The sequence below is a fragment of the Pelobates fuscus genome, chromosome 3, assembly GCF_036172605.1.
Source record: "Pelobates fuscus isolate aPelFus1 chromosome 3, aPelFus1.pri, whole genome shotgun sequence".
Lineage (NCBI taxonomy): Eukaryota > Metazoa > Chordata > Amphibia > Anura > Pelobatidae > Pelobates > Pelobates fuscus.
This window is the reverse complement of record NC_086319.1, coordinates 22,991,885-23,063,973: the sequence shown is the minus strand read 5'-3', so window position 1 is coordinate 23,063,973 and position 72,089 is coordinate 22,991,885. Positions and strand designations below refer to the sequence as shown.

Genomic DNA, 72,089 nt, shown 5'->3' with positions numbered 1-72,089 from the left:
CCGTAATTCACCTCTTTCATATTAAATGCACCCACACTTATATATCATTTTATTCAGGGGAAACAGGGCTTTCATTTAACATCAAATATTTAGGTATGGAACATAATTTAATATGAAAAAAATATAAAAAAATGGGAGAAAATAATTTTTTAAAATTTTTTAGTTCTACGTGACATTTTGACTGTGAATGGCAAAATACTGTTTGCTTTTACTGCAGTAACATACACATATTTGTATTCAGCAATGTCTCACGTGTAAAACAGTACTCCCTATGTAAAGGTTTATGGTGTTTTGGGAAGTTACAGGGTCAAATATAGCGTGTTACATATTTCATTTTTTTCACATTGAAATTCGCCAGATTGCTTACGTTGCCTTTGAGACCATATGGTAGCCCAGGAATAAGAATTACCCCCATGATGGCATACCATTTGCAAAAGTAGACAAAACAAGGTATTGCAAATGGAGTATGTCCAGTCTTTTTTAGTAGCCACTTGGTCACAAACACTGGCCAAAGTTAGTGTTAATATTTGAAAATGAGAGGGCGTGGCTTGGACGTCGACCAGGATGGACGCATAAACAGTGAGCTCCGCTCCACCGGTCCGCCTAAAGCCCTTTCTATAAGCTTACTTTCGCTCTTATGGGTCGTAATCGTCGGGGTGACCCTCCCGGGACCCCTAGAGGCACGCAGAACAGCCAATCCCTAGGTCCGATGGACGGGTTCCTAGTTACAACGACGGACGCACGAGGTGAGGCCGGAGGCCCCAAGATGGCGACCGCTCCCCAACCACAGGGAGATCCCCCAGCTTCTACCTTAGAGAGCATCGGTGAGGAGATCCGCACGATTGCGGCATCTATGGCATCCATGGCCACGAAGGCCGACCTCCTGGTGCACACCACTACAATCCAGGATGCTCTTCGGGCCGAGATAGCGGGACTCCGGACGGAGGTCTCCGCACAAGGGACCCGGATACAGGAGCTAGAACGCTCCCGAGAGACACATGCAACCAGACAAGCGGCAACTGACACGGCCCTATCCCGACAAGGCGAACTGCTCTTACAAATGCGCAGAGCAGTGGAAGATCTTGACAATCGTGGCCGCAGATGTAATATCCGCGTCCGCGGCATGCCGGAAGCAGAGGGCGAAGAACACATCGAAGACACCCTAACTGCACTTTTCCGGATGATCCTACCTGGAGATGCCCCGCTGGAAATCCGGTATGACAGAGCACACAGAGCCCTGAGGCCTCGCTCAGCCGAGGAGGGCCCGAGGGACATTATTTGCTGCGTCCATTCGTTTGCCACGAAGGATGCCATAATGAAAGCTGCCAGGGCGCAACCTACATGGGACTTTCACGGCACACCTATTTCCCTGTTTAATGACCTGTCCCCAACAACTCTAGAAGCAAGGCGCGCACTGCGGCCCATCACCGCATTGCTCAGGTCCCACAACATACCATACAAATGGGGCTTTCCATTCGCATTGTTGGCGAGACACGGGAATGGCTGGGTGCCACTCCGCGGACCAGAAGAAGCTCCCGGTTTCCTGGAAACGCTGGATCTCCCTCCTGTTCAGATCCCGGACTGGATCCTGGGCCCCCTGGGGGCTGGCCGGGGACCGCAACGCGCACTCCGCCGCCGCAGAGGCCGCTCACCACGAGAGCATGCAAACCGCGACCACGAGGCCTGAGAACAACATGAGAACCACGTTCCCTTCTGGACTGCCCTGTCACACAGGTACTATTCCCCAGACATAAGACATGGCAAGACCGAGCACTGGCAGGCTGACCCTCGCTTGCCCTTCGCCCTATTCCCCCCCCCCCGTTCTTTCTTCCCCCCTTTTTTTATTTTTTTTTATTTTATTGGTTCACATGTTGCTAAAAGGCCATACTTGAAGTTGCCAACGGGTGGGATCCGAGACCGCCTATCCTTTGGGAGGGCTGAGGGGTGATTTTGCAATATCCTACCATCGGACAGAGGTTATCACCGTGTATGTTGTTTTCCTGGAATACGTACGGCATGAGGCGCTCCTCCCCCCTCCCCCCCCCCCGCCCCCGAGGGGACATAAGCCGGGACTCCCATATAGGACCTTTGGGGGGGGGAGAGGGGGCGGCTTTGGGCATGTTGCTCCGTTTTACACTGGAGGTGGCCTACTGGGGCTCATCTAACTCAGGGACGAGGACATGAGACTTCTCTACCAGCCACCACTGACACTAGCCACGTGCAGCACTGAATCGCCCGATCGAGGGGGTCCACCTCCTACGGACATGTAATGTAAAATGTTCATCTTGCTATTCCGATCTCATTCTTGTTACTGTAAGCACTGTGTGGGGTATGTAATTTTTATATATGGAAACACACGGTACGTTAATAGGGGTAGGCATAGACGGGAGATATGTTGCTGTACACCATCATGCAAAGTGATTAGGACTGAGAGCTGAATACCGCAAAGTTTAGTATTGTACAGAGGGGCGGGGGGGGGGCGGGGGGACACGGGGAAAAGGGGGACTAAGGGGCGAGATACTAGCCTTATCATTAAGGATTCACGGCTCACGGATTTTGAGGCTGCCCCCCCGCACCTGTGCAGCTACACGGGGGGGGGTGGGGGGAGGGGTTGGGCAGGTGCCCACTCACCTGGCGTAGCTAACCAGATCACCCAGGGGCTCCGCATGATAGCAGGCACGGGGGGTGTTGGTGGGTGGGGGGGGTCGGGAGGGGGGAACTTATGTGCTGGTTCGGGGAACCAGAGAGGGGGGACATGGGCCGGGACGGCCCAGAAGGGCACGTTAGCTGTTATCTCGTTACCGGTTGGGTAAAGCTGTTAACAACGTTATGCTTGTTTCTGATATAACCTATTTGATGCAGTACAGTTGACTTTGTATTAGCGTGACCCATACATCATGATCTTGTTGCACTTGGGCTCGGACTCGGATGGAGCTGGACGGATCGGACTACATCTCACTAACACATATTGTACTACTCCTGGCGTAGACGCCAATCACTGCTCTACACACTCACTTGCGCAACACCCCCGACGGAGCCACGGGCGTATTCTCACGCTGATCAGGCGATCGCGTGAGGCGTCTGGCCACTCCCAACGGGGCGCAGGTGCCCTTCCTATCGGAAGGTGACTTCGAGGCGCCACCACCTTTTGGCCATGCAAGGACTAACCCTGGAGGGGGGTTGTGACGGCCCACCCTCATTTTAACTTTTACCTACCCTTCCCACTCACTTCACTCTTAAGATACACTAATACACACACACTCACATACAACACATACGGGGACTTGGTTCGGATACCGGCTGCCAACTGCCTGACCGGTACACCAGCAGACAGAGACAGACGAGACGTTTGAACCCTTACCCACACGAAACCGTGCAGGTGACCTACGAATAAGACACTAGACACACGGAGACTCACAACCCACCTGGGCCGCGCCGCCGCATCGGGATTGGGTGTCGCTCGGCAGCTCCCCTAGTAATTGAGCCCGACCCTAGAGAAGGGACAACATGGCGTACCGCAGCGCTCCCATGTCTGTCTTGACACTCAACTGCAGGGGATTGAATATCCCGGAAAGACGCACCCACCTCCTGAGGATGCTGCGTCGACAAGGCGCATCAATAGCGCTACTACAGGAAACGCATTTTAAAGAAGGAGCTGTTCCTAAGCTTCGCAATGCCCAATACCCTCTAAGCTATTGTAATAACCACCCGTTAGCTCGCCGAGCAGGAGTTGCTATCCTGATCGCGGCTAACTTGGGGTTTCGAGAATTGGATAGACTGACAGATGACCAGGGAAGATTCCTCTTCCTGAAGGGGGTGATAGCCGATAGAGTGTACACTCTAGCGTCTATATATGTACCTAATTCCAGGCAAGCGATGTTCCTTAGAAACACGCTACGTAAACTACAGGGATTCTCTGAAGGGGCGCTGATAGTGGGGGGAGACCTCAATGTCCCCCTGGAACCACTCATAGACTCCTCCACCGGTCACTGTTGCATTCCGCAATCGCAACTCAGATCCATTCGCAAATCTTTGGGGGAGCTCACACTAGTCGATTGCTGGAGGGCCATGCACCCGGACGATAGGGATTACACCCACTACTCTGCCATACACGATCGCTACTCCAGGATCGACTATATTCTAATCAAACAAGACGGGCTATCCCGACTACGAAAGGCTTCTATAGACCCTGCGACGTGGTCAGACCACGGATCGGTCCAGGTGGAGTTGGAATCCCCGCTCTTTAAACCGGCAATTCGGACATGGCGCCTTAATGAAACATTGCTACAAGATCCCTCAGTGAGAGATGAGATTTCTCAGGCGCTAGAACATTACTTTGAGGAGAATGGATCGGGAGACATGTCCCCAGTGACGGTGTGGGAGGCCCACAAAAGTGTCATTCGCGGCTCTCTCATCGGAATTGCTACCCGCAAACGGAAAGAGGCCACACGAACTATGACCGAACTTTATAACATCATTGCACGCCTGGAACTACAACACAAGCGATCTCAGTTGGTTGCCATCTATAGAGAGCTGATGGAAGCCAGGCGGAACTTGAGAGCCCTACTCACACAACGGTACCTCCGCTCAGTACAAACGTCGAAATCCTTTTTCTACACCCACGCGAATAAGGGTGGGAAGTTCCTCGCTCGCCTCTTGAGGGGCGACGTGATCCGCACCCAGGTGAGGAAGCTTCGCCTCACGTCCGGCAGAGTTTCTCAACACCCGGAGGACATAGCTGGGGAATTCCGGGCGTACTATAACTCACTGTACAACTTACACTCAGAGGAAAACCCGACCCAACAAAGGGACATGTCAACAAAGATCCAAATGTACCTACAGGAGCACGTAGGGAGACGGGCTACCCAAGAGGCGGCTTCCACACTAGATGACCCAATCACCACAGAGGAACTGGCGGCTGCCCTGAAAAACACAAAAACCGGGAAGGCACCGGGCCCGGATGGGCTTTCTACGGGCTATTATAAAAAGTTCGCCACTATATTACTGCCTTGGTTGACGCAATCGGTGAACAGGGTGGCGGAGGGGGGAACCTTTGGCGCAGAATCCCTATCGGCCACAATAACGGTCCTACTAAAACCTGGGAAGGACCCAGAACAGTGCGGTAGTTACCGTCCGATATCCCTGTTGAATGTGGACACGAAGCTCTTCACGAAAACGTTAGCATCCAGACTACAGCGTCTCCTGCCGAGTCTTGTCCACGCAGACCAGACGGGATTTATGCCCGGAAATATCGAAAGCGCCTTCTACTGCTGTCCACGGACGCAGAGAAGGCCTTCGATAGGGTCAACTGGGCCTACATGGCCCAGGTCCTCCGGCACATGGGACTGGGGCAGAGGATCCTGGCATGGATCTCCGCCCTGTACAGCTCACCGAGAGCAGCGATACGTGTAAATGGAGCCCTGACCACGAGCTTTAACATCACGAACGGGACGAGGCAGGGTTGCCCCCTCTCGCCACTCCTCTTCGCCCTCTCCTTGGAGCCTTTTCTACAGGCGATCCGGGATAACCCTGACATTCACGGCTATTCATGGCAACATTCGGAACACAAAGTGGCCGCGTACGCGGATGACCTCTTATTCTTCATCGCCCAACCGAGGCTCACACTCCCGTGCCTACTGGCGGAATTTGACAAATTTGGCCAAATATCTGGGTTCAAGCTTAACCTAGCGAAATGTGAGACTCTAAATATCACCATGCCCGTGACGGAATACGAGGATCTTCAGTCGCTCTTCCCGTTTCGCTGGTGCACGGGAGCAATGAAATACCTCGGAATCTGGATCCCCACAGACCCAAGGGAGATTTACCAACGTAACTTCGAGCCTTTACTCCAAAAAATCGCACTAGACTTGGCAAGGTGGGCATACCCGCACATTACATGGCATGGCCGAGTCGCGGTGCTGAAAATGAACGTTCTTCCACGGATCCTCTATCTTTTTCAGACGATCCCAACCGCACTACCGGCAACGTTCTTCTCGACGCTAAAGACAATGGTCATTAAATACGTGTGGCGAGGAGAAAAGTCCAGAATAGGCCATGACCTCCTCTGCAGACCCAGACACAGGGGAGGTCTGGCGCTTCCGGACTTCAGGAAATACCACCAGGCCGCAGTACAACAAAGAATCCTGGACTGGCATGACGCGGACTCGCCTAAGCAGTGGGTAACCCTGGATCAGGAGGGGAACGCCGCAAAGCTGAAGGCTACGGTATGGCGGAGGAGAGCGACTAGAAACGGTAGACAACATGATGAAGACCCAGTATCCCAAAATCTGCTCACCTGGGAGACTCTCAGGGAGGACCCGCGGATATCTCCGACCCCATGCCCCCTACTGCCGATAGCACATAACCCCGACATAGGGGGGGGCTTACCAATCGACACCTGGTCCTTTATCGGAGATATGACATATATCCCGATACACAAGGTCACTCGTGACGACAACCTAGACACACTGGATGCGCTGTTGGGCGGACGACCGCGATCTCCGATGATAATCTTCCGATACATGCAGCTTAAACACTTCTATGACTCCCTCCCCCACAAGGATAAACTACGGAGAGACCTTACCTGGTTCGAGGATCTCTGCTCTCGCAATGAGACACTGGGAAAGGCCATCTCGAGCCTGTACCAGCATTTGCTGACAGACCCTACCGTGGAGAATAACACATTCCAGCGACGCTGGGAGGAGGCGATGTCCAAAACATTCTCGCCAACACAATGGGACAAAGCCCTCATATGGCAGCACAAAAGTTCCTCCAGCTCGTATTATCAAGAAGTGAACTATAAGCTGCTAGCTATGTGGTACAGGACTCCGGCCATGCTCAGGAGGATTTTCCCTGATGCCTCACCAATGTGCTGGAGATGTGCGGGGGAGAGGGGCACGCTCTTCCACATTTGGTGGGAATGCGCGCTCATCGCTCCGTTTTGGAACCAGGTCGAATCTGACATCCGGACGATCCTCGGGGACGATGTGGAGTGGTCGGCCGAACTGGCCTTACTCCATATATCTGCGCAACCACTGCCCACTTACAAGAAGTCTATACTGCGACACCTGCTGAACGCTTCCAAATCACTTATTCCACTGTACTGGAAGAAAACGGACATCCCCGACCGAGAAGAATGGATCCACAGGGTGGAGGACATTAGGGCAGCTGAGGCAGTCCAGGCAACCCTGATGGATAGGATGACAAAACACACAGACATGTGGGCGCCGTGGTTTGTCTTCCGCGCGGGGCAATAGGGGGGGGGGGTGCACTGGGGCCCGGGTGCCGATGGGGTGGCGCGGCCCCAGCAATAGCCACTATAAATACCGGGATATCAGACCCCGTGACGAACTGACGGACATAGCTACCAACCCTCCACACTGCTCACAGAAATTTGACTAGGAAGGGACTCACACCACTAGACACATAGACAACACAGAAGGACACCCCACCAACCTGGAGACCTCGAAAACCACCCTCATGACGAGCTCCCATCACTGACTTGAAGGAACCTAACCCGGACGACCGCAGGGCGGGGTACAGACACAATAGTATCCCACAGACGTGTAACACAACTCCAGAACCATAGGGGTCCGCTTTAGTATGCTTCAGCCCACGCCACAACCTCCCCGGACTTGGTCCCGGGATCCGAACCGCACCTGTACACCACTACTATACTGATACTTACCCATAGAGCCATATGGGGACACAACACACGGAGCTACACGTGCAAACTCGGCCTCGCCCGTAGACACTAATGTAGGGCAGCGGCATGGTGCAGTCGGGGACAGCACGCTCCTGGAACTGACCATGGGGGTCTAGCTTTAGAAACCCTGGGTAGGCCCTAGGCATTCACTCCATAGTGCACGACAAGATAGTTCTCCCTCTGGGACACATCGATTATACCGAAACATCACACTGACCACGAATGGCCCACCGCGAGAAGCCCCGGAACCTTAGCTCACAACTTTTACTAAGGCATATATCAATCACAGGATGGGTCCGCGCGCCCGCGCTCCATTACGAGTCCGTGCTCTCAAGACCTGCTCTCCCTAAAAACTGGGGTTTAATATCTCACAGTTACGTCAGAGCTATTAGACAACCTTGCCATACTGGAAAATATTACGATACCGCTCATTCTGGCACATATACACAGCCATTGAATCGATAACAACACCCGCTCACTGCAGAGCACACGAACTGCAACACATCGCATACTACACACGGCTCGTAGAAACCTAACACTACCCACAAGATTCGGCCCACACACCGCCCAAACACCATGACACCTTCATACCGATGGGAGAATGAAAATACACCAGGGATACATATGAGATCATACTTGGTAAACTGTAAATGTTACATTATTGCGGAAAATGATACTATTGTTGGCATTGGATGATAAGACAGCTTTACTCTTTCGTGTTACCGCACCATGTTCAAATCCTAATGATACGGGCCTGCGTGCCCACCAAAGTTTATACTGTGACTATTAAATACCTATCACGCAATGGCACTCGACCCTACACATACGCTATTCCAATAATAGCGACTCCAGTATGATGGAGATCAAAGGGACATCGCACACATCGACACTACCATACAAGTGACACTCATATGACACCTACCACTCACTATGGGGCATGAGACCCTTCCTGCACCACACGCACCATACTTACTATATTAACACAACACTAGACGACACTTCACTCACGCACCACATCATCACCTCCACATGTGGGATACGATAACGCACTTGAATTGTATGAAAGGATATATGCTGTTAAAGTATACCTGTATTAATACTATCAAAAGCGACATTAATTTTCTATTGATTGTCAGGTCGACTTCAATGTTAACAATCTTTGTACTTCATCTGACACCGAATAATTGAGGGCCTGCGTGCCCACCTGCTTTGTTTTTTTTCTTTCCTACTACTGTTCAATAAAAACTTGATTAACAAAAAAAAAAAATAATATTTGAAAATGCAAAAAACTAATTTGAACGCAAATTTTGGCCAGTGTTTGTGACTAAGTGGCTACTAAAAAAAACTGAACATATCCTATTTGCAATACCCTGGGTTGTCTACTATTGCAAATGGTATGCCATCATGGGGGTAATTTTCATTCCTGGGCTACCATACGGTCTCAAAGGCAACCTGGCAAATTTTAATGTGAAAAAAACTGAAACGCATGCCTTATATTTGACTCTGTAACTTTTGAAAACACCATAAAACCTGTACATGAGGGGTACTGTTATACTCGGGAGACTTTGCTGAACACAAAATTTAGTGTTTCAAAACAGTAAAACATATCACGAAAATTATATCGTCAGTGTAAGTGCCATTTGTGTGTGAAAAATGCAAAAAATTTCACTGTCACTGACAATATCGTCGTAATACATTTTACTGTTTTGAAACACTAATATTTGTGTTCAGCGAAGTCTTCTGAGTAAAACAGTACCCCCCATGTACAGGTTTTATGGTGTCTTGGAAAGTTACAGGGTTAAATATAGTGCTCAGGGGCATATTAGCCGCGAGGCAAACAAGGCGTTTGCCTTGGGCGGCATTTTCCAGGGGGCGGCAAAAAACGCCGCCCCCAAATGCCCAAGGCAAATGCCTTGTTAGCCTTGCAGCTAACTGACAAGCCCTCTGGGCGGGCGGCGCTGGTGGGCGGCTGGCAAGGGAGCACTTCCTCTGAGCTGTCTGCTCAGCTCCCTCGCTCGCCGCAGAGTGAGGCTGGGAGCCGGAATATGACGTCATCTTCCGGCTCCCAGCCTCACTCTGCGACGCGCGAGGGAGCTGAGCAGACAGCTCAGAAGAAGTGCTCCCTCGCCAGCTGCCCGCCAGTGCCGCCCAGCAGCCACTGGACCACCAGGGAGAGAGGGAACCCCCCCCCCCCAGCATTCCCAAAGGTAAGGAGGCTGGGGGGGTTAAATAAAAAAAATAAAAAAGTGAGTGTGTGTGTGTGTGTGTGTCTGTTAGTGTGTATGTCTGTTAGTGTGTGTGTGTGTGTGTGTATGCCTGTTAGTGTGTGTCTGTTATTGTGTGTGTGTATGTCTGTTAGTACGTGTCTGTTATTGTGTGTGTGTGTGTATGTCTGTTAGTGTGTGTGTGTATGTCTGTTAGTGTGTGTATGTCTGTTAGTGTATGTATGTCTGTTAGTGTATGTCTGTTAGTGTGTGTGTGTGTGTGTGTATGTCTGTTAGTGTGTGTATGTCTGTTAGTGTGTGTCTGTTAGTGTGTGTGTGTGTGTGTGTATGTCTGGTATTGTGTGTGTGTGTGTGTGTGTGTGTGTGTCTGTTAGTGTGTGTGTTATTGTGTGTGTGTATGTCAGTGTGTGTGTGTATGCCTGTTAGTGTGTGTATGTCTGTTAGTGTGTGTGTGTATGTCTGTTAGTGTGTGTATGTCTGTTATTGTGTCTGTGTATGTCTGTTAGTGTGTGTATGTCTGTTAGTGTGTGCGTGTGTGTGTGTGTCTGTATGTCTGTTAGTGTGTGTGTGTGTGTCTGTATGTCTTGGTGTGTGTGTCTGTTAGTGTGAGTGTGTGTGTATCCAGGGCCGGATTAAGAGCCCAGTGGGCCTGGTGCTGATAATTATGATGGGCCTAATTACAAAATCTTATTGACCAAAAACACTAAAACAGTCCTACCTCCTAAGCGTCATGTATCTGATGGAGATGATGCTGTAGGGAAACTCATAGGATGCAACTATGAGAAAACACATACCCTTTGCTAATCTCATGCTTTCATCTTTCAAGTAAACCCATACCCCCTAACAGCAGTGTCCAGTAAAGCAGGAAGTCTATGGATGCGGTAAAAGGGTGGGCTACTGACACAAATCACATAACCAGAACGTCCGAAAGGGCGAACATACACAAAAAGGGGGAATGTCTGTGTCCCTATGTCTCCCAGTCCCTTAGTGTTTGTGTCCTCATGTCTCCCAGTGTCCCCATGTCACTAGGGGACATTGAGAGACATTGGGACACTGGGAGACCTGGGGACACAGATACTAGGGAACACTGGGAGACCTGGGAAATCTGAGACTCTTGGGGACACTGGGTGACAGACACGAGGGGACACAGGGAGACATGGGGCACTGAAATACTGTGATATATAGGGGACACTGGAGACTTGATAAAAACCTGGGTACAGGTCAAAATGTTGTGGTGTCCAATAAACCTGCTTAAAGCTATCACAGTGAGTGCCTGAGATTTTTTTATTTTATACTAGGGGACACTGAGACACTACGGGCACAGAGACACTACGGGCACAGAGACACTACGGGCACAGAGACACTACGGGCACAGAGACACTACGGGGACAGAGACACTACGGGCACAGAGACACTACGGGCACTGAGAGACATGGGGCACTGAGACACTGATACATAGGGGACACTGATACATAGGGGACACTGATACATAGGGGACATTGGAGACTTGATAAAGACCTGGGTACAGGTCGAAACGTTGCGGTGTCCAATAAACCTGCCTAAATCTATCACATTGAGTGCCTGAGATTTTTTCTTTTATACTAGGGGACACTGAGACACTAGGAGACATGGGGACACAGAGACATTGGGAGACTGGGAGACTAGGGGACTTTGGGAGTCTAGGGAACACTGAGACACTAGGGACACTGGCACACTACAGACACTGAGAGACACCAGGGACACATGGCGATACTGAGATACTAGGGACACTGGCTGGGAGACATGGGAACACTGCCATGTCTCCTATGTCTCAGTCGCCCAGTGTCCCCATGTCTCCCTGTGTCTCCATGCCTCTCAGTGTCCCCATGTCGCCCAGTGTCCCCTAGTGTTTGTATCCCCATGTCTCCCAGTGTCCCTTTGAGTCTGTGTCCTCATGTCTCCATGTGTCCTGATGTCACTAGGACACTAGGGGACACTTAGAGACATGGGGACACTGGGAGACATGGGGACACTGAGACACTAGGGACAGTGGCTGGGAGACATGGGGACACAGACTAGGGGCCACTGGGAGACATGGGGCCACTGTGTCCCTAGTGTCTCAGGGTCATGGGCATCCGAATGGGGGGGTAAAGGGGGTACTTGGCCCCCCCGGATTTTTCAGCTTGTGCTGCTATTTTTCGTTTTAGTGTGAGAATACAGTGCAATACCAGCGCTGGCCAGTAGGTGGCGCTGTGAATGGAGAAAGGCAGGAAGCTACAGCTTATCCCTGCCTCTCTCTCATGACTGAAACCGCAGGGGAGCAGCACAGAGGCAGCCTACAGAGCAGGTAAGTGAGGGATGGGGGGTGGGGGAGACCGCATAGAGGAAGGTAAAGTAGAAGGAGCAGAAAGGTTCTGCAAGGGGCAGGAGGGGCCAGCAAGGAATAGAAAGGGTCTGCAAGAGGCAGGAGGGGTCAGCAAGGAATAGGAAGGGGCAGCAGGAAGGGGTAGGGACGGTCTGCAAGGAGTAGGAAGGGTCTGCAAGGAGCAAGAGGGGTCAGCAAGGAGTAGGAAGAGGTAGCAAGGAGTAGGAAGAGGCAGCAAGGAGCAGGAAGGGGCAGCAAGGAGCAGGAAGGGGCAGCAAGGAGCAGGAAGGGGCAGCAAGGAGCAGGAAGGGGCAGCAAGGAGCAGGAAGGGGTCGAAAGGTTTTCAAGGAACAGGAGGGTAAAGTAGAAGGAGCAGCAAGGAGCAGGAGGGGTCAGCAAGGAGCAGAAAGGGTCTGCAAGAGGCAGGAGGGGTCAGCAAGGAATAGGAAGGGGCAGCAGGAAGGGGTAGGGACGGTCTGCAAGGAGTAGGAAGGGTCTGCAAGGAGCAAGAGGGGTCAGCAAGGAGTAGGAAGAGGCAGCAAGGAGTAGGAAGAGGCAGCAAGGAGCAGGAAGGGGCAGCAAGGAGCAGGAAGGGGCAGCAAGGAGCAGGAAGGGGCAGCAAGGAGCAGGAAGGGGCAGCAAGGAGCAGGAAGGGACAGCAAGGAGCAGGAAGGGGCAGCAAGGAGCAGGAAGGGGCAGCAAGGAGCAGGAAGGGGCAGCAAGGAGTAGGAAGAGGCAGCAAGGAGTAGGAAGAGGGAGCAGGGAGGGTCTGCAAGGAGCAGGAAGGGGCAGCAAGGAGCAGGAAGGGGCAGGAAGAATCAGAAGGAACAGAAAGGATCAGCAAGGGGCTGCAAGAAGCTGGAAGGGGCAGAAAGAAGCAGGAAGGGCAGTAAGAAGCAGGAAGGGTATGCAAGAAGCAGGAAGGGCCATCAAGAAGCAGGAAGGGCCATCAAGGAGCAGAAAGGGATCAGAAAGAGAGCAGAAGGGCGCAAAATAAGCAGAAAGTAGCAGAAAGGTAAAGGAGCAGAAGGAGCCTCAGAAGGCAAAGAAGACTGTTTCAAATGAAGGAGAAGAAAATGAGATTGGAGCACTTCATTCTGGACACCACATCATTAGGCGTTGGTACCTGGGCCTGGCAGGGAAACTTTGGACCTTCTCATCTCCCCAGGTAAAAACAAACAATATCAGTGTTAATGTGTTCACTTTTATTTACTGAGTGTCAGGAAACACAGAGGGCCGCTGGGTAGGGGTGCCGCTGATTGGCTAGATGGGTCAGCTAGCACTCTAAGCCAATCAGTAGCTCCCCATTCATAAAAACGTAAAACATTTTTATGAATCGGGAACTAGCGATTGGCTTAGAGTGTCAGCTGACCACTCTAGCCAATCTGCAGCACCCATGCCTGACGTCAATCTGCACTTCCTGACACTCTGTTTCAGAAGTTGAATACCACTGAGCGACCTGGAGATCTGGAGCTGAAGGAAGCCTTTGGGGGTAAACCATTTGAGAGCGGTTTAACCCCTTCAAAGAAAGAGCACCCAGGGGCCTCCTTGCATCACATTTTCATTTAGATAAAGTTGTTATGGTGACCAGAATGTTCCTGTAATTTGATGAAAGGAACACTATAGTGTAAGGAATACAAACATATATTCCTGACACCATAGTTGTGAAAACGCTATTCACCCTGGCTTTATGTGAAAATGACTATGCTCCTTCCCTTTCATGACACTGTCAAAAAGGGGCCAAGCATGGATGTCATTACAATTATGTCCCCCCTCCCCCCCGGAAAAATTCCTGCGGACGTCCATGCTCAGGGTCCCCATGTTACCCAGTGTCCCAATGTCTCAGCGTCCCCATGTCTCGGAGCTGCTGTCTGGACTCTCTGTGCAGAACTGGTCCCCGCGGATCAGTGAGTAGAGAGATGCAGGGAGGGAGATGCCGTAACTTCTTATCACTGCCTCTCTCCACACAAACAGCGACCCCTACTGGCCGGCGCTGGTATTGCAGAATAAACTATGTTTATACTGAGACAGACATTTGTATTGCCGGTATTACTGCAATACTGGCACCGGCTAGGCAGCCTCAAATACCTGAGAAATACTTCTGAGAAATACCTGGCAACCCTAAGAAATACATGAGAAATACCTGGCAACCCTAAGAGTAGTGTGTAAAAAAAAAAAAATGTAAAAAAAAAAAAAATTTTTTTTTTTTTTTTTTTAAACCAATGGGCCTATTCCATGGGCCTGGGCCTGGAGCTGCAGCTCCATCAGCCCCTATGTTAATCCGGCCCTGTGTGTATCTGCTAGTGAGTGTCTGTTAGTGAGTGTGTCTGTTAGTGTGTGTGTTTCTGTTAGCTAGTGTATGCATATCTGTCAGTAAATGTGTGTATGTGTATTTAGAAGGCGGGGCAGGGGAAGGGTTGGTGGGGGTGGCGCGGGCGGGCGGCGCCTGAGTTTTGTCCTGCCTAGGGCAGCACAAAACCAGGATACACCACTGATAGTGCTAGCAAATTAAGTTCCCTGAACTTTCGGCCTGGGTTGTCAGGCAGGTCCTGCAAATTTTAATTAATAAAATGACCTAATTATGTAAAATTATTACATAAATATATATGTAGAATTATTATATATATATACGTGTGTATATATATATGTGTATATATATATGTATATAATTTATTTATTTTTATTTATATATAGGTATGTATAGTGATATATACGTATATATACTTATGTATATAGATATATATATTATTTTGTTCTACATGTATTTTGATATCAATATATATTAATTTTAAAATACCATTAGAACGAAATTACGCATGTTGATATATTTTTTATCAATTTATTTGTATTATTTTTTTATTTTATTTTTTACGTATTTCTATATTTATTTATGTTTTATTATATATAAATATATATATAATGAAAATTATATATATATTTAATCAATATCATTGTACGTGTATTTTGATATTAATATATATATATATATATATATATATATATAATTATGTATATATTAATATTAAAATACACGTAAACAGTGTATGTGTATTTATGTATATGTGTGCATATGTGTATATATGTACTTAGATCATATATATAATAAATATATAAATGATCTGAGTATATATAATTTAATTTTACACTGTTTTAACAGGTTTTATTTGATTTTCAGGCAGCAGGTGGAGTACCTGTCATTACAGGCACTCCCCCTGCTGGCAACGCCTTGGACGGCTATGCCGTCCATGTGATGGTGAGGTCCTCGCAAGGACCTCGCGATCACATGGCCCAGGGGGCCAAAAAGGACGGAGGGGGACTCACAGGGCTCGCAGATAAGTCCCCATACCGCGATCGCCAGCGTGGGATCGCCAGCGTGGGATCGCCGGCGACCGGGTAAGTACAAAAGATCACAGGGCGTTCTATGCCGCCCTTCAGCGTTTAGAGCCGTGTAAATAAGGATGGCATAGAACGCCCTTCGGTCTTAAGGGGTTAATCTGTATTTTGTATCAATTTTGGTATTTACGGCAACACTACTTCTAATTTTGTATGATATATATATTCACAATGCTCTTAAAACAGATTTTTTTTTTTTTTTTTTTATTCTTTATTTTTGCACACGATAGGTAAGGCAAGAATTAGACAATTTGAAGGCTTGCGCAGAAGCCAAAGTACAAAAGAACAGTTTTGTAAACGTAATAATGAAAATAGGCCCATATTACAAGCCACCTTGAAATGCTATACAACTTGCCCCCCATCGAGGATTTTGTGTTTTTTATATGGCATCAGTATTTAAATTCCCTACTCTTGCCCGTAATTGTCAAAACAGGAACAATACGACCGTGTGGCCTGCGCAGAAGCCTGAGTGTAAAAGAGCATTCTTAACAAGAAGCAATCTTAATCGACATCTGTCTACAAGACACGCCTATCCCTAAATTCCATTCCATTCCCCCATCGGGGATTCGGTATTAAAACAGATTTATTATATAAACATTGGTTTTATACAGGGAGTGCAGAATTATTAGGCAAGTTGTATTTTTGAGGATTCATTTTATTATTGAACAGCAACCATGTTCTCAATGAACCCAAAAAACTCATTAATATCAAAGCTGAATATTTTTGGAAGTAGGTTTTAGTTTGTTTTTAGTTATAGCTATTTTAGGGGGATATCTGTGTGTGCAGGTGACTATTACTGTGCATAATTATTAGGCAACTTAACAAAAAACAAATATATACCCATTTCAATTATTTATTTTTACCAGTGAAACCAATATAACATCTCAACATTCACAAATATACATTTCTGACATTCAAAAACAAAACAAAAACAAATCAGTGACCAATATAGCCACCTTTCTTTGCAAGGACACTCAAAAGCCTGCCATCCATGGATTCTGTCAGTGTTTTGATCTGTTCACCATCAACATTGCGTGCAGAAGCAACCACAGCCTCCCAGACACTGTTCAGAGAGGTGTACTGTTTTCCCTCCTTGTAAATCTCACATTTGATGATGGACCACAGGTTCTCAATGGGGTTCAGATCAGGTGAACAAGGAGGCCATTGAAATATCATTCCAAAACACAAAATAATGTATATTGCTGTCTAAACTGACAAAATCTAAAAGGAACAATTACTTAAAATTATAAAAGTATCAAATGACATTTCCAGCGGAGTACTGCTAGACAAATATAAACCTTGATTAAATATTTTTGGATTTCATATTTTGAAAAATATTTGAATTATTTTGATTTATTTTTAATATATATTGTTGTATTTTCTATACATGAAATATTTATTTGATAGTTTAATATTTTTTAAAATAATTTAAAAAGTTTATTTAAAAATATCAAATAAATACAAATCTCATCCAAAAAAATATTAAATTGAGGAAATAGTTTAGCTTTTAAAGTAACAACATAATAAAAGTAAAATGCGTTCTCTAATGCAGTGTGCACGTTATATCGCCCACAATAGCTGGATCGTTGGACAAATCACACTAGATTACGGATCATGTTGTACTTTATAGTCACTGGACTGTGCTCAGAATTCTGTTGTCGTTTCAAAGATAGTTGAGGGTCTCAGTTTGGATGGGCTAGCATATTTCTAAAGAGAGCTGGAAGTATTTTCACTATATCACTATATAGCTTTATTGGTTGTGAAGAGGCTAGAAGCTGGAGTAAAACATATTCTGTACACATTCTTTTGTACTGATGCCGAACATTCTAGGTGGAATGTTGTTATATTCAGGCACCAGATATTTGCATTGTTTTCTAGAGGTATCTGTATATCAAAGGAAAACAAAATATGTACATTTTACTCCACTCTGCGATTTATCTAGAAAGGCTCAGTATAATAATTGATTTTATGTCTTCGAAAAACAATAAGAGAATAGTGGACTTGCATATAAATATTATTATTAGTATTATTATTTGATCATTGCTAATTCTCCAAGGTTTCATAGAACAATCACTATATTAGGATCAACTAAGAAGGAAGGCAGTGAGTATTGTTTTTGGGCTGCAGCAGTTTGGAAACACCGCTGTGCCAAAACATGCCAGCCCTCCCCTGATTCTAGCTTGCCATGGGATATGAGATACTACAGGCAATATGTTATGTTCAGTGCAATGTTCATAAAACATTATATAGCTAAAACACATGTATAAGGTTATTTACTAAAGTGAGAATTGAAAGTAAATTTCAAATGTAAGGCCAAAGGAGCCAAACTCAAAGCACAGCTGGCTCAGAGAAGATTTTTCGAGTTCGGCTATTTTGACCTTAATTTGAAATTCCCTTTGAATTGACCCTTTAGTGAATACGTCGGACAGTGTTAACAAAGAAGGAATTACAGAAATCGTCAGACCCCGTACCTGCATTCCCGGAATAGTTTCCCAGCGATATCTTGTACTGCGTGTCCTCGGAGCCGATGGTAAAAGGGCTGTATAGCGCAGAAGCCTCTGATTTATCAAAGTCTCCCAGGGTGATAAGCAGGTCTGCAGCTCTGGAACCCTGATGGGTCAGCAGATACATTTTCTCAAGTCCCAGCCAATGTTCCCCTTCAACAAGAAATTACATTGAGATCACACACATTCAGTCATAGAATAGCCCAGTACCTACACAGGGAATTGTCTCTATATATTTAAAGGGGCGCTGCCGGCAGACACATACATTTGGTTTGGTGTAATGTGCTGGGTAGGATACAGCTAGTTATGCTGAAGAGATTATTTTATTTATCTTCTCTAGTTCCTTAAAATAGTAATTTTAGAAATTCTTCTATAATCTCACACTTTCTCACCTTCCCTCCTTGTTTTAACAATTTAACTACAACTCCCAGAAACCCCTGTGGATTTAAAGTACTGCCTATGGGATCAGCTAAGCAGTGCCAGAAAAACTGAGCATCATAATTGGCTGATTCACTTCCTGGTTTAGTGAGTATTCTTTTCAAGGCAAACGTCGGCAATCCAGATGTTGTGGAATCTCACGTTTTAATTGGCCAGCATTATGGCTGTAAGGGAATTATGGGAGATGTAGTCCACAACACCTGGAGTGCTGTAGAGTCCCAGAATTGTCAGCAATTACCAGTTAGAGTTCCAAATCCCTCTTTGTAGTCATTCCAATCTGTGTCGAAGGGCAATTGATCATTTCCATTGTGACTTTGGATTAGACTCAAGCCACCGTCCGCCTTCATTTCACAGAAAGCCTGCAGGTCAAACAGGAACATTTAGTTACCATCAGGTAGTATTTCACAATATAACAATTAACCAATATTTAATCATATACTTTTATGGCTCTGGTAAACGAACACTAAACTTTAAAAATAAATTACATTACAAAGATAAAATGACTTTTTTTCACATTGTGTACTTTTTCAAGTTCCATAGTGAGGTTAATTTAGTAAACAGTAAACTTTGAAAAATTGAGTTGAAAATGTCTCAGTTTCAACAAATTTACTTAACTGGCTCAAAACGTAAACCATTTAAGTCTACACTTTGTAATTCAATAGGCAATTAAGAGAAATTCATAGTTTAGTAGCTAAGTATCACTGCTTTATCGCCTAACCGACCCTTTCTGCTCAAAACCTGATAACCAAAGAAAGTCATGTAGCCAACAGCTGTAGCTAGCTAGAGGGAGAACACCCAATAAGGTTATTCAGTAAGCCATTCATTGTTAGATACTAACCAGGAAAATGCAAAATACAGGCAAAATTGCTGAGTTGGCAAAAAACTTGGTTGTAAAATATGTACAGTTTGCCAATATTGTCCAAAAATATTCAGTTCTCTGGTCTATAGAGTTGTGCATGTAAATAAAAAACAAAAACAACATTTGCTTTTTATACCCAGACAAAACTCTGAATCACAAAACAAGCGAAACAGCAAGTTCATTCCTTGCTTTGTGATTTGGTCATGTGGCGATTTGAATTTACTCGACGATCGCCCAGAATTCAGATGAATCACAATTCGTTTGACACTGAATGGACAAATCTACAGGTCAATAGCTGGTTTTAGAGAATAAAAAAAGTAGAATGTAGAAAATTACACAACGGTTAACCAAATTGTAATTTGTGTAAATTTTAATTTAAACACGAATATCAGGCCGGTTTAATAAATCAATTAACACCAAGCAAAACGCCGATTTTAAACAGTACTTCGACTCCGTTAACCAACATTTCGCAGCAAGTTGTGGTAACATTTCCTACCTCGAATGAATTTGTGGCTCCAATAGGTTTAATTATGTAAACGCCGCTGACAGAGCTTTGGTTTCTAAGCCAAATATCTGAGCAGTCATATCCTGAAATGGAAATAAACTAATAATTATTAAAATGCAAATCCGAACAAATAAAACACATTAACAGGTTCATTCATTAAATGTTCAGTTGTTGTGAATTGAAAATTAAAATTGTGAATCGTAAAATAAAATAACCAAGCTGTTACTACAGGTGAGTAGATTCTGACAGTTGTGAACGGGCTGTCCTGATTGGTTACTCTGGAGGCCGCCTGTTATCCTGTGTACGGGCAGGCGCTTCCATGGAGTATTGAACCAGCTCATCACTATCCCCACTCCAGCACTCAAAGTGTGGGAATTTTAGCAAGTGGAATCTGGATGTTAAAATTGTTGCTAAATTTGCTATTTTACCATATCTGAGTTGGAGAATATTTTTAAATGAGCAATTTTTGCCTCAATTTTGTCACTTGGATTTTCGCTTCCTACAGTTAACTTACGAATTAAAAAAAAATAAAGAAAGAAAGAAAGAAAGAAAGAAACAATAGTTTTCAAAACATTTTGTCTCCGACTACTTTTTCAAAGTTGTCAGATTTGGAATAAAAAGGTATCCAGTGATAAAATCTGACGTAATCAAACAGCATTATTTAATTGAAAGACAAGGTTAGCGTGTAAAGTTAAATACTTTGCATATCTTAGGTATTAAGGACAGTAAGGTTTGAGTGGGAAGCACTGAAAAACAGCACACTTAAACACAACTTACCTGAAATGATTGGATCGTCTGTCACAGTCTGGAAAGAGAGAAATGGTTACAAAGAAATTCTGCATCGCTTTCCAGTGGGTGGACGAACAAACATGTAATTGTAACCAGACAAGTTGGACGCACAGGAACAGAGGGGTTGAGGGCCCTGCTCAATGAGCTTACATGCTAGAGGGAGTGGGTTAAAGTGACACAAAAGGTATAGGATAGTATTAGACTAGAGACAGTTGCAAAAGAGGAATCAGTTGGGAGCTATTAACAGTTTAACAGTCAATAATTCAAACAAGCAGTAATAGTAATTATTAAAATCAGCACTGACTCATGCACAGATATTATAAAATAACCTTCTCCATGTTCCATCACAATATTAACGTTAATTATAATAAATCGTTAACATATATTTACATAGTATGAACGTCAATTTAGAGAACTTACTAGGGCACTAAAGCAGTTAAAATAAAGACCAAATAAGATGAAATATCCAAACAGGTTGAATGATGGCATTGTCATATATCTGGGGAAAAATAAAAACATAAAAAAACAAAATAGATTAAGGCAATGTTAAAGGGTTTGTACACTGTGAGCTGTGACACAAAATGTAGACTAAAATATTACCAATGGGGAGAAATGTACAATTCAGGTTTGTGTTTTTTTAATTTTTTTAATTTAAATTTACATCATACAAGTTGGATTTGTATCAACCATTTGTATTACATGACAAAGCACCGTCCCTGAAGTGAGTATAACAAAACAAAATGTACATTTTTAATATATAAGAATAAGCCCAGAATGTTTGACACATTTGGCAATAAACTATACTTTGCAGAAGATAGATCAGATAATATAGGAAAGGCACAGAGAGAGCAGCAATCCGCAGGGAGATCCCAGAGTAGCTCCTTACCTGTCAGTCAGTACAGTAGAACAATCAAGGCTCTATAAATCTCAGTTAACTATTCCCTCCCCTTAAATAGCCTGAGCTAACAAATCCAATCTCAGCACAGCCAATCAGAAGATTGCATTTCATCCATTCATCCAAAGATCAAACAGGTACAAAGTTTAACAAGATCATTGCATTAATAAGGCAAACAATAGTCACAAAAAAACTAACTTTTCAAGTTGAAAGTAGCCGACAGATTAAAGGTTACAAAATGAAAATACAATATTTGATCAATTTCTTGCAGAAATATTCATCTAGATGTATCACCCAGACTCCAGCGCATACAGGATACAGGATAATTTCATTACATCTGATAGAATAAGTTTATTTAAGCAGCTAATCGTATTGCTAAATTCAATGTAATGCTATTTCTAGTAGCGTTATATTAGAATATCCTACCTGTAAGTAGTTGCAGCCTCACACTGTGTTTGGAGGTTTTCTAACTGAAGGGAGGGATACAAAGCTCGAAATTCATAAACATATTCAATATATTAAGGATAATTTTCCAGCGAAAAAAAAAAAAAATAACTTCAGGTGTTGGGCAAAATATGCCCAGCCATGTTACAAAAGCAGACTGTGTGGATAATTAGGGCATAATCCAAATAAGATACAATGTACTAACTAATAAGGATAGAGCTCCAAACATTGCCACTATTACATTGTAATTCCTCTGGGTAATCAAATAACAGTGACCAATTTAAAAACAAATTCCAGGGCTTTCTGCACCCAATGTGTTAAAAAAAAATAAAAAAAATAAAAAAAATGTTGCTCTCTTACAACATAGGTGACTATGTACATTTTCAGTCATTTATAAATACTACACACCGATATAGTGGTTATGGTGACAGGAGAGCCCTGATAAAGGTTTTACCTGCCAGGCACCAAAAGCACATCCGCTGCATTCTACCTTCTCGGGCTGGAAAGGCCAGATTGGTCTTAAGAACATATCAGAATCATGCAGGACTATGTCCATTGGCTGAGAGCATCAGGGAGCGCAGTCCTGCATTTAGTTCACTTTGCTCCTTCCGAAGAAAATCGCATGTGGTGCAAGTGCTCAGCAGGACCCAGGTAAGTTGCCAAACCATGTTAAAACAGTGTGACATCATACCGTAGACAGCACCAAGTACTCTGGACCACTACATTTGGTGCAGTGATTATGGTGTTTGGAGCATTCTCCAATCATGATGACAGTTAAAGCCCACAGTAGTGGTTATGATGCCAGGGGTACCTTGGCCTGGTTCTCTGGTTATGGGGCAAACACAATTTTCCCAACTTTTTTCCTGGGTCCCTGACAGGCTCCAATGTTCCCTGGTGGCTTTGTGATGCAAATCTGGCTTCTGCAGAGCCTCAAATACCATTTGTTGTCTGAGAATGTCAGCTGACCGCTCTCAGCCAATGAATGCAATTCTGTCCAATGAAAGTTGCACAAAATTCATATTAGCCAGTCTGCAACTCTAGCTCTGGGCATTATGATGATGTCTCAATGGCGCTGCCGGAGGTGGAGTTACACCTTTGGCAGCAGAGGGGTTAAATTCTCTATGTGCAACATTTCATAGCAAACTATTGTAGATATGGAATCCAGACACCATGACCACTTCAAATCACTCAAGCAATTATAGTGCTTGAAGTAACAGGTTACTTAGATGATATATTTCTTGATATATATTCTTATAATTATATTGTATTTGAGTAATTATATTGTATTTGAGTAGTGTGAACTATGTATTTTAAAAATATATATTAATAATATGACAGATATGACATAAAATAACTTTATACATAATATAAAATATAACAAAAGCACAGAAATGCACAGATGATTTCAGTATTATTACTGCAAACAGACAGTCGTACAATATCACATATATATATCTTACCAGGAAGAAAACCAAGAAATTTAAATAAATAACTGTTCCAGCGAAGGACCATGTCTAGAGGGGGAACGAAGTTACGCATAAATGAATGAATAAAAGTTAATAAGAAACAAAACACAGACAAGACCTTAAACTAAGTTCAATACATTCTTAATAAATAGCTGATTTGGAGAATATTCCCATATAATTAATTTAACCATAAAAATTGTAATTCCCGCGTGAATCCATTTCAGTTCCAAGGTTAACGGTGAACATGTGAGCTAGCAGGTATCTCTCCCATTTACATGACAACACAGGGAGTGCAGTGTTTGTGTAGACACCATACCTGAGACTCAATGCTGAAAGGAAACAGTTTGCTTTAAAATACAATCTGGAAGAAGAGGTACAAAGAGAAGTACAAACTGGAATGTGTTCTCGAAGTTTGCGTTTGAAGTTCTGGATACTGAGATCAATATGACCATCTGTTTGATGATGTCTGGATTCAGAAATGTCAATGGCATTGAAACTTGTTAGACCAGCTAGGACCCGTATCATGTAAATGAGAGAACCCAAGAGCCATGTGACATTTATGGAAGTCAGGGTGCTTTTATGACTTGTAATACTTTTATTACTGATTTTTTTCTAAATTAAATAATAATAATAATAATAATAATAATAATTAGTCAGACCATTTTTGAAAACTTTGAGATTAACAGGGTCATTCACTAAACGCCGGATTCACTAAACGACCGAATTGACCGCATTGGCAATTCTCAGATGGTGGCTGGTAGGATGAACCTTCGCAAATTATGATTCACTTGCTTTATGCCCTAGGCAAATAGTTAAAAACCTATGCATGTGTTAGGGTTATTATGTGGCAGTTAGCCAGTTCTTGCTCCCCTGGCCCCCAACCATACTTATAATTAGGTAGGAAGCAACTTTCCCCTGCCTTGGCTCCTAAAAATGCCAGTGGGAAAGGTGCCCTAATATTTATAAAATGTGGGGCAATTGTCCCCTGCCTTGAACCCCCAACTATGCTGGCATGTAGGAGCCCTAATATTTATAAAACAGGGGGAAACATATTGTCAATTCCCACAGGCCCACCCATGCTGGCAGGGAGGGACCCTAATATTAGCAATAACAGGGTAACCTATCATTCCTACCCCCAGCCCCACCAATGCCAGCAAGTGGGGGCCATAATTAATTATAAAATTAAGGGGGTGAGTATGTCATTGTCCATCCCCCAAACAATAATAAGTCTCCCTTTAACCAGTGACTAGAGGTCCCAAATTCTCTACCCAGCCCCTAAGAAAAAGTCTCTTCATACCCACCTCACAAGGGGACAAAAAATCTAAAACCTGCATAAAAAATTATACGTCCGCTCTACTTCATAGATAGCTCCCCTACTTTATTATAAATACTAAGGCCCCACCCGCGCCTATGATTAAGGGGCCGGGGGAGGAGACAATAGGTCTGATGTGGTGCGTGCAGTTGTAAAAAAGCAACCACCAGGGGTCATTGGACATTGGATACTGAGAGCCACCAAGGTAACTCTTAGCACAAGTAATGCTGGTAAAAAGGTAAGGTAAGTTAAGGGCACAAGTAATGTTGGTAAAATGGTAAGGTAAGTTAAGGGCACAAGTAATGTTGGTAAAATAATATGGTAAGTCAAGGCAGACAGACCTCTCTAGTGGGTGAGAGCAGACCAGCTGTTCCTTAGTGTAACTCAGCTACAAAACAGACTAACTATTCCCTCCCCAGAGAACCATGTATGTGCCATATAAAAATCTGTCTCCAAAGCAAAGTTAAAGGAGCACTCCAGGCACCAAAACAACTTCATCTATATGACATTGTTATGGTGCCTGGAGGCCCTGGATGCACTCTTATCTCAAGATGTTAAACCATTTTCGAATGGTTTAACCCCAAAGTTGCATCCAGTGATGATGTTCTCTCCCCCCCCAGGCGGCATCAGGCTTCTGAATTTTCAGATTCAGGGGCGCTAGTTGGTTTGAGAAAGGCATGTTCCTTTCCATTAAGTCACTGACTGGTTGAGAGCATTAGCTGACCACTCCTAGCCAATCAGCAACGCCCCTGCCCATCAGTACTCTGCGCTGCCTAAAACTGACATTTCAGAATCCGAATGCCATCTGAGTAGGAGTGGATTTCGCCACTTGAAGCAATTTTGGAGTTAAACCGTTTGAGAAACCATTTAACCCCTTGATGTAAGAGTGCCTCTAGGGACCTCCTGGAACCACAACAACTTCCTTTAGATATAGTTGTTCTTGTGACTATAGTGTCCATTTAAATAGTTTTTTCAAACAACTATTGAAGTCTGATAGTTGACTTAGGTTAAATTAGGATGATGGGAGTAAGAATTCTCCCAGCATAACTGTATGAAACATAAAGAAATAATAATAAATATTTAAAAATTAAATATGAGAATAAATATAAATAATGGAAAAATAACACATGAATTATGAGACTTATTCGTGAACGTCAAATAAATTGATAGAGCTAAATAATGACCAGAATTTTATGATCCAGCATATTGTAATTCAATCAATTAATTAATTAATTATGGTGTAATTACATTCTTCATTTAGCCAGAGGGGGCCAAGGTCTCAAATTCATAAATCTATCCGGAATGATTTTATAATAATTTAAGGTTTATATCGGGGTAAAGTTTGATTCTTTGGAGTACTTAAAATGACAGGTTGAAGACTTCACCATTGTGAGAATTATGAATATCTTGTAAAATTGGTGTGTCCAGGTGCGCAGTAATTAAATTGCCATGTTGAAGGATCCTCCTGCGGAAGATTGCTAGAGGGTCTTGCCAATTTATTGTACACCTCAAGAGCAGGTTGCAAGGTACATAAAGTTGGTGAAAGAGCACTTAACAAATTGACTTGCTTTTTATGACATCTAATTTTTTCCTTAGTGCAGGGCTTCCCAAACTTTTATGGGCCGAGACCCACTTTTCAAAACGGTAATTTTTCGAGACCCACTTGCTTTTAATGCATATTTTAAAAATTGAACACCATGGCAATCAGCTTTAGAGGCATACAATAGGTACACCATAGCAATCCGCTTTAGATGCACACAATTGGCACACCATGACAATTACTTTTAGAGGCATAAAACTGGCACACCATGGTAAACAGCTTTAGAGGCATACAATTGGCACACTATAGCAATCCGCTCTAGATGCATACAATTGGCATACCATGGCAATCAGTTTTAGATGTATAAACTTGGCACATCATGGCAACTTTAGGTGCATACAATTGGCACACCATGGCAACCAGTTTTAGAGGCTTACAATTGGCACACCATGGCAACCAGCTTTAGAGGCATAAATTCAGAACATTGTGGCAATCAGTTTTAGAGGCATAAAATTGGAACATCAGGGCAGCTTTAAATACATAAACTTGGCACAGCATGGCAATCATGGAGTGAAGGGGTTACATTGGGGGGAGGGCAGGGAGTAAAGGGGATACATGGGGAGGGCAGGGAGTGAAGGGGTTACATGGGGGAGGGCAGGGGGTGAAGGGGTTACATGGGATGGCAGGGGTGAAGGGGTTACATCAGGGGAGGGCAGGGAGTGAAGGGGTTACATGGGGGAGGGCAGGGGGTGAAGGGGTTACATGGGATGGCAGGGGTGAAGGGGTTACATCAGGGGAGGGCAGGGAGTGAAGGGGTTACATGGGGGGGGTCTGGGGGCTGTGTCCTACCTTCATTTAATTACCTGGTGGTCCAGTGTCTCCCTAATGGTCCGGTGGGTCTCCGGTCTGCAGCTCCGCTGGGTGCAAAGCTGCAGACAGTGTAATAATAGTCTTGCGAGCTCCCAGAGTGTTGCCATGGTAACGCTCTGGGTGCTCGCGAGACTTCTATCACACGGTCTGCAGCTCTGAACCCGGCGGAGATGCAGACTGGAGCTGCTGGGCAGACTGATTGGAGGGAGCCCAGCGGCATACAGCGCGTTTCGGTGCGTCTAATGCACCTTCGTCAGGGGTATACCCCTGACGAAGGTGCATTAGACGCACCGAAACGCGCGTCGGGTTTCAGTCCTATTTAATTTTATTTTTCACAGCATGTCATTATGGTAGCACTAGGTGTTTGATTTAATTCACGTTAAACTCTCAGCACTGATGGAGTCTTGCTTGTAGCCATATAGCTGCCTTTACTTGTCTTCTCTCTCCTTTTGATAGGGACAGCATAGAACACCCTCGAAGGTGTTTCTAGGAGTTGCAGGGTATATACCTCTATTTCTATGGATTTTTGCCTATGTTGCAGATACACCTTCTAGGCAATTTCTGCCTGTTGTCTCCCTTTTCCCTATAGGGATAGAACAGAACACCCTTGAAGGTGTCTATCTTAGGAGGGATAGGGACTATATCCATGTCTATGGACTTATATATCTATGTAGCAGATACACATTTAGGTAATCTCTGCCTGTCACCTCTCTTTTCCCTATACGGATAGTATAGAACACCCTTGAAGGTGTCTATCTTAGGAGCAGTAGGGATCATACTTTTGTTTCTCAACTTTACCTGCTTCCTTTAGATATTGAAACATTGGTTTACTAAGTGAGAATCCCCTCTTTTGAGTTTTAGGAGAGACAGTTTAATTCATGATTATCAATGTGTTCTAACTAGGAGTTACAGGGTGGAGACATTGTCATTAGAGACATTTACGTTTGCTTCCCAAACCGCCTGTATACCTACACATTGATTGGCATTACATTTATCCACTCAACCTGACCTAGAGATCCATCACTGATAGGTCCGGCAGAGTGGTTTATGGCACTCATAGACTCCTCACTTTGATTAATTATTTGGCATATTATATTTTCTTAGCTCCAAGTTTTGCTGTCTCCGTCTAACTTTGAATGAATTACAATAAATCTTTTTTGTTTTTATTTTTGGAGACACTAATTGGATAGTATAATTGTATACTGGATTTTTGTATGCCAATATCGGGGGGCTGTTTCCTCCTTCCAATTGTATATATTCAGTGCTGATGGTTGGGCCAGGGAATATATTTATACTGTATAGTATTCTTAAATATATTAAAACCAGCTTTTGATTCTCATGTTTTTGAGTCTCAAATAATTTTCTTTGACTCTATCATCCACAAAGACACTACAGTTCTCAGTTAAACATCCCCTTCCTGAGACGAACGGTCATCCTGGAGGTTTTTTCAATTTCTTGTAGACTTTTGGCAACAACTGTTGTAAGAGCATTGTGAATATATACTAAAATTTCAAACTTTAAGATGTGTGTGCGTTCGCTACTCCTCAAAGGGACAATAGAGGCACCAATACAACTTACAGCCCTAATCACAACTCTCTGCATGTGACTTGCACAGCCTTCTTAAACACTTCCTGTAAAGAGAGATCTAATGTCTAAACTTCCTTTATTGCACAGTCTTTTTAATTTAGAAATTCTTGTCTTCTGTTCTATTAATAGTCTCCGAGACCATGCGAGAGCCTTCTGTGTATGATTAAAATAAAATTTATAGAGCAGGAGATAAAAAAATTCTAATGCAAGCTAATATATTATTGTAAATGAAACCATTCTGTTATCATGCCGGCTATGTGAGTCCCAGCCAGGGGAGGTGTGAAGAGGGCTGTATGAACAGAACCCATAGTGATGTAACTCTTAAATGATAGAGAATTGATCGGTGAAACTGCAGGGACATGATCTATACACCCAAACAGTTTTATTAAGCTAAAGTTGTTTTGGCGTCTATAGTGAGTGTCCCTTTAATCCATATTTTGTATAAAGTTTTGTCTTTAAGGAAGCCCCACTGCTGATTTCGCATGATATTTATTCACAATGCTCCTAAAACAGATTAATTAAATGCACTTTTGTTTGTTATATTTAGTTACTAGCACGGTTTAAGTTGTTGTTTGTCTCCCATGTTAAAAATAGTGTAAGATCCACCGATGTTGGGGTACTGTGACATAGTGGTGGGCTTAATACAATATGGTCACATGGTGGAACTAAATCACAATATTTGTTTGCTGGTAGAGGTGATTTTAAGTAGTCTTGTAACGTTAAAACCTATATTTTTGTGTGTGATGTTCCTTAATCTGTATTATTGTAGTTACTGACACACCAAACAAGCTCAGCGTGTTAATATAACTGATACGCTACCTAAAACAAACGAATGGCCATTGCTGAAAAAGGCATTTATTTAATAAACACCAAACTACGGAGAATAAAAACCTGAATGGTACAATTTAAGGTAAAATAGCCAAGATTTGACGATAGCCAGGTTAGAAAATTTCTCCAGCATTTTTTGTTTGAATTTTGCCGTTCATATATCAGTTTGTTACAATTCAGGGTTTAGTGAATAAACCAGAAATTTTCCCGTTCGCTATAGAAAGGTGAGTATAACGTGACATTACTCTGGCCATGAACTCTACCAGAATTGCCCATTTATTTATATTACTTTTTAACGGTGATTTTTACCTGTTTCAGTACGTCATGGGGAGCATATTTACTCCAGTGACTACGTTTTATCGTCATACTTTTAGATCATCGTATTTTTATTATTGCTTGATTTTTTATTTTATCATCTGGTTGTTTTTGCATCTGTTTTTTATGTCTTTGTTTTCTTGAGTCATTGGTTTTACTTCTATTATTATTTTTGTATTATTATTATTTTTTGTTGTGCATTAAATGACATATAACAAAATAAATCGCCGTGCCACAACAGCAGGAGCAAGCATATTAAAGACACTTTATGACATAGTTGTTGAGAAATCAGAATGATACATTATGAGAATAAGCAGGCTAAATATGTTTAAGTATACCGCTATAACTTGCATCGTGGCACTCTAGAAAAACCTGCACTTTTTTATATTATGAAAAACAAGAAAAAACATATTGATTTTGTACTTATATTAATTAAAAAGAAAACATGAACTATCTGCTTTTTAGACTTTTCTTTCAAAAAGATACAGAGCGAGACTGGGATGGATTTTATTTTTATTTAACAACACAACACACAATTATTTACAAAACAATGAGTAAAATATATTCAAGATCATTTAAAAAATATACAAACACTTTGAACAAACACTTAAAGACACGTCTTCAGTAAAATGTTCCCGTTAATAGTTTTTTATGTACATCTTACTAAACATCAGAGACTTGTTGTTTCTCCATGTTTCCCAAGACACCGAGGAACGCCAGCCTATACTATTCTGTGCCGGACGCCAGCGACCATTCAGATTTGCTAATCCGCATCCATTGAACCACCAGCCTGAGCTATAATCCCGGGCACAGCTATTGAAGATGATATCACCCTTAAAGCATGGGTCACAGTTGTCATTGTCTCTGTCCCGGGTGCTGAAAGAGCTCCCATCCTGATTGGATCTTACATCTTTTACATTCAATCTTGCTCTGAAAGCATCTCCTAAAACAAGAATTGATTAACAAAAAAACAATATTATTCCAAACTCAATCATTTATATTGCTGCCTAAACTGACAACATATACAAGAAAGAGTTTGGGGGATTGATAAAAACAAGGGGTTTGGGGAAGTAGCAAGTGATACTGATGTAGAACATTCTAAGCATCCAGTTTTTATATTCATGCACTAGACATTTGCATTCTTTTCAAGAGGTATCTGTATATCAAAGAAAAACAAAAAATTTACCATTTACGGGGATGGTTCTATTCCACTCTCTGCTATTTATTTTAAAAATCTCACTATATTAATTGACTATATGTCTTGGAACAGTCGTAACACAATAGTGGACTTGTTTATCCACATTATTATTATTATTATTATTATTATTATTATTACTATTATTATTATTATTATATTTTGATAATTGCTAATTCTCCTAGATTTACTAGAACAGTCCCTATATTAGTATCAGCTCTGAAGGGAGCATTATTTTTGGGCAAAAGCAAGGAAAGAAGGAATTACAGATATCGTCAGACCCCGTACCTGCATTCCCGGAATAGTTTCCCAGCGATATCTTGTACTGCGTGTCCTCAGAGCCGATGGTAAAAGGGCTGTATAGCGCAGAAGCCTCTGATTTATCAAAGTCTCCCAGGCTGATAAGCAGGTCTGCAGCTCTGCAACCCTGATGGGTCAGCAGATACATCTTCTCAAGTCCCAGCCAATGTTCCCCTTCAAAAAGAAATTACATTGAGATCACACACATTCAGTCATAGAATAGCCCAGTACCTACACAGGGAATTGTATCTATTTAAAGGGGCGCTGCAGGCAGACACGTACATTTGGTTTGGTGTAATGTGCTGGGTAGGATACAGCTAGTTATGCTGAAGAGATTGTTTTATTAATCTTCACTAGTTTTTCTTTAAATTAAAAATCCGTCTCCCTCTATAATCTCACACTTTCTCACCTTCCCTCCTTGTTTTAATAATTGAACTACAACTCCCAGAAACCCCTGTGGATTTAAAGTACTGCCTATGGGATCAGCTAAGCAGTGCTAGAAATAAAGAGCGTCGTAATTGGCTGATTCACTTCCTGGTTTACTAAGTATTCTTTTCAAGGCAAACTTCGGCAATCCAGATATTGTGGAATCTCACGTTTTAATTAGCCAGCATTATGGCTGTAAGGGCATTATGGGAGATGTAGTCCACAACACCTGGAGTGCTGTAGAGTCCCAACCCCACTCTCGAGATTTTCCTTCTTTTTCCAACAGCAGCACATTCTGCTATTAAGGGCCCAATATCCTACACAGTGTCTGTGGCCGAGGCAGATGGAGTAACTGTACTACAAGGGTAACAGTTTGTTTCTCTGTCAGTCGAGGACCTGCACAGGATCAGTGAGAAAAGGAGGGTCTTTAATTCAGAGCACACCCCCATGTATACAGGGTGGGCTGCACATTCTGTCATCATTGTACGAACAGGTTTGCTATTGAAGGCCATAAAATAGAATTGTCAGCAATTACCAGTCAGGTTTCCAAATCCCTCTTTGTAGTCATCCCAATCTGTGTCGAAGGGCAATTTATCGTTTCCATTGTGGCTTTGGATTAGAGTCAATCCACCGTCCTCCCTCATTTCACAGAAAGCCTGCAGGTCAAACAGGAATATTTAGTTACCATCAGGTAGTATTTAAAAATGTAACATTTAATTATTTAATCATATACTTTTATGGCTCTGGACCGACCACTAAACTTTAAAAAAAAACTACATTTCTATAGTGAGGTTAATTTTGTAAACAGGAAATTGCTCAAACTGGAAGCCAAGTTTGCAAAACTAAGGCAAAAAATTCTCAGTTTGAACAAATTTATCTAACTAGCTCGAAATGTAAACCATTTTAGTCTACACTAATTCAAAATGCAATATAGCTCAATTCACAGTTTAGTAGCTAAGTATCACTGCTTTATCTCCTAATCCTCCCTTTCTGCTTTAAACCTGATAATCAAAAGAAAGGCATGTAGCCATCAGCTGTAGCTAGCCAGAGGGAGAACACCCAATCAATTTATTCGCTAAACCAGAAATTGTTGGAAGCTAAATAGAAAAATGCAAAGTTTAGGCAAAATAGCTGAGCTGGCAAATAACTTTTTAAAAAAAATATTGTCCAAAAATATTCAGTTTTCTGATCTATAGAGTTGTGCATGGCAAAAAAAAACATTTGCTTTTTATACCCAGACAAAACTCTGAATCACAAAACAAGAGAAACAGCAGTCCAATAAAATTGAATTTTTGTAAATGTAAAAATGGTATCACGAATATCAGAACAGAATAGCAAAATGGAAAAATTTGCCTGCTTATCTCTTTTTTCAACACAGCTTTTTTTCCTTACATTTTTATTTCTCATGTCAATACTCCAGAATTCTCAGTATAATAAATGAATCGACACCGGGCCAAAAACTATTTGAACAACCGTTAACAAACATTTTTAACAAACAGCCATTGACAAACATTTCGCAGCAAGTCGTGGTAACATTTCCTACCTCGAATGAATTTGCGGCTCCAATAGGTTTAATTCTGTAAACGCCGCTGACAGAGCTTTGGTTTCTCAGCCAAATATCTGAGCAGTCACATCCTGAAATGGAAATAAAATAATAATTATTAAAATGCAAATCCGAACAAATAAAACACATTGACAGGTTTATTCTTTAAACGTCGAATTATTGTGAATTGAAAATAAAAATTGAAAATCTTGAAATAAAATAGCCAAACTGTTACTATAGGGGAGGAGATTCTGAGAAAATCTTTGTTCCAAATCATAATTTTTGTCTACATTTTGCAAAATTTACTTTCAGTTCACTGCAACTTGTGTTTAGTAAATTAATCACAAATTGTTGTGCAGCATATTTGTTGTTAAATAATAAACATATATTCAAAATAATATTTTTTAGAGATTTTTCTAACGAGACAAAAAGTATGAATATTGTAGCAAATGGAATCTAAATGTCAAAAGTGTTACTAAAATAACTAAACTGCTTCCATGGCTGAGTTGGAGAATTTTTAAAATCAACTATTTTTTTCTTCAGTTTTGCGATTCGCATTTGCTGCAATTCAGAGGGTTTTGGTTTTTTTTTTAATGTAAAAAAAATATTTTGAAACATTTTGTCTCCAACTATTTTTTCAAAGTGGTCAGATTTGGAATAAACAGATACCCAGTGGTAAAATCTGACGTAACCGAGCAGCATTATTTAATTGAAAGACAAGGTTAGCATTTAGAGTTAAATCCGTTGCATGTATTAGGTGTTTACAGACAGTAAGGTTTGCTGAGAGTGGAAAGCATTGAATAACAGCACACTTAAACACAACTTACCTGAATAGACTGGATCATCGGTCACAGGCTGGAAAGAAAAAAATGGTTACAAAGAAATAAATGTCAGTAATTCAAATAAATAATACATTTAATAAATAATCATTTTATAAATAGTAATTATTAAAGTAATCAGCACTGACTAAAGGACACATATTATAAAATAACCTTCTCAAAGTCCCATCACAATATTAACATTAATTATAATAAATCGTTAACATATACGGTATTTACATAGTATGAATGTCAATTTAGAGAACTTACTAGGGCACTAAAGCAGTTAAAATAAAGACCAAATAAGATGAAATATCCAAACAGGTTGAATGATGGCATTTTCATATATCTGGGGAAAAATAAAAACATAAAAAATAAAATAGATTAAGGCAATGCTAAAGGGTTTGTACACTGTGAGCTGTGATACAAAATGTAGACTAAAATATTAACAATGGGGAGAAATGTACAATTCAGGTTTGTGTCTTTAATTTCATTAATTTAGCGTCAAATCATACAAACTGGATTTTCTATCAACTAAAAAAATATATAAGCAATAAACTACTACAAAAATACAAACAGAAACTTCACAAAGCACACTCCTTAGAGTGAGTGTAACATAAAAAGAGTGACAATTTTGCTTTATATGAATAAGCCCAGAATATTGGACACACATTTTGTTACAAACTATACTTTGCAGAAGATAGATCGGATAATATAGGAAATACACAGAGAGAGCAGCAATCAGCAGGGAGATCCCAGAGTAGCTCCTTACCTGTCGGTCAGTACAGTAGAAGAATCAAGGCTCTATAAATCTCAGTTGACTATTCCCTCCCCTTAAATAGCCCGAGCTAACAAATCCAATCTCGGCACAGCCAATCAGAATATTGCATTTCATCCATTCATCCACAGATCACACAGGTGCAAGGTTTAAAGATAGAATTGCATTCATTAGGTAAACAATAGCCACAAAAACTAACTTTTCGAGTTGGTAGTAGCCAGCAGATTACATGTCACGAAATGAAAATACAAGATTGTATCCATTTTTTTTTATTTCCCTGATGACGGCGTGTTAATTCGCAGAAACAAAATTCTTTTCTTTTTGCACATTACGGGTAGCACTTTATTTTGTACCGATTTATGTCTGAGGGCCGGCAGGTTCATGTGGGCACTAGTAGTGAAAACTATGGTGCCATGGTAATCCGGGTCTGAATGATATTTCTGTGAATTTTTCTTTCTAACCTTTGGTTTGATCCAAGTTTTCTAGCGCGTTTCCCTATTGGTTACCTTTTCGTTTTCCTGTGTAATTTTTCATTTATACATTTATCTTTTTGATCAATTTATGTTTCCAATATACTATTCCCTCTCCTTCCACTAGTAATGGGGTTATTTTCTATTACTAAGTTCATGATTTATTGCTCTGGCTTGTGGTCATTCTTATTGCTTTTTCACCTTATACCTTTTTCAGCTTACCTTAGTTATGAAATAAAAGTTAGGGTTCTCTTTTACTCTTTACTGCCCTCCCCTAATTGATCTACTTATCTTTTGGGGTCCTTTAGAGTGTTTTCTAATTATTTGTATATTTCTGTTAGTGGATATAGGGGATTACAGCTCTGGTGACCTCGGTGGTGGTGGTCCATCCGACCTTGGTTTCCCTGGCTTTGAGACCACCTCCCATTTTCGTATTTATCGCTATTTATTACCCAGACTCCAATGCACTTATACAGGATAATATAATTACAACTGATATAACAAGTTTATTTAGTCAACTACTCTTACTGCTAAGTTACATTTTATACCATTTGTGATGGCATAAATATGGCTTTATATTAGGGACTCAATTAAGTTGCCAAACCATGCTTAAACATTTTGACATTTTACTGTGGGCAGCACCAAGGTACTCTGTCCACCATAACCACTACAGCTAGTTGCAGTGATTATGATGTTTTGAGTGCTCACCAAGCATACATCTAAAGCTCACTGTAGTGGTTATGATATCTGGGGTACCCTGGACTGCTTCTCTGGTTATGGGCACATTGTTTTTGCCAATTTTTTCTCCATCGTTCCTGGTTTCTTGTCAGGTTCTGATGCTCCCAGGTGATACTGTGATGTGCTTCCAGCTTCTGCAGAACCACAAATGCCACAAACTGCAATTGCTGCCTTTAATTGGCTGAGAAAGTTAAGTGGTCACTCTTAGCCAATAGATAACATTCTGTCCAATGATAGTTACACAGAATTCATATTAGCCAGCCTGGAACTCTACTTTTGCACTGTTTGATAACGACATAATGCTGCTGGGGGTGGAGTTACACATTCGGCAGCAGAGGAGTTAAACTCTGTATGTGCAGCATTTCATAGCAAAACACAGTCACCGATATTAACTCCAGACACCATGACCACTTCAAATCACTCAAGTACTCATGGTGTTTGGAGAAAACCTTTATCAGGTTATTTAGATTATATATTGCTAGTCTCCTGACTATTTGTTTTTATTGCACTCGAAACTGTGTGTGAACTATGTATTTAAAAATATATATTTTTAATAATATGACAGATATAAAATAAAATAATATTATACATAATATAAAATATAAACAATCAATGCGCAGATAACGCCAGTATTGTTACTACAATCACATAGTTGTTCAATGCCTTGTATATATATTTGTTTGGAGGAAAACCAAAATAAAGTAAATATCTGCTCCAGCGAAGGACCATGTCTAGATGGGGGAGTGTAGTTACACAGAAATTGATTAATAAAGTTTCATAAGAAACAAAACACAGACAAGACCTTAAACCAAATCTATACATTCTTAGTAACCAATATATTGATAGATACACTTTATGGCAGTAACATAAAAAAAAAACAGGAACACTAAACTACAAATTGTGGAGCGCTGATAGAGTTAATGCTAATTTTAGGTAATAAAGAGCTGATTTGGAGAATATAATTATTTTAACCATACAAATTGCAATTCCCGTGTGAATCCACTTCAATTCCAAGGTTAAAGGAAAACTAGCAGGTATCTCTCCCATTTACATGACAACACATGGAGTGCAGTGTTTGTGTAGACACCATACCTGAGACTCAATGCTGAAAGGAAACAGTTTGCTTTAAAATACAATCTGGAAGAAGAGGTACAAAGAGAAGTACAAACAGGAATGTGTTCTCGAAGTTTGCGTTTGAAGTTCTGGATACTGAGATCAATATGACCATCTGTTTGATGATGTCTGGATTCAGAAATGTCAATGGCATTGGAACTTGTTAGACCAGCTAGGACCCGTATCATGTAAATGAGAAAAACCAAGAGTCATGTGACATTTCTGGAAGTCAGGGCTTATGGCTTTTAATACTTTTATTACTGATTTTTTTCTAAATAAAACAATAACAATAATAATAAATAGTCATTGAATTTTTGAAAACCTTGAGGTTCACAGGCTTATTTACTAAATGACCGGATTCAACCAAAATTACTGAATTCCAACCACATTGGCAATTCTCAGATGGTGGCTGGTAGCAGGCCCGGACTGGCCATCGGGCACACCGGGCAAATGCCCGGTGGGCCGCGGTGGCCATGGGCCGAGGCCGGCAGGGGAAGTCCCAGGATCTCCCCTGCCGGTCTATGCGGGGCCGGCACTATCCGAGCGCCGGCCCCGCTGTTTTCAATGAAGGGCCGGTGAGGAGATCAAAGATCTCCCTCACCGGCCCACTTGGACAGACCTGCGGCACATGCGGCTGGGGAGGGAGGTAGAGGACCCGGCGGAGCTCTATCTTGCCATGGCAACGACCGGATCTCGCGAGAGTGAACTCTAGCCCGCAGGCTAGACCACTGGACCACCAGGGATGCTGTCGGAGTGCGAGTTCCGGTCCCCCCCCCTCACTCTCCCAGGTTCCAGCGTGCCGGTCCCCCCCTCCCAGGCTAAAGGTAAGAAGGGAGGGGGGGACATTATAACTGCTTAATTTTTATTTTTTTACCCCACACACACACAATCCATTCAAACATTCACACACAGCACTATCACACACAGCACTCTCACTCCCATCACACACAGCACTCTCACTCCCATCACACACAGCACTCTCACTCCCATCACACACAGCACTCTCACACCCATCACAGCACTTTCACACACAGCACTCTCACACCCATCACTCTCACTCCCATCACACACAGCACTCTCACACCCATCACAGCACTTTCACACACAGCACTCTCACACCCATCACACACAGCACTCTCACACCCATCACAGCACTTTCACACACAGCACTCTCACTCCCATCACACACAGCACTCTCACACCCATCACAGCACTTTCACACACAGCACTCTCACACCCATCACACACAGAACTCTCACACACTTCACACTCAGCACTCACACACATCATCCACAGCACTATCACACTCGGCACTCTCACACACATCACATTTAGGACTCACACACACATCACACTCAGCACTATCACAAAACACATCATACACAGCACTCTCACACACATCACACTCAGCACTCACGCACATCATCCACAGCACTATCACACTCGGCACTCTCACACACATCACATTTAGGACTCACACACACATCACACTCAGCACTATCACAAAACACATCATACACAGCACTCTCACACACATCACACACAGCACTCTCACACATCATCCACAGCACTATCACACTCGGCACCCTCACACACATCACCCTCAGCACTCACACACATCATCCACAGCACTATCACACTCAGCACTCTCACACACATCACACTCAGGACTCACACACATCACACTCAGCACTATCACAAAACACATCATAAACAGCACTCACACACATCATACACAGCACCCTCATACACAGCACCCTCACACACATCACACACAGCATCCATCATACACACATACTGCACCCCTCACATACACACCGAACTTCCCCAACACACTGCACCACACACATACACAATACTTCCAAACATATATATATACACACGCACACACACTACATTCCTGACATACACACTCTGGATACCCTATACACACACTAGATTCCTTGTAAGCAAACACATACTACACCCCTAAACACACACTCTCTAAAACACTACATCACATATACACACACACACACACACACTATAGCCAGTATGCACACATGCTACATCCCCTATACACACATTCTCTACAGACCCTAGCCACATATGCATTACATTACACCACAAACACAACACAACTAAAACCGACCTTATTACACAATACCACACCACAATCAGCTCACTCTATACACACACACACACACAATCCCACAAGCAGGCTCCAAACACAGCACAATACTCTTTCCTGGCATTTTTGTCTCCTGGTATCCATTTATAGAGACACCAGAGACAAGTTGCAAGGAAACACAGTGCAAGCATGTTATTAAATTTGCTTGCACTGTGCAGAACAAATACAGGGCTTTTTTCTCATGCTAGAGCTCTTTAGCAGAGCTCTGCGCATGGTCTGCCCTGGCCTGCACTTTGAGAAGGGGGCGTGTTTGTCGTTAGTGACGACAAAACACACCCTCTCTGCCCCGCCCCTTCTTAGTGGGCCGTTGTGATAAAAAAATGCCCGGGCCGAATTTTTATCCCAGTCCGGCCCTGGCTGGTAGGATCCACTCTCGCCAATTATGGCTCACCTACTTTATGCCCTAGGCAAATAGTTAAAAACCCTGGTGCCAGGATTAATTATGTGGCAGCTGCCCAGCACTTGCTAGCCAGCCGGCACATAAATGTTTTTTTTAAATTAATTATGTAAATAAAAATCTTATGGGGGTCAATAAGACTGTCTTTTTGCTATAATGGAAGAATGGCAGGTGGGGGCATGTCTACTAGATTTTTAAAGCTAGCAACTGGCCAGTCAATGCTGCCCAATTACTAGAATAGGCCTCGTTGCGTGCCCCAACACGTGTGCATTGGGTGTGGGTTACCTTACATTTTAAGACTACTTTTTCTCCACATCCCTGATCCCCAATAATGCCAGCAGGTAGGGGCCCTAACACTTATAATTAGGGGGGACAAAGTTCCTTTGCTCCTAACAATATTTATAAATTGGAGGGCTTTTGTCCCCTGCCCTGGCCCCTATCCATGCCAGGGTGAAGGAGTTCCAATATTTATAAAACCTGTTGTTCCCTTTGGCAGCAGGCGGGAGATGTAGAATTTTAGTTTTAAGCAGTTCTTGGTTTGTGAGAATGATATGTAGTATGTCTGTTAAATTTAGTTTTTTTGTCTTGGGGACCTTTGCAGGAGAACTTAAGGCCATCTCATCTCATTGATTGGACTCCAGTTGGCTGACATTTCACTCCGATTAGCTCTTGGAGATGTCATTAGTCTAGGTGTTCACATACTTTTTCCACTTGCACTGTGAATGTTTACATGATGTGTTCAATAAAAACATGGCAACATTTCATTCTTTGTGTGTTATTAGTTTAAGCAGACTGTGATTGTCTATTGTTGTGACTTAGATGATGATCAGATCACATTTTATGACCAATTTGTGCAGAAATCCATATCATTCCAAAGGGTTCACATACTTTTTCTTGCAACTGTATAAGGAACACTTTGCAGTAATTCACTTTCTTACATATTCAGTAGTGTATTAGGCTTTATTTATTTGTTGCTAAAATGAAAACTGACATAGAGTGTGACTCTGTTTACCAATTAAATTAGGGTGTCTATTAACGTAATGTATCAATAATCCCTCTAAATAATATGAATCAGACTCCCATTTATGGGTCTGTTTTATAGTAATAGAATGCAATTATCTAGGCCAATCCCAGGGTGGGGTCTCCTCTCAACAAGATTATTATTATTATTATATTTATATAGCACCAACAAATTCCGTAGCACTGTACAAAGGGTGGACTAACAAACATGTAATTGTAACCAGACAAGTTAGATACACAGAAACAGAGGGGTTGAGGGCCCTGCTCAATGAGCTTACATGTTAGAGGGAGTGGGTTATAGTGACACAAAAGGTAAGGGAAGTATTAGGGAAGTAGATTGGTAGAATCACTAATCACTGAAGAATCACTGAAGACTTAGTGACGGGGTTTTTTGAAAGGGAAAGAGTCATTAAACGGTTACTTCCAATATAGACAACCTAAAATGGGGATGCCAAGAAACTGCTATGTTTATACTGAGGGTTAATCCAGCCTCTAGAGCCTCTGCGCGCATGCGCATTCAGACGATGACGTCGCAAGGAAGAAGGAGAGGAGGAGGAAAGGAGGAGGAAAGCTCCCCGCCCGGCGCTGGAGAAAGGTAAGTGTTTAACCCCTTCCTCTCTCCAGAGCCGGGCGGGAGGGGGTCCCTGAGGGTGGGGGCACCCTCAGGGCACTATAGTGCCAGGAAAACGAGTATGTTTTCCTGGCACTTTAGTGGTCCTTTAACCCCTTAAGGATGATGCCAATTATAGATAGGGGAATTGAGATAGTTATAGGAGGTAACACCATCCACAGTGAGGGGAAAGGGCTATCAAGTAAAATAGTAGAATCCACAATACAAAAAGGAGTGAATCCTATAACTCTTCCTGTATAGCTCCATTGCTGTTCTGACAAATTGGCTGCAGCTATGACAGCTGATATTATTAGCACCCACAAAGGTGCAGACAGGGAGAGCTATGAGCAGTTTACTCTACTATTTAGCCTAGCATTTGGCAGGTAGCTGCAGCTAGTATATTTGTCAGAACGGCAATGGATCTATACAGCATTTAAGCACTTATTAATAATCCTTTCTAATCTTGTTGAGAGCCGATCCCACCCTGGGATTGGCCTAGATAATTGCATTCTATTACTATAAAACAGACCCAGAAATTGGAGTCTGATTCATATTATTTAGAGGGATTATTGATACTCCCATTACGTTAATAGACACCCTAATTTAATTGGTAAACAGAGTCACACTCTAGGTCAGTTTTTATTTTAGCAACTAATAAATAAATTCTAATAAACTACTGAATATGTAACAAAGTGAATTACTCTCTTACCAAATTGTATCTATTTCCCTCTATTCTATCACAGCTGCATTCATTCTTAGGACTGTAACGTATTCCTTATAAATATCAATCTAGGGAACTCCTTCTGGGATCTCTTGAAATCTAATCATTCTAAGTTAATTAGGGTTAAGCCCTAGCACCCTATTTGGTACCACCAACGCTGACCAACCATTACTAGTAATATCTAAAGGATAATAAAGGATTTCATAGTAATTTTTAAAATAAATTAATTAATTCACTATATTTCAGATGATAATGGTCACCATCAAATTGTACTAGTAAAACGTTATAATATATTATATTCATTAGTTAATATATGTGCTCCAAATCCAGATCCATTGACATTTTGAAAGGTATTATAAAATAAAATGTAAACTTTATTTTGCGGAAGATTAGTCATTCAAAACAACTTTAATTGTGTAGTGAATCCAAAATAAGACAACTATCACAGAAGCACCTCCTAAGATAGGCATGGCAGTAGGTCCCTAGATAAGGAGATTAAGGACTCTCTAACAAACTCTCTATATGATTGTTGGCGAGTGCTTCATCCAAACGAACGAGGATGCACTTCTTTTCTCCTGTTCAGAAATCCTATTTACGTATAGATTTTTTTTAAACCACCCCAAATTGCCTGGAATATGTCTCTAGAGGTCGATATTGGTTCAATAGTTTGGACCAATCATGCTTTGGTTTTTCTTAAAGTTTTTAACAATGGGGAATATAAGCACAGAACTAGATAGAGACTTAACGAAAGTCTATTGACTTTTAACTCCAATTCAGAATATTAACAAACTGAAATTAGGAGATTTGTTAAAGTGAGTGACAATGGGGCAGTAGCACCTTCTGTCTTATGGTGTACCCTTAAATGTTTCAGCCACCACCTAATTAACCTTTGTGCTGCCGAAGGTTTTCAACTATTTGTATGCTAGCGCAGCCTGTCGGCAAATCATTCAGATTTTTTTTAATCCAGGCATTCGGACCAGATTTCGGCTTTATGGTGGCATTCGGCCCGGCTGAAATACAGATTAAATTCAGAATTAAATGACAAAATCCGGACATTGATGAATTCCATCAGCAATATCAACAATGCGGTCTGTATGCAGCCAGATGGTTTTAGCCCCATTCGGTTCGGGGCAATTCAGATTTTAGAGAATAAACCTGTAAAATACAATCTGAACTTAGGGCAAGAGCTAATTTAAGTACAGTTCAGAGATACATTTCTATAAAATACTCTGTTAGATCAATCGTGTTTTTACACTCTAAAGGTTATGAGACAAGAGGTAACAGGGGCATCGATCCTATGCCTCTTCTTTTAAAAATACTTATGAAAAAATAGCTTAACAAGCAAATATTTTTGAATATACAGTAGATGTAAAAACTATAATGTAAAAATGGTTAACCCCTTAAGGACACATGACATGTGTGACATGTCATAATCCCCTTTTATTCCAGAAGTTTGGTCCTTAAGGGGTTAAATATTCTTCTAATGCAGACTTCCAAAATACAATTTTGATAGTATTAATGTGTTGACGTATATAACCGGGATAATGTCTGGTATAAACGTATCTACCTGAGTTGATACATAATATTCACTGAATCTGCAACAGTTGGGAATTGACCCGGGCATTTAAAAACTCAGAACTTTCCTGGACGATCCCCAACAATTCTGTGGCATCACCCGCACACTGGCATCATGGTTTGTAAAGACCCCAATGAGGCAACATGTGTGCAGGATGGTGATGTGAACCCACTAATTATGTAAAAACCCAGTCTATAAAAAAGGCAGTTACAAATGTTTCAATTGCCACTAGGGTGCAGTCCAGGAGCACCCGAAAATCCACTAATCACTAATCTGTGTACAATGAATAATGACCAACAGGGGTCGCTAAAGTCTATAAAGTGCTTACAGACACCACTTAAAGTGTTATGATGTGGTGCGTGCAGTTGTAAAAATCAACCACCAGGGGTCACAATTCAAACCAGAAAGATATTGGATCCTGAGAGCCACCTCTTAGCAAGTAATAGAGGGGCAAGCTGGTAAAATGGGAAGGTAATAATAAAGTCAAGGGCAAACAGACCTCTCTAGTGGGAAAGAGCAGACTGGGTGTTCCCTACTGTAACTCAGCTAAAAAATAGACTGGCTAGTACCTACATATTTGCCAGCCGGCTGCTGTTCCCCACCAGGGAAGCAGGTATGTGCCATATAAAATCCATCTGCAAAGCAAAGTTACATTTTGAGAAAGTTGTAACTTGTGAATGGCTGCTGGGAAATAGCAAGTAAAACAGGATGCCAGGATCATCAGGAGTGATCACTAATCACTGCTATAACCGGGGTTTAAATACCCTGTCCTTTACTGTGGTTGGCTGTGGATGTGGCTGTGGTCACATGGGGCAACCGAAGTTGATTCACACTCCCAGCTTCTCAGGTGTCGAGAATCGTCCTGAAAAGCAAATATGTTTGTATAAACGTAGCGTTAATAGTTTAACACCTTAAGGACACATGACATGTGTGACATGTCATGATTCCCTTTTATTCCAGAAGTTTGGTCCTTAAGGGGTTAATCATGCCAAATGGAAGGTTTCCCGAGATATCAGCAGGATTGATCCCCGCGAAGGAAAAAAGATTGAGTTAAATCAATACTTATAGGCCGATGATGGATAGAACTGGCGAAAACCCACCCATCTGAAGCGTTGGTTCGGTTGTCATGGCAAACTCAAAGTATCTATCAACATAGAGGGGCTAGAAACCCTTAGTAACTTACCCGATTCCAGCACCGATGTCCCTCGGTGTTGTGTCAGCCCTCTGACTCCTCCGACGTCATCCGATAGGGGGACTTAATGCACAAGCTCTAGGATGTCCCCGTAGGAAAGCATTGAATTGATGCTTTCCTACAGGGATTTCACTGATACTGGATGTCCTCATGCAAAGCGAGAGGATGTCCAGCGTCAATTACGCGACGTAGAGTATGGTAAGCTCCCGAAAGCAACTCTACTGGCTGTCTAGTAGACGGCAAACAGAGGCTGTCTTAGTACTGCAATGTTTCTCAAGAAAGTGTGACAGGGACACAGCACTTCAATGAGCTAAAGTGGTCTGGGTGCCTATTGTGTCCCTAGAAAATGGTGTAATTACATTATTCTTCTAGCCCAAGGTCCTAAATTCATAAATCCATCTGGTATCTTTTGTAATAATTTTAGGTTTATACCCCTGGGGAAACGGTTGATTTTTTCAATCGCTTGAAATGACAGATTTGAGGCTTCACAATAGTGAGAATTATGAATATGTCATGAAATTGGTGTTTCCAGGTGCATGTGAATCAAAATTGACACGTTCTCCTGCAGAATTGCTGGAGGGTCTTGACAATATATTGCATATCTCAGGAGCAATTTTCAAAGTAATTAATGTTGGTGGAAGAGCAGTTAACAAATTATTTTAGTTTGACATGGTTTTTCATGATTGAGCTAATTTCTTTTTTAGTGGGTTTAATGAAATTGCAGGCCTTGCAGTAGTCGCTGGCAAAGACTCCAGTGGTGGGTTGTAACCAAGTCATAGGTTGGTGTATGGGTGACAGATGACTGTAGACGAGTGATAATCTCGTCGACTAACACTTTTTGTCATAGTTTCTACTGGAGATTAAAACTAAACTAAAACTAAATCAATTCAGAGGATTAAAATACAACTAAAATTGTCTTCTTCTAGAACTATGTCTACTGCTATAAAACTCCTGGAACTTAATATGAAAGATCTAGACTTGAAAAGTTGGAGGAGCTGTGGGATCAGCCAGATATCAAATATTTTTATGAATGGGAAATGAATCTCATTTACACACATACAATCTCAATTTTCACTACTATCTTAAATACCTAAAAATTAAGAACTACTTGTCAAATTTACAAATTATTGAGTGAAATGAGCTCATACATTATTTAAGTAATACCAACACTTCAAATAAAAGATCTCGCTCCCTAAAACTGATGCGATTCTCTAAATCCTTTATTAAAGAAACAATAAATAAACAGGAAGTAGAGATAAACAGTAGCTTTGAAACTCAAGAATGGAAACGAGTGATAAAAATTGTAAAGCAAAGTAAACATTGCATAAACTTAGTTGATCTTTATTACAAAGTTTTATACGGATGGTACATGGTCCCTGCCAAATTAAGTAAGATTAACAAAAATCATTCAGACCAATGCTGGAGATGTAAGCAAATAAGGTACACATTACCATATATGGTGGGAGAGTGAAACATTAAAAGCTCTAAACAAAAACTCATGAAACTTCTGTAGAAAATGTTGGTTGTAAAATCGTGATCGGACCCCTTAGCTCCTCCTTTTTCATATTGACATGCCAAGATGGGGAAAACATTTTAAATACCTCTCTGGCATTTAATATTGGCATATCTAGGAATTTGAAGAAACAAGCGAAACTAGATTCTCTCTGCGGAATGATTTAGAAGTTTTTAAAGAAATAATCAATGGTGATACATATTAAATATCAATGAAGGTAAAATGAATGTTTTGGTTTTTTTTTTTGTAACATGAAAAATCAAATAAAGACTTGTGTCAAAGAAAAAAATACAACTAAAACTAAAATGGCCTTTAGTCAAAAGACAATGATTAAAACTAGATTGAAATTTCCCGTCAAAATCAACACTGGCGGGTAAAACATATGGGGGAGGGAGAAGAGGGAATGAGACACATGGGGGCTTGGGGAATAAGACACATGGGGGACGCAGAATTGAGGCACATGGGGGTTTGGGGGAATGAGACACATGGGGGACTGGGGGATTGATACACATAGGAGAATGACATACATGGGGTGGCTGGGGGAATGAAAAACATGTATCCTGCTCTAGGTTAGTATGCCATATTATATGGGTGTGAGTATTTATTTTTTAGCACTTTATATTTATCTGAAGTATTTATGGGACGATTGTTTGCACGGTATTATGTACTTTTCCTATCTGTTAAATGCATTATTGTATTGCATGAATAAAAAAAAAGTTATGTGCAATTCCTGGTGTGCCTTGTATTCATTTGCTGTTTTGTGAATATATATCTGGTGGGGAAAAGGATCTTTTCTTTAGAGCACCCATGACCCTTTAATACCACATCACTAGACCACCCATCCCAGTAGAGCTTTTCCTGTAACTGTATATGTTATACTCGGATTGTCATCAATAAAAATGGCAGGATCAAGGAATTCAATAGATTTAATCCACAATATCCATGTGAGGTTGAGGCCCACATCATTGTCATTCAGGACAGTCACCCAGTTATGGAAATAAGTCTCATCGCCCTGCCACAGACTGATTCTTTAATCTATGTATTGATACTAATTATTAAGGTGATGGTATATATGGTACTGGTCCCACCACGCCAAGAACATGTTAGCACAGTTGGGAGCACAACAAGTACCCATGGCATTCCCCCGGTTTTGTAAATACTCTGCTATTGAATACAAAGTAATTATGCCTGAGGATAACTAATAGTTTCACAACAAAAATGCACAACTAGGAGTATAAGTTAGATCGGAGCAACAGACATCTACAGTCTTCAAGTCCAGCCCCATGTGGAATGCTGGTATAAAAGGGACACAATGTCCAGGCTGGCTAAGCATGATGACTTGGTACGTTGAAGACTTGACAACATTCCTATGGCGGATTAGGTGTCCTGATTGTATGATGGTAACATCAACACAAGGGGACGTAGAATTTTCTCCACAAAGACACTACAGTTATCAGTTAAACTCTTTTCTAAGACAGTATTCCTGGAGGTTTTTTCAAGTCCTTGTGGACCTTTGGCAAACAACAAAAATTTTGCCATAGTTTATTCGGTGCGTAGCATGAATTTTAATTTCTCCCCAGAAATCAGTTTTTTTATGATGACCTCTGTTAGAAGTTCACTGATTTGCTTTAATTCTCAGCAGTAGTTAGAGAACCTCATATCCGTTTGAATCACAAAAGTGATCCATATACATATATATATATATATGTGTATGGATCACATGTATAGGTTTAATAGGTTGGGTCTTTCTATATATAGCCATCTCTTAGTAGGTTGAGTCTCATTAGTCTAGTTAGAAACAACGTCCTGTACATATAGCTCAGTTAGAATTATTTTAGGAGGACCTCATCTCTTACTGTTTGGTTCTTATAACTACCATGATCCGAATCCAATATTTCAATACCTTTTTAAATATTTTACTAGTAAAGGTTATGTTATATCAAACTAATGTGTACTTGATTAGTCTGTTGTAAGAGCATTGTCAATATATACTAAAATGTTAAACTTTACAATTTTTCGGTGTTTGCTATTCCTTACTTGGACACTAGAGGCACCAAAACATTTTTAGCTTAATGAAGCAGTTTTGATGTATAGATCATGCCCCTGCAGCCTCACTGCTCAATTCTCTGCCATTTAGAAGTTAAATCACTTTGTTTGTACAGTGAGTTTATTTAGTAAATTAAAATCGGAATGGTACAATGTAGGCCACAATAGCCAAGCTTTGACGATAGCCAAGTTACAGAATTTCTCCAGCATTTTTCACTAGAATTTTCCTATGCATATATCAGTTTGTTACAATTCAGAGTTTAGTGAATAAACCTGAAATTTTACCCGTTACCTATAGAATGGTGAGTATAACGTGACATTACTCTGGCCATGAACTCTACCAGAATGGCCCATTTATTTATATTATACCTTAATGGTGTCTTTTACATGTTTCAGTACATCATGGGGGGAGCATATTTACACCGGTGATTCCGTTTTATCGTCATACTTTTAGATAATTGTCTTTTTTTGTATTCTTTTATTTTTGATCTTATGATCTTTGTTTGTTTGTTTGGTTTTACTTCTATTATTTAAAAGGAAAACATTAAATATCTGCTTGTTAGCCTTTTTCTTTCAAAAAGATACAGAGCGAGACTGGAGATGTCTTTTTTTTTTTATTTAACAACACAACACACAATCATTTGCAATGAATAAGTAAAATATATTCAAGACCATTTAAAAATGACACAAACACTATGAACAAACACTTCTTATATATATATATATGACATATCTTTTGTAAATTGTTCTCATAAATAGTTTTTTATGTACATCTTACTAAACTTCATAGACTTGAAGCTTCGATATGTTTCCCAAGACACAGAGGAACGCCAGGCAAAAGAACTCCACTCCGGGCGCCACCGTCCATTCAGATTTGCCATTCCACATCCACTAAACCACCAGCCTGAGCTATAATCCCCCGCACAGTTGTTGAAGGCTATATCACCCACGAAGCATGGATCACAGTTGTCATTGTCTCTGTCCCAGGTGCTGAAAGAGCTCCCATCCTGATTGGACTTTGCTCTGAAAGCATCTCCTAAAACAAGTATCGATTAAAAAAAAAAAAAGAATACATTATTCCAAAGACAAAATAATTTAGATTGCTGTCTAAACTGACAACATTTGAAAGGAACAATTTTTGGTATTGATAAAAATAAGGGGAAGTAGCAAATTCAATTCTCAGCAACAGTAGGCAAATATAAATGTAGACCTTGATTTAATATTTCGGACTAGCTTTTTAAATGATTTAATATTTTTGTTATAAACTTTCTAAATTATTTCATATTTTTAAAAATATTTTAATTATTTAGACTTTTTTTTAAATTTTGATATAGTTTCTATATATGATAGTAATTTTGATATTTTAATATTTAAAAAAAATATAAATTTTAAAGGTTTATTTAAAAATATGAAAATTTTTGAAAATCGTATCCAAAAATATTAAATCAAAGTAACAGTTCAGCTTTTAAAGTGACAACACATAGTAAATGTAAAATGCGTTCTCTAATTCAGTGTGCACGTTATATCACCCACAATAGCTGGATCGTTGGACAAATTACACTAGATAACGGATCATGTTGTACTTTATGGTCACTGGATTGTTCTCAGAATTCTGTTGGCTTTTCAAAGATAGTTGAGGGTCTCAGTTTGGATGGGCTAGCATATTTCAAAACAGAACTGGAAGTATTTTCACTATATCACAATAAATCTTTATTAGATGTGATCTTTATATTGGAGTAGAACATTCTAAGCAGCCAGTTTTTATATTCAGGCTCCAGATATTTGCATTGTTTTCTAGAGGTATCTGTATATCAAAGGAAAACAAAAAATGTACCATTTAGGGGGATGGGTCTATTCCACTCCAAGCTATTTATCTAGAAATTCTCAGTATAATAATTGATTTTATGTCTTCAAATAACCATAACAGAATAACCATTACAGTTGATTTGTTTATGCACATTATTATTATTATTATTAATATTATTATTATTATTATATAATTGCTAATTCTCCTAGATTTCTTAGAACAGTCCCTATCTTAGGACCATTTCTGAAGGAAGGCAGTGAGTATTGATTTTGGGGCTGCAGCAGTTTTAAAAAAATTAGCTGCTTCTCTGGAAACACCACTGTGCCAAAACATGCCGGCTAGCCGTGGGATATGAGATACAATAGGTAATATGTTAGTTCAGTACAATGTTCAGAAATAAAAAAAAATAAAAAACACACACATATTCACACATCAAAGGGAATTTCAAATGTAAGCCAAAGGCGCCAAACGTAAAGCAGCTGACTTAGAGGATTTTTCGAGTTCGGCTATTTTGACCTTAAAGGATCACTATAGTGTCAGGAAAACAAAGCGGTTAAAACCCTTTCACCTTACTCCAGCACCGCTGGTGACCTCTCTTCGTCAGCGGAGTCGAATGCGCATGCGTGCGTGCGCATTCAAAGTGTCCATAGGAAAGCAAGTGTCTATGGATGCTCTGCGCAATGGAGGCATAATATGCCTCCAGCGTCGCATTTGCGCCTCTAGTGGCTGTCCGGAAGACAGCCACTAGAGGCTGGCTTAACCCCAAATGTAAACATAGCATTTCTCTGAAACTGCTATGTTTGCATCTGAAGGGTTAAAACCTGAGGGACCTGGCACCCAGACCACTTCATTGAGCTAAAGTGGTCTGGGTGACTATAGTGTCCCTTTAATTTGAAATTCCCTTAGAACTAACCCTTGAGTGAATACGTCTGACAGTGTTTAGAAGGAAGTCCAGATATCTTCAGACCCCGTACCTGCATTCCCAGAATAGTTTCCCAGCGATATCCTGTACTGCATGTCCTCGGAGCCGATGGTAAAAGGACTGTATAGCGCAAAAGCCTCTGATTTATCAAAGTCTCCCAGGCTGATAAGCAGGTCTGCAGCTCTGGAACCCTGACGGGTCAGCAGATACATCTTCTCAAGTCCCAGCCAATGTTCCCCTTCAAAAAGAAATGACATTGAGATCACACACATTCAAGCACAGAATAGCCCAGTACCTACACAGGGAATTGTCTCTATCTATTTAAAGGGGCGCTGCCGGCAGACACGTACATTTGGTTTGGTGTAATGTGCAGGGTAGGATACAGCTAGTTATGTTGAACGGATTATTTTATTAATCTTCACTAGTTTTTCTTTAAATTAAAATTAGTCTCCCTCTAAAATCTTATACTTTCTCATCTTCCCTCCTTGTTTTAACAATTGAACTACAACTCCCAGAAACCTCTGTGGATTTAAAGTACTGCCTATGGGATCAGCTAAGCAGTGCAAGAAATAATGAGCATCGTAACTGGCTGATTCACTTCCTGGTTTAGTGAATATTCTTTTCAGATACAACACAGACAGAGAATTTACAGGAAATGCTACACATTCAGAAGTCAATATACAATGCATTTAGTTATAATATATTGTTTTTGCCATTTTTGTATGCATTATCTGTTCCTAAGCCAGATCTCAAAGCAAACCAGCAGTTTTATTAGTATCTCCATTGGAAATTTATAGGGAAATGCATAAATGTGGACTATTGGTTTGAACTGAGAAATGGGTTGGAAATCACAGATCTAAATAATACATTTAAAAAATCAGACACAAGAGGAATGGTATGGGGTCTTCAAATGCTGCCGTGGGATTTAGTCACTGTGTAGCAATAAACTATATATATGTCACGTCTGTATCTGACAATAATGCCCTATATAATAAATAAAATTCCTTTCTAAAAAACTAGACCTGTAAAGGACAGCAGGGGTAGGCAGCCATTCGGCATTCCAGCATTAGAACCATAGAAACATAGAATGTGACGGCAGATAAGAACCATTCGGCCCATCTAGTCTGCCCAATTTTCTAAACACGTTGGCTAAATACATTATGGCTGTAAGAGCATCCAGGAACATGTAGTCCACAACATATGAAGTGCTGTAGGTTGAACACACCACTCTAAAGCTTTCCTTTCTTTACCCAGCAGTGGCACCATCTGCAATGAAAGGCCTAATACCCTACACAGCGTCAGTGGCCGAAGCAGAAGGAGTAACTGTACTACAAGGGTAACAGTTTGTTTCTCTGTCAGTCAAGGACCTGCACAGGATTAGTGCGAAATTATTGTACGAACAGGTTTGGTATTGAAGGTCATAAAAAATAATTCTCAGCAATTACCAGTTAGCTTTCCAAATCCCTCTCTATAGTCCACCCAAGATCTGTCGAAGGGCAATTTATCATTTCCATTGTGGCTTTGGATTACAGTCAAGCCACCGTCCGCCTTCATTTCACAGAAAGCCTGCAGGTCAAACAGGAACATTTAGTTACCATTAGGTAGTATTTTAAAATATAGCAATTAAATAACCAATACTTTATGGAATTGGTAAATGGCCACTGGAGTTTTAAAATATAGCAATTAAAGAACCAATACTTTATGGAATTGGTAAATGGCCACTGGACTTTTAAAATATAGCAATTAAATAACCAATACTTTATGGAATTGGTAAATGGCCACTGGACTTTTAAAATATAGCAATTAAATAACCAATACTTTATGGAATTGGTAAATGTCCACTGGACTTTACAAATAACTTACATTTCTATTATCGTCCAGAATCCAGAAACTAAATACATAAGGCTACTAGTCAATAAAACAATCTATAATGTAGACATTACACAGCAGTTCATGGAACCGGCATTTGTATCAATTTAAAAAGGGTATCACGGATATCAGGCCAAAATAGCAAAATGGAGAAAAAAAAGAATCGCCAGCTATACCAGGATTCCCTGTATAATAAACTAATCGACACCAGGCAAACAATGATTTTTAACAGCCCTTCGACTCCGTTGACCAACGTTTCGCAGCAAGTTGTGGTAACATTTCCTACCTGGAAAGAATTTGTAGCTCCAACAGGTTTAATTCTGTAAACGCCGCTGACAGAGCTTTGGTTTCTCAGCCAAATATCTGAGCAGTCATGGCCTGAAATGTAATAATAATAATTATTAAAATGCAAATCTGAACAAATAAAATGCAGGTTTATTCATTATATATCCAATTGTTTTGAATTGAAAATTAAAGGAACACTATAGTCACCTAAATTACTTTAGCTAAATAAAGCAGTTTTAGTGTATAGATCATTCCCCTGCAATTTCACTGCTCAATTCACTGTCATTTAGGAGTTAAATCACTATGTTTCTGTTTATGCAGCGCTAGCCACACCTCCCCTGGCTATGATTGACAGAGCCTGCATGAAAAAAAAACTGGTTTCACTTTCAAACAGATGTAATTTACCTTAAATAATTGTATCTCAATCTCTAAATTGAACTTTAATCACACACAGGAGGCTCTTGCAGGGTCTAGCAAGCTATTAACATATCAGGGGATAAGAAAATCTTAATTAAACAGAACTTGCAATAAAGAAAGCCTAAATAGGGCTCTCTTTACAGGAAGTGTTTATGGAAGGCTGTGCAAGTCACATGCAGGGAGGTGTGACTAGGGTTCATAAACAAAGGGATTTAACTCCTAAATGGCAGAGGATTGAGCAGTGAGGCTGCAGGGGCATGTTCTATACACCAAAACTGCTTCATTAAGCTAAAGCTGTTCAGGGGACTATAGTGTCCCTTTAAAATTGCAAATCTTAAAATAAAATAGCCAAGCGGTGTCTATAGGTGAGAATATCATCATTTTTTGTCTACATTTTGCAATACTGTTTTCAGTTCACTGCAACTTGTGTTTAGTAACTTAATCTCATATTATTGTGTAACATATTTATTGCTAAATTATAAATACAAATACAAAATAACACTTTGCAGATATTTTGCTAATGATAAAAAAAAAGCCTAATTACTGGTATTATTACAGCCTTTAAGTAATAGCTATTAAACTAATAAACTAAGTCGGCTTGTGCTGTAGATATAAATAAACCACTCACGTTGGGTGGAACTCTATGGTTATTTTACCAACTGCTGCTCAGCCTAACTTTCCTGCTGCTGTGTTTCCCCTGTGTGATCTGTGTCATACTGCAGCAGAGGCAAGTTAGATTGAGAAGCAATCGGTAAGATAACCATAGAGTTTGACCCAACATGGTTGCTTAGTTATATAGAAAAGTGAACTTAATAAAAAAAAAATATCAAAATACATAATTAAAAAAGAATATCATCAAGTTTCATTAAATGTAATTAACTTTTAAAAAATAAGAAATTCTAATTTGATGAAAGTTGGCCTTTAAGCAGTGCTTGGTGAATGGGCTGTCCTGATTGGTTATCCTGGAGAACGCCTGTTATCCTGTGTACAGGCCGGCGCTTCCATAGTAACCAACTTATCATTATCCTCACTCCCGCACTCAAAGTGTGAGAATTATAGCAAATGGAATCAGAATGTCAAAATCGACACTAAAAGAGCTAAACTGTGAAAATAGCTGGATTGGAAAGTATTTTAAAATCAACTATATATTTGGATCAGCTTTGACATTCGGATTTTTATTTGCTACTGTTCAGGTTTTTAAAATCAGACGTAACCAAGCAGCATTATTTAATTGAAATACAAGGTTAGCATTTAGAGTTAAATCCGTTGCATGTATTAGGTGTTTACAGACAGTAAGGTTTGCTGAGAGTGGAAAGCATTGAATAACAGCACACTTAAACACAACTTACCTGAATAGACTGGATCATCTGTCACAGGCTGGAAAGAAAAAAATGGTTACAAAGAAATAAATGTCAGTAATTCAAATAAATAATAAATTTAATAAATAATCAGTTTATAAATAGTAATTATCAAAGTAATCAGCACTGACTAATGGACACATATTATAAAATAACCTTCTCAATGTGCCATCACAATATTACCATTAATAATAATAAATCGTTAACATATATTTACATAGTATGAACGTCAATTTAGAGAACTTACTAGGGCACTAAAGCAGTTAAAATAAAGACCAAATAAGATGAAATATCCAAACAGGTTGAATGATGGCATTTTCATATATCTGGGGAAAAATAAAAACATAAAAAATAAAATAGATTAAGGCAATGTTAAAGGGTTTGTACACTGTGAGCTGTGACACAAAATGTAGACTAAAATATTACCAATGGGGAGAAATGTACAATTCAGGTTTGTGTCTTTAATTTCATTAATTTAGCGTCAAATCATACAAACTGGATTTTCTATCAACTAAAAAAATATATAAGCAATAAACTACTACAAAAATACAAACAGAAACTTCACAAAGCACACTCCTTAGAGTGAGTGTAACATAAAAAAAGTGAAATTTTTAGTTTATATGAATAAGCCCAGAATATTGGACACACATTTTGTTACAAACTATACTTTTCAGAAGATAGCTCAGATACTATAGGAAAGGCACAGAGAGAGCAGCAATCAGCAGGGAGATCCCAGAGTAGCTCCTTACCTGTCGGTCAGTAGAGTAGAAGAATCAAGGCTCTATAAATCTCAGTTGACTATTCCCTCCCCTTAAATAGCCCGAGCTAACAAATCCAATCTCAGCACAGCCAATCAGAAGATTGCATTTCATCCATTCATCCAAAGATCAAACAGGTACAAGGTTTAAAGATATAATTGCATTCATTAGGCAAACAATAGCCACAAAAACTAACTGTTCAAGTTGAAAGTAGCCGACAGATTAGAGGTTACAAAATGAAAATACAAGATTTTATCAATTTCTTGCAGAAATCAGCGCACTATACAGGATAATTTAATTACATCTGATAGAATAAGTTTATTTAAGCTGCTAATCGTATTGCTAAATTCAATGTAATGCCATTTCTGGTAGCGTTATATTAGAATATTCTACCTGTAAGTAGTTGCAGCCTCACACTGTGTTTGGAGGTTTTCTAACGGAAGGGAGGGATACAAGGCTTGAAAATTATAAACATATTCAATATATTAAGGGTATTTTTCCAGATATTTGCTGCACCCAATACTTTAAAAATTTGCTCTCTTACAACATAGGTGACTATGTACATTTTCAGTCATTTCACCCATTACACTTAAAGAAAACTCCAAACACCATAACTACTACAGCCTGGTTATGTGGTGACAGGAGTGCCCCAGTGAAGTCCTATCTGCTGCATTCTACATTCTCAAAAAGCAACAAGGGTTAGGCGCTCACTAAAATAACAAAATAGAGGGCAGCAGTAAACCAGCAAGACTTCCCAATCCCTGCTTGTAGTGACCAAAAGTAAAAGTAAAACAGAATGGTAAACCGCGTCAGAAGATACTTAAAGTGAATACAGCAAAGTAATGGTATATACATACACTAAAGGCAGTCCAATATTGTAGCGGTGTATATAACCCTCAAAGAGATAAAAACAGGAAAAAATAATAGTGCAATATGTCACATGAAAAATTTAACACATGTGGGTATAAAAAAACAAATAAAAGACTAACTCACACTTTGCAGAGCTACTGAGAGCTCTGCCGTGTAGCGCCTGTACGGTATAATCCCCGTCTTAGGATATACGGATAGTGGCTGTAGTTGGTGTCCAATTCTCAGCAGCCGTTAGGAAAAAGCAGAATAAAATCCAAAGGTACAGTATATAGTGAATAATATACAGTAAAATAAATAAAGGTATCCTACTTACGATTTCCAGAGCAATAACTTGCTCTAGTGATGAAAGCTTGTGGTGGTATAATCCCCACCAAGGGATATGTTGGATGAGCAGGAATCCAATAGCACCAGGAGAAAGTAAAACAACAAAAAACAAAAGGGATGTGGAAAATAACAATAACTTTTTATTAATACAGAGTATAAAATCTATATATTAAAAAGGAGCTTCCAGTCCCTACTCGATGCATTTCGCCCGGGTTTGGGCTTCTTCAGAAGTAATAGTCCGTCTGGAAACCAAGCAGTCTTACTATCTCAATTCTTATCCGGTGTGCTGTTCCATTTCCTGCTTCCGCTGGGGTCGCATGCATCGCTCGGAAGTGACGCGCTGTGACTCCCAGTGTCTCGTCAGACACCATAGCCGTGATGGGAGGTAGCATAATTTACGTCACCCGAAAGCAAAGTTTTTCGGCTCTCTGCGCTCTCTTTGATATATATGACATTTAGTCATACAGATTATCATCTCCAAGGGTAATAAGGAAGAAAAAGAAAAAGGGGGATTGAAGGGTAAATTAGGCATACCTTTTATATCCCTTCATCAACCATATTTATTCCGAATGAAAAAAAATTATACTTTGCTGTATTCACCGTTAAGTATCTTCTGGCGTGGTTTACTATTCTGTTATTCTACCTTCTCAGACAGGAAAGTTCAGGTTGGTCTTAAGAACATATCAGAATCATGCAGGAATATGTCCATTGGCTGAGAGCATCAGGGAGCGCAGTCCTGCACTTGGTTTACTTTGCTCCTTCTGGAGAAAACTGCATGTGGTGCCGGTGCTCCGCAGGACCCGGGTTAATTTGCCAAACCATGCTAAAACAGTGTGACATCATACTATAGACAGTGCCACCATAACTACTAAAGTCGGGTGCAGTGATTATAGTGCTTGGAGTGTTCTTCCTGCCAGGTTCTGATGCTCCCTGGCGGTCCAATGATGCACTTACGGCTTCTGTAGAGCCACGAATGCCAGAAGCTGCGGAGGTCGCCAATCATTGGCTGAGAAAGTTGCGCTCTAGATGCACTGCCGGAGGTGGAGTTACACAATCGGCAGCCGAGTGGTTAAACTCTCTATGTGCAGCGATTTATAGCAAAACACTGTAGATATGGAATCCAGACACCATGACCACTTCAAATCACTCAAGTATTCATGGTGCTTGGAGAAACAGATTACTTAGATTATATATTTCTTGTCGTCTGACTATTCGTTTCTTTATTACTTGACACTGTAGTTCATCATTTTTAGAATTATACTGGATTTGAATTGTGTGAACTGTATTTTTTCAAATATTTGTAATAATATGACAGTAATTACATAAAATAATATTATACATGATATAAAATATAAACAAGCAATGCACAGATGATGGCAGTATTGTTACTACAATCACACAGTCGTTCAAGGTCTCGCATTCATATCTGTTACAATGTAACTAACTGCTCCAGCGAAGGACCATGTCTAGACGGGGGAGTGAAGTTACGCAGAAATGAATGAATAAAGTTTCATAAGAAACAAAACACAGACAAGACCTTAAACCAAATCTATAAATTCTTAGTAACCAATATATTGATGGTAGCAACATTGTGAAAATAGAAGCCATAACTGCAAATTGTGGAGCGCGGATAGAGTCAATGCTAATTTTAGGTGGAAAAAATAGCTGATTTGAAGAATATTCCCATATAATTATTTTAACCATAAAAATAGTAATTCCCGCGTGAATCCATTTCAGTTCCAAGGTTAACGGTGAACATGTGAGCTAGCAGGTATCTCTCCCATTTACATGACAACACAGGGAGTGCAGTGTTTGTGTAGACACCATACCTGAGACTCAATGCTGAAAGGAAACAGTTTGCTTTAAAATACAATCTGGAAGAAGAGGTACAAAGAGAAGTACAAACTGGAATGTGTTCTCGAAGTTTGCGTTTGAAGTTCTGGATACTGAGATCAATATGACCATCTGTTTGATGATGTCTGGATTCAGAAATGTCAATGGCATTGAAACGTGTTAGACCAGCTAGGACCCGTATCATGTAAATGAGAGAACCCAAGAGCCATGTGACATTTCTGGAAGTCAGGGTGCTTTTATGACTTGTGCTACTTTTATTACTGTTTTTTTCTAAATTAAATAATAATAATAATAATAATAATTAGTCAGAGCATTTTTGAAATTGTAGAAATTAACAAGGTTATTCACTAAACATCGGATTTGCTAAACATCGGGTTTTGTCCAAATGGACAAAATATGGGGTAAAATGACCAAATTCCAACCGCATTGGCGGCTGGTAGAATGCACCATCGCAAATTATGATTCACTTGCTTCATGCCCAAGCAGACAGTGGGCAAATAGTTAGAACCCTTGGAGGCGCCATGGTTTAATTATGTGGTGCCAGCTTCCATATTTAATTTAAAAAATTTATATAAATCCTATAGGTCGAGTAATGCTATAAAAGAGGTATGGATGGTGGTGCTGTCTTTTATTTCTTGCATGTAAATATCTACTATTCCAACCACGAGGAATTCGTGAAAATCTACTCAATTGATGGGCTTGAAAACCACTTCAATTTTGTGAGTGTGACATATAAAGAAGGGGCTATTTGTAAATTTACGTTAATCCCCTATGAGCGTGCTTTCTTTCTATTTTTTAGGTCTAGGTATATCTTGTTTTGTTTCATCACCCATGGTAGCTGCCACCCACACCCATGGATTGGGACCAGCGGAGGGGACAATAGATCAGGGGAGACTTTGGGGCCTTTTCTAGTGGCTGGCGGCAATCTCTGCCAAGTGACTAGCTTTTAGTAGATATGCCCCCACCTGCTCTATGGCAGTTAAGGCACATGGAGGTTTACAATCACCATTATAGCAATATGGGGGTCTGTAGAGTATATGGAGACAGCTCAACTTGCTATCAATCAAAATAAACAAGTAAATAAATAAATTTAAGGAAACCAAATCTTGACAGAGTAATATAGGATGAGTGTTATGCTGAAATCCTGATTATTTTAAATATTCCCCTAAAGACAAATAGAGATAATAAGGTTAAAGTAAAGGCTTCCAGTACCTCGGAGCAAAAGGCTACTGGATATCAAGTTACAGTTAAATAACGCTTCTCTTCGCTGCTTAGATTCACAGTCCTATATAGAAAATTCCTCCAACACCATAGAGTCAAAAAGACTCCTACATACCAAGCGAAATAATCATTTAATCCCTAATTATTTAGTTAGACAAAAAAGGAAATATGTGGTTATATAGCTTTAAAGTGCACACCGCATAATGGGTCAAATAAACCGTAAAAGGAATAAACAAATGGAAAACCCAAGACGCGTTTCAGTGTCAAACATTGCGCCTTCATCTGGGGCTATCGGTGGTAACCTCAGAGTTTTTCAAGGCTATTTCACGTCATATACAGAGGCAGTTCAAATACTTTTTTTTTTGCATTGATGCTAAGTTATATTGATTCCACTTTTATTAACAATTTTGCTGAGATGTCCCTCGCACAGACACTTCAATAAAGGATATTTTCCAATATAAGCAATTGATTAGGTGTTTATATAGTGGTGTTTATATATATATTTATATCAAGTATAAATATATATATTCTGAATTACTTGGTAAATATTGTATTTATGAATTCTGTTTTGGTGTAAATAGTTTAACTTAAAAGCACAAGCACTTTTGCAATTCGATTAGGCATATTTTCTTTGTAGAATTTTATTTGCAAGCCCTACATTTGACTCTGTAAAACCAAGTTTAAGGATTTGTGACTCAGCGGCTACTAATAAAGGCTGGATATACCCCATTATAAATAACCTGGGTTGTCTACTTTTGCAAATGATATGCCAAGATGGAGTTAATTCTCATTCCTAGGCTGCCATGTGGTCTCAAATGCAACACAGGCCCAGCAAACCAATCTGGCAAACTGAAATGGGCAAGTCCTATATTGACCCTGTAACTTTCCAAAACATAAAATATGTACATTGGGGGGTACTGTTGTACTTGGAAGACTTTGCTGGACACAAATATGAGTGTTTTAAAACAGTAAAACATATAATGATGATGCTATCATCAGTGAAAATGCAGTTTTTGTGTGTAAATCCAAAAAACTAATATAATCGCTAACTTTGGCCAGGATTTGTGAAAAGTATCTACTTAAAAAAGACTGGACATATGCTGTTTTGAATACCCTGGGTTGTCTGCTTTTTCAAATTGTATGCCAAGATGGGGGTAATTCTCTTTCCTGGGCTTCCATATTGTCTCAAAGACAACATTGGCCAAGCAAACCAATCTAGCAAATTTCAATGTACAAAAACTGAAATGGGCAAGTCTTATATTTGACCCTGTAACATTCCAAAACACCATGAAACCTGTACACGAGGGGCATCATTGTACTTGTCACAAAAACGTGTGTTTTATTGCAGTAAAAGCTAACGTTATTAGGACATTCACAGTCAAATTGCCCCCGTCTTATTCTCTCATACCTTTTTTTAGATTTTATTCATATTAAATTATATTTAACATATAAATACTTGATATGATATATAAAAAGCTCTATTTCTCATGAACAAAATTATATATAATATGTTTGGGTACAATTAATATGAAAGAGGTAAATTATGGTTGAACAAACATATAGCTCAAGTTCTTTGGTTTTGTTTTGGTTTTGATCAGAACTTGTACAATTGCCCCCGTCCTTAACCCCTTAAGGACACATGACATGTGTGACATGTCATGATTCCCTTTTATTCCAGAAGTTTGGTCCTTAAGGGGTTAAGGGGTGAAATCAAAGGTTTTGTTGTCATTCCATACTATCTATCAAAAGTTCATTTTCAAAATATAGTTCTCATAATCTTAGATATATGCTCTAAATAAAAATTAAAATATTTGCCTACATCTTCCAAAAAAAAAAAAAAAAAAAAAAAAGTGCAGGAAGGAGAATTGTTAGATTTTAAAGTATTTTTCCTATTATATATTGTAACAAGGGACTGCACTTCAATACAGTGTAGTGGTTATGGTGCTATAAGTCTATTTGCAAAATCCCCAGGCTTTTTGTAAAACTATTTGGAGCAGTTTGGCAAAAACGTGGGTTTTCTTTGGCACCCATCACTCGCCTCCTCTTCAGATGCACTGATAGTCAAACTACACATGTTACTTATTATTATTATTCATTTTATTATTGTTTATAAAGCACCACCAAATCCCGCAGAGCTGTACAATGGATCACACTATCTGTGATGGTGTAGAGAGGGTGTGGGCTCTCTGTGTCGGGAAGAACACTGGATTTTGTCAAACTGCTGCAAAATGGTTTGAAAAAATAATGTGGGACAGCGTCCATAGACTTAACATAACCACCACAATGAGCGGCAGTGGTCATAGTGCCTAAAGTGCACCTTGAGGACATATCTTTCACCGATACAGTTTAGTTCTCAGCACATTGAGAACTATTTGATATCTCAACACTACTGATATATTTTTTTTTCATACATTATATATTTTTTGATATTTTAATACGTTGAAAAAAATATTTTTAAAAGTTTATCTAAAAATATTAAGCCACTAGTTAAATTGAGGCCTTATAGTGAGTTGTTATGCAATAACATGTCTTTACAGATAGTGGATATTCATGGACTCCACACAACATTATTACAGCCAGATCTGCCCTTCTGACGAAGCATTAACATCGCAATCTGATAAACTCTTTGCAATTATCATTACAGACTATCACAGACATTATAACAGGTTCTTCTTCAAACTATATCCGTAGGCTCACCCACATCTTATATAAACTGCTTGTTTCTGCAGATTACATCTTATCTTGTCTGTGCCAATAACTCAGTTATAGCCAGCCAATGGCCAAACATTCTAATTACATAGGAACCATTTTCTGTTTTTGTTTCCAAAACACATTACGTTGAACATAATTTGAAAGCCCATAATCCCAAAACCGGTCTTGGAGAAATCTCTGATCTTCTGCTGTGAAAATAGACACCCAAATCCGTTCCTATGAAGATTTTGTTTATTATTTGTGCTGTCAATAACTCAAGTTACTCAGAGAGTCTCATACACCACTTTCAAACCTTCCATTATCATTATTATCCTGCGATAATGAAGATTATATTTAAAGAGGAGCTATTGTGCAATGTTTTTACATACAGCTAATTTACAGGAGCAATCATTTCGTTACCACGGAGAGTTTGGCTCAAATTTTAGAACTTTCTCTACGATTGCTTGTCATAGATGACATTTTCTAGCATTGTTAGTAGAATTTGAATGTCTATGCCAAGATCTGAAAATCAAAACCATTTTTTGTTTTTCATTTTTTCCCGTCATTTGATTTTAACCCCTTAAGGACACATGACATGTGTGACATGTCATGATTCCCTTTTATTCCAGAAGTTTGGTCCTTAAGGGGTTAAGCAACTTTTTCTTCTTTAAGCAAACAGCAAGTCCATCCTGAGATGAACGGATACCAGCAGTTGTGATCCCTCAGCTGGTCCGGTAATACCCCTTATAATCCCCTTTCTATCTGTATTTTCTACTGTGCCTTGGGTACGTTGGTGACATATCTTGCAGAGGATAATTCCATATTCTAACGCACCGTTAATCACACAGACATTCAAGTCGATTTGGAACAAAACAGGCTAATCCTCACCCTTTATCAAGTTATCAAAAAGCATTTTGTTTATCCATCTCAAGATTGTGTGATTAACAAGGCTAAATTTACAGCCAGTTTTAAGTTGATAATGATCTCTACCGTATGACATTTTTGGACTGTGATTGTGTTGAAAACATACAAGTAAAATCAGCCAAAGTTCAGGAAGATTTATCACACAAAAAAACAAATCTGGGATTATAATGTAGGTCTTAGTTTTTATTTAAATAAATAAAATTCACAACACAAATTCTAATCAGCATATATTAGAACTTTTTTTTTTTTTTTTTTAATTCTTTATTTTAGATGTGCTTGGTTACATTTCAATCAGCGACAAGAGTTATGCATTGTACATGGTAGAATAGAAAATTGGTTAGTTCCTCTGTCACATAGGTTTGCACACATTTTATAATTTTTTAAACAAGTTACATTACAATAGTAGAACAAGTTTTAGCGCGTGCTTCTCTTCTGTTAGCTTTAGGTGTGGTAAGCGATGGTGTGTTACCCTGTGTTGGTGTCGTGGCTCCTCCGGTGTTGCGTGGTTGTTAGATTTGGCTGTAGTGGTGTAAGTGCCGAGGGAGGGAGAGTTTGTCTGTGTGCACTTGTATGAGCTAAGAGTGCCGTGCTATGTATAAAATTTGGGGGGCTAAAGTGCAGTTACAAGTTAGTGGTTGCCCTTAACCCAGGGGGCATGTGGGGGGGGGGGAGTGAGTTCGGTAGAGTGTGGTACGAGTTGACTGGTGAACCCGACTTTGTTATCTACTGCATGATAACATTTAGATAACTTCTGTGGCATTTGTCACGGGGGACATATCAGTGCCCTATATCTCTCTCTGAGTCCCGAGAGGCTGTTTCGGCTATGGCTAGCCGAGATATGCAGTCCCTGTCAAGGCGTTGTGGATGCGCTTCCAGGGGATCGAGGTGTAAATGGGCTCGTCGTGGCAGGATGTCCCATCTGAGACGAGTTACTCGCTGTTCCAGGTGTGGGTAGGTTGGTAAGTCCCAGTGAGGTGAGTATAGTGGGGATTTCGGTCTCGGATGTGACCCTGTAGGTGTTGCCATTGTGGGTGAGTGTCACAACTCTGGGTGCCCCCCAGCGATATTGTATTCCAGCACGTCTCAGGCGGCTAGTTAGTTCGTACATAGTTTTCCGCCACTGCAGCGTTGCCCTAGTCAGGTCTTGGAAAAAAAGAAGTTGTGCGTTCTCAAATGTCAGGGGCGTCTTGCCCTTCACTGCCGACATAATAGTGATTTTGTCCTGAGTCGTGGCGCAACACAGGATAATGTCTCTTGCTTCTGTGAGTGGTGAGTTGGGTCCAGCTGGTAGCCGGTAGAAACTCTCCAATGTGATTTTCCGGGCTGTCGCTGGTGTTAGGATTGTAGCCAATAGCCTCCTAAGGAAGTGCGGTAACTCGGTCTGAGTAATTGTCGTGGGCACTCCGCGGAGCTTTATGTGGTTGCGGCGCAGGCGATCACCTTGGTTTGAGACTTGCACCGTTAGCGCCTGGTGGGCTGCTTGCAGGGTGTGCACTGCCTCTTTAAGCTGGGTGAGTTCGTTGTTGGTTGCCGTTACTTTCTCTGCCACTGCATCGATATTTTCAGTGTTTTGGCGCACTTCAGCTTTTATAGTGCCTATATCTTTGGCTAACAATGCCTGGATTTCGTGCATCCATTGTTGGAGGTCTTGTTTAGTAGCCAAATTATGATCCCCTATGGTATGAAGGGCTGGTAGATCAGTGCTGTGCAAGGCCGAGGTTGGGGCTGGTGGAATAGGCCTTGTTGGTGTATGGGAGGCTGCCGCCGCCATCTTGGATTGCGACTGGCGTTGTAGCATTTCCCCGATATCGGGTTGTTCTGCCGGCATGTGCTGCTGACCTTTTTGTGTGCGGCGTTTCATTGTCGCAGAGGTGTATGTGGGTACTGCTGAGCTCACCTCTCCGTCTCCCGGATCGTGGTAACCCCGGTAGTCGTCGAGGAGAGTCTCCAGGGAGCAGAGGGCCGGTGAGTAGCAGGCCTTGGTTCGGCGCTTTGCCTTCCCGGTCTTTGGGGGGGAAAGAAGGGCATCCGCCCGTTCCCCGCTGTGCCCTGAGTCGGTGAGGGGTCTCGGAGGTAGTTTGCTGCAGGTTGGTGGGCAGTTTTTTGCCGTTTTCACTCGTTTCGGACGGGAGCTGACAGAGATGGCGTCTGGTCGGGTTCAGTCCCAGGCTCCGCCTTATATTAGAACTTTTAATGTTGGATCACAAGAAAGGAAGTGGTGGTTTTTATTTATGGGCTGGAATTTCCATTTTAGTCTGGAGATAGTGGTAGAATATCCAGGGTGACAAATGCAACCAGACCACCTGTTACAAGGGCCTCAGAGCCGACCTCCTTAGGGTGCCCCTCAAGGTGAGGCTGAGTTGGCAAATGGGGGGGGGGGGAGGGGGCCCAAATGTGTCCAGTAGGACGAGAGGCAAGGGAGCTCTTTGTGTTCTGGCAGCAAAGCTCCCTCAAGCGTCCTTTGGTGATATCATGAGCTGGGATATGAAGTCACTCCTGCATCACTAACGAGCAAGCTGGGGGTGGCATGAATAATAAAGCAGCTTCACTAGACCCCAGGAGACGATCCGCGCAGCTCTCCCAAAGCTGGGTAGGCTGGGTGGATCTCAAAAAATAAAATCCTCAATAAATAAAATTTGTGAGTGTGTGAGAGAATGTGTATGTTGAGTATATATGTATTTACAGTATGTGTGTCTGTCAGTGAGTGTGTTGGTTAAACAGTGTGTGTGCCATTGAGTGCATGTATGGGTCAGTGATAGCGTGTGTGTTTAAAAGGATAAAATGTTTTAATTAAAACATAGTTTCCCTCAATGCATGTGATTTGTAGTAATATGTGTGTGTACAGGTATTATAAATGACTGCATATTAAAGAGAATTAAATTCCACCTATACATTGTGCTTGCAGGAATTATTTTTAGATTTTAATTTAAATGTCCCCAAGCAGGGCCAATCACTCCCAACTCACAGACAGCCAAACCCTGTATACAATCACACTCTGCCAGCCACACACAAACATACAATCACACTCCGCCAACTCCACTCATACATATCATACTCAGCCAACCAACACAATCACACTCAGCCATCCACACACAAACATACAATCACACTCGGCCAGCCACACACAAACATACAATCACACTCGGCCAGCCATACACAAACATACAATCACAGTCCGACAACTCCACTCAGCCACCACAAGGAGGCAAAGAGTGGCGATGAGGGGGCCCTTCTTTGATTCTTGTACCGGGGCCCTTGGTTCCCAGTTACGCCCCTGTTTGGAGGTTTTAGCAACATTATCTCTAAGGGTAAAGTAAACATAAATGTCACATGTTAATCTAGCAAATCAATCACCAGCCTCTGAAATATGAATGCAACAATAGAGATATCTGGATTTGATTTCTCATCAGTTAACAGGGAATTATTAAAAGCTTTAATTGGGAGATTAGTAATGTAGTAGATATGACAGATTAATCGCTGGTTTTATTTGGCTATTATGTAAACAATCCCATTGTTATGCCATAGAATCTGCTGTCCCTGGGATTTTTTTACAGGAATTATCATTTACTACATAAGTATATCATTTTTTATTTTAGCTCCATTTATATTTACATATTTTTTCACGAAAAAAAGTATGCTAATTTATTTCATTCTCTTACATGTGGTGGAATAGGGAAGCATATTTGCACAGGATTCTAAGTTATGGGTCCATAATCACACACACACAAAAAAAAAACACTTTTGACTATAGAAAACTTATATACACTTTTCAAACTACTTTTAAAACATTTTAATAAGTTGGAACAGGTTTTGAACCTTCCCCCTAAAAATGACACACTTAAAAATAATTTTGATAAATCTCCCTCTGCAGTCTAAGGTACAAGTGGCGTTCAAAAACAAGAAACAAATAACTACAAACAGAACCTAACACAACTCTACAATAGAGACAGCCTGATAGTGACCAAGGGAGAAGACAGTCTAGACATTGTAATAGCCATAAAAACATGGTAGATTGAATGGATAGATGTCAGTGCTATTTATTGTTATGGATACCCATATATCTTGCTTTAGACAACTCAACAAACCTGACACACAAAGTCTTTTTTGAGTTTGATCAATGGGTCTGTTCCCATACGACAGTCATTAAACAAACAAGTCTAATAGATTATAATTAAATGCCTCCCAGCTAAGTGAACTCAGTCACCAAGAAAAAGATGGACTGGGTTCAAATGAGACTTTGATCTTAAACTGAATGTGAGTTCTGTCACACGGCTGGTTGTCTCATCTGTTTTTGGTCCTGAAGATTACATGTGAGAGACTGGGCCAGATAAAGTAGCTGTTTGGAGTGTGATCGCGTACTATAAAATAAATGTATTTTCTGCATATGATGTAAGAAACACAAACCTAGAACTTAATTCCCCTGATTTGAGAGAGTAAAGAACCAAGTTTAACCTTGACCCAAGTTTATTAAGGAGAGAAGTATAACAAAGTTATAAGCAAGTAGTTATAATGAACGCACTGTGATTTTGTAGTTAGAGGTTAAGGTTATAAACCCTGTTTTAGAGTAGCAGAATGATTGTCCCTAATAATTTCCTAAAATTGTTTTCCAAACCTCTAAATCAGGTTTGCCCAACAGGTAGATCCCCCAGATGTGTAAAAACTACAGCTTCCACAATGCGTTGTCATTCTAAAGGCTTACAAAATATTATGGGACTCGTAGTTCTACATCTAGGAATCTAGATTCCCCTGCTCTTAATAGTGCTAGGTTTTATGATCTTACCTTGGTGTAAGTGAATCCAGTAGATTTTAATTAATTTGTACAGGGTTTGATACGTGGTTATTCAATATGTGTGAATTGCGTTTCCTTTAGGGATATGTTGTATTATTGCTCTTACAATAATGTCTATAACAATACACATCATGATTTGCACTTGGATGTACTATACAGTTGCAAGAAAAAGTATGTGAACCCTTTGAAATGATATAGATTCCTGCACAAATTGGTCATAAAATATGATCTGATCATCATCTAAGTCACAACAATAGACAATCATAGTCTGCTTAAACTAATAACACACAAAGAATGAAATGTTGCCATGTTTTTATTGAACACACCATGTAAACATTCAGCTTGCCCCAATACAGTCTATAAAGAATGCGGTGGCGAGGCTCATCTTCCTGTCCCGCGCACCTCCCACTTCTCCCTCTTCTGTCAGTCCCTACACTTGGATTCTGTAAGCTATAGGGCTCAATTTAAAATCCTGGTACTTGCTTAGAAATCTCTATATAATACAGCTACCTATCCTTACTAATACACAAGAATGTCCCATCCAAGCAAGAACCAGAATTTTAAATTGAGTCCTATATCTTAAGGGAAGCCAATGGAGGGACTGACAGAGGGGGAAGGCATCAGATCTACGGGCGGACAGGAAGATGAGCCTCGCCGCCACATTCATTATAGACTGTAATGGGGCAAGTTGGAAGCATGTAAGACCACTAAGAAGTGGATTGCAGTGGTCAAGGCAAGAGAGGATAACGGCATAGACGGCACCTTAGAAGCATCTGGCGTTAAGTAGGGGTGAATGCGTGCTATGTTTTTGAGATGGAAGTGGCAGGATTTGGGGATCCACTGGATGTTAGGGGTGAAGGAGAGGTCGGAGTCAAAGAGAACACCTAGACAGTGAGCCTGTGGAGGGAGACAGAAACGAGAGTAGCAACACTTGAGGGATGAAAGACCAAAAGTTCTCTTTTGGACAGGTTGAGTTTAAGGAAGTGAGCAGCCATCTAGTTAGAAGTAGCAGAGAGGCAGTCAGAGACACTAGTCAAGAGGCGCAACGAGAGGACATATAGATTTGCCTGTTGGCATAGAAATTATACTGGAAGCCAAAGTAGCTGATGAGTTTACCAAAGGAGGCAGTATAGGTCAAGAAAAGAAGGGGACCAAGGACTGAGCCTTGGGGACCACCAACAGAGAGGGGTTGGGGAGAAGAGGCACAGGCAGAAAAAGAAAAACAAAGAAAGAGTGCTGGGAGAGGTAGGAGCAGCACCAGGAGAGAGCAATATCTCATTGACCGAGATTACAGAGGATGAGAAGAAGCTGTTGATGGTCAACAGTATCAAAAGCAGCAGAAAACAAGGATAATTAGGATAAAATAGTCACTGCAAGATTTTGCAGCAATAAGATAATTGGAAACTTTAGTCAGAGCCGTTTCCACAGAGTGATGAGCGCAGAAACTGAAGAGGGTCGAGCAGTGAGTTGAATTTGAGAAAGTCTGTCAATCTCTCATACATGACTCTCTCAAGGATCTTCGACACAAAAGGCAGTAGCGAGATAGGGCGGTAGTTGGATGGGGAGTTAGGGTCAAGGTTGGGTTTTCTCAGAATTAGAGTTTCAGTTGCATGTTTAAAGGGCAATAGAAATATGCCAGAAGAGAGATTAAAAGTTTAAGTGAGAGGCAGAGCAAGAGAAGGAGACAGAATGTGGATGAGATGTGATGGAATAGGATCAAGGGAACAGGTGGTGGGGCAGAAGGACCGGAGAAGAGCAGAAACCTCTTCTGCTGTAGCTGGTGCAAATGAACATAGGACAGTAGGGGGAATGGGGCCTGGGTAAGTATTGGTAGGGGAAGGAGATAGATAAGAGATCTCTTCCCTTATTGTAGAATATTCTCAGTGAAATTAGTTGCACAGTTTGTGGAGGTCAAGTTGGTAGGAGATGTAACAGGGCGAAGAAGAGAGAGTTCAAAGTGTGATATAGGCGTTTCGGTTTGCTGGAGAATGTGGTTATGAGGGTATTGAAATTCTTTACTTTTGCAGAGGAAAGAGCCAAGCTGTAGATTTATAGTGGAGAAATTCAGACACAGAATGAGACCTCCTCCAGCAACGTTCAGCAGTTCTGGAACATTTTTGGAGGTATCGGGACAGCTTGGTGTGCCAAGGTTGTAGTTGGGTGCATTTGCTGCGTTTAAGTGTAGGAGGTGCCTTACTTTTTTTATGTACATGAAATACATCCTACCCTTACACCTCTTACTACTTTACCCCACTCCCTCTAGAAGCGTTTGTGCAGGGCCCTCAACACCCTATGTCCCTATGCGTCCAACTCGTCTTGTTGCAAATACTTGTCTGTTATTCCACAGATAGTACAGTGCTATGGAATTTGTTAACACTTTATAAATAATAATTTGAAAAGACTATCCAAAATAATTAAATTGAGGTCATTGTGTGTAATTGCAAGGATTAATCCTTACACTGTGGCCACCAAAAATTCATATTGAGATCCATATTTTCAAGCATATAAGAGTGTGATCATTGTATTACAATCACTCGATTAATGCACAAAACAGCAAATAAAATAAAATTGTATTAAAATGTTTATTTGCAAACAAAATTGCATACACCCAGTTGGAAGTAATTTATATACATTTTAAATAACAATTTATGAAGTACACATTTTGATTAAATGTGCACATTGCGATGACATATTAATGCAGTATTTGCAATATTAATCATCATAACACACCATATTTTGATTTAAGTTCTATATACGCTATATCCTGACCATGCCTCTTGGCGTAGATATCATTAATATGACATGCATGCTACACATCATATCTTCTTGGACTACATCTCATTACATTGGGATCAGAGTAACTGTAGTGCAACAACGGACATATGCCTATATGATGGCCCTCTGTATAAAGCCCAGGAATATCAAGCCAATGACTAGTTACCGAAAAACTGTTTATTGCAATTCAGAACAATATTTTCATTTGGTTATGAGCATGATCTATAATTCAATAACAATTTTATTTATTGCTTTAATAAAAGATTACTCAGTTAACTAGACAATGCTAGAGTGTGATTGTAGTTCTTGCATATTATGATTAAAAACATAAGTCTGGGGGACGGAGCTTGACCACCAACCTGAATAGACACCATGCTTGCAAGCTGCTCCGAGACAATCTAATAATCAAATATCCAGAAACTGACAGCCCATCCAGCCCTTTAACGCTGCCAGCTGGACTCCATAACACCTCCACAGGTGATAGATGCTATTTTTTCCTCTCACCCAAGGCATCCTCTCCTCCCTCCCCCGCTATTCCCTCGGTCAGGAGTAACCACACTCAAAGCATAGAACTAGCATC

General features: G+C 40.7%; 2 protein-coding genes across 2 annotated transcripts; both read right to left on the bottom strand.

Moving 5' to 3' along the window:
- Positions 1-18,076: 18,076 nt before the first annotated feature.
- On the bottom strand, positions 18,077-24,092 carry LOC134601588 (angiopoietin-related protein 7-like). Its single transcript, XM_063446112.1, has 6 exons — positions 23,884-24,092; positions 21,183-21,261; positions 20,751-20,778; positions 19,965-20,056; positions 18,848-18,968; positions 18,077-18,324 (listed from the first exon to the last, which is right to left on the bottom strand). Exons 1-6 carry the CDS (start codon positions 24,090-24,092, stop codon positions 18,077-18,079), a joined length of 777 nt encoding a protein of 258 aa, XP_063302182.1.
- Positions 24,093-30,644: 6,552 nt separating this feature from the next.
- Positions 30,645-59,293, bottom strand: LOC134601587 (fibrinogen-like protein 1). Its single transcript, XM_063446111.1, has 7 exons — positions 59,085-59,293; positions 55,551-55,629; positions 55,295-55,322; positions 33,484-33,575; positions 32,476-32,596; positions 31,503-31,688; positions 30,645-30,962 (listed from the first exon to the last, which is right to left on the bottom strand). Exons 1-7 carry the CDS (start codon positions 59,291-59,293, stop codon positions 30,658-30,660), a joined length of 1,020 nt encoding a protein of 339 aa, XP_063302181.1. The 3' UTR covers positions 30,645-30,657.
- Between the last annotated feature and the right edge of the window lie 12,796 nt (positions 59,294-72,089).

Bases quoted from the DNA above. Each gene is read 5' to 3' on its own strand.
- LOC134601587 (XM_063446111.1), bottom strand. From the start codon at position 59,293: ATGATACGGGTCCTAGCTGGTCTAACACGTTTCAATGCCATTGACATT. The intron at 55,630-59,084 runs GTATGGTGTCTA...ATTTTTCCCCAG, and splicing joins CTTTCAGCATTGAGTCTCAG to ATATATGAAAATGCCATCAT. The intron at 31,689-32,475 runs GTAATTGCTGAC...TTCTTTTTGAAG, and splicing joins GGGATTTGGAAACCTGACTG to GGGAACATTGGCTGGGACTT.
- LOC134601588 (XM_063446112.1), bottom strand. From the start codon at position 24,092: ATGATACGGGTCCTAGCTGGTCTAACAAGTTTCAATGCCATTGACATT. The intron at 21,262-23,883 runs GTATGGTGTCTA...ATTTTTCCCCAG, and splicing joins CTTTCAGCATTGAGTCTCAG to ATATATGACAATGCCATCAT. The intron at 20,779-21,182 runs GTAAGTTCTCTA...CTCTCTTTCCAG, and splicing joins TTAACTGCTTTAGTGCCCTA to ACTGTGACAGACGATCCAAT.